This window comes from Eublepharis macularius, chromosome 7 (assembly GCF_028583425.1).
Source record: "Eublepharis macularius isolate TG4126 chromosome 7, MPM_Emac_v1.0, whole genome shotgun sequence".
NCBI classification, from domain to species: Eukaryota; Metazoa; Chordata; class Lepidosauria; order Squamata; family Eublepharidae; genus Eublepharis; species Eublepharis macularius.
Genome location: NC_072796.1, coordinates 898548 through 962862, shown reverse-complemented (window position 1 = coordinate 962862; position 64315 = coordinate 898548). Strand labels below are relative to the sequence as shown.

Below are 64315 nucleotides of genomic sequence, written 5' to 3'. Positions count from 1 at the left end.
GAGGGGCCAGGCCGGGGCCGCGCGGTCGCGCCTGGTTCGGCTGTTCATTGGAAAGGAAGCCCTTGCAAAAAACACCGCTATTTGACAACACATTGTTCAGCGGATGAATAATTCACATTGATTTGTGTGTATTTCTTCAAAAATAATATTTAATAATAATTAAAAAGAAACATAAAAGAGGCTTCAACAAATTCATGGGATGGGTTACACAACTCTACATCGAAAAGGGTCCAGTAGCACCATTAAGACTCACCAACTTTACTGTAGCACAAGCTTTCGAGAACCACAGCTCTCTTCGTCAGATGCATGCAACTCTACATGAAGTGGTGGATGTAAACAGCTTCTGGAATTAGCAGTGGACCGGATGGGGCCAACAAACTGGAGCTTCAGAACACTTTTACTGTCGTTTGTAGACATAGAAAAGGAACCGGATTTGGCCTGTGCTGGAGGAGATCAAACTACCTCTGTTAGTCTAGTCCCGTGTCTTGCAGACCCCAGCAGGGGTCGCCGTAAATCAGCTGCGACTTGACAGCAGTTTCCACCACCACGGAGCCGAGTTAAACCCTTCTATCCCATTGATTACATTAAACTTAGAAAATCATGACTCCGAATCTCTTGGTGTTTATAGGACCAAGGTGGTCATTTACTGATTTTGTGTTTCTCAGCTAGGATTTAATTTTTTGCTTTTATCTTAAGACAGTTTCAAATTATGCTGTAATCTGCATAGAAGATCATAGTTTAAAAGTGGGATATAAAATATTTTAAATAAAATAAATGGTAAATACTTCTGGAAGCAACCATTTGGGCAAAAGCCTGCATTTTGTGAAGGTACTACTAGCCCTTGGGCTCCAATAGCAAGTCCAGAGGAGTAACGTAATAGAAATTGGTACAGCCTTGTACAAAAAAAAAAAAGCACAGATTATTCTCATTCCCAAATACTACATAAATCCAGAAATAAAATATTCTGCTGAGGATAAATGTGGTTCATGCAATAATACATGTTGAGTAGTAAAACCGTCCTAAGCTTGTCATGGAGCTTATACCCACTTCAGAGATGTGAACTAGGAAAGTTTACAGCAAATTGACATTTTCCAGATCAATTAACGTTCACAGCATTTGCCCAGAAGCAAGTAATGTCTTTGAATTCTCCCATAAAACTGGGGGACTGAAATTTTTAAAAAGAAAGTCCACCAGACTTGACATTATCACCGACATTTTATAATTTATATTATTTTATTGGGTTGGACCTAGGCTAAATTTTCCTAATGGCAGAATGGAGCTTTCCTGTGTTCCAGCCCTTGCTATCAACTTGTGAAGAAAAAGCCTTTTTGGCTGGCAAGATGCAAAACGGGACTAATTAAATCCAGCCCCATCCTCTGGAAGACAGGCCCCGCTCCCTGTATCGCCCGGCACGGGGTATGCACGCCCTGGTCATTAACGTGATCTGGCTGCTAAGTACTCGAGGACACCCTGGGATTCCAGGTTCAGATCTTCCCATTGTTCCCAAAATTACTGTCACAGGAATGACTGTCTCAGTGTCATACCTTCAGTTAACCCCTGGCATTCGGAAAGTGCTTTCTATTCTGAATTTTGGCTAGTTTTTCACTTGTTTCCACAACCAGACATTTTGCCAAAAGATTTTCTTTTTGTGATTTTCTAGTGTCTGTTTTTTTATCAGAATTACCTGTACATTTATGATTGGTTGTGCAGACACACCTGATGTTTCTTTGATAAGTTTAATAAGAGTTTAACAGGAAGTTTGATAGTTTTTAATAGTTTTAGTATGGTTTCTGTAGAGAGCTTTGGTGCGAATCTCCTGCTGACTCATTTCTCTCTCCTTCCCTCTCTTCTCTCCCTCTCCCTCTCTCTCTCTCTCTCTCTCACACACACACACACACACACACACACACACAAGACTACCTCCCTCACCCAAGTAAGCACTCCACCCCACAGGTTGCAAGGACTTGCAAGGGAATTTCATTCCCCTCCCCCACCACATCCTGTTTCCCTTCCATGGCTCCCCACCCACCCCCCAGCCTCTTCTGCCTTTCCTGCTTCCTCCTCTCCTTCCTCTCCAGTTTGGTGTAGCGGTTAAGAGCGATGGGACTCTAATCTGGAGAGCCAGGTTTGATTCCCCACTCCTCCACTTGAAGCCGGCTGGGTGACCTTGGGTCAGTCACAGCTCTCTCAGAGCTCTCTCAGCCCCACCCACCTCACAGGGCGTTCGTTGTTGCGGGGATAATAATGACATACTTTGTAAACCTCTCTGAGTCGGTGTTAAGTCATCCTGAAGGGTGGTATATAAATCAAATGTTGTTGTTGTTACCCCTCTTCGTCTGCCCTCTGCATTCACTTTTCTCCCCTCCTCCGTGGCAGCCTCTCTCCTTGTAAGGCCTTGTGAAGGTTAGAAGGACTGTCGGGGCCACACAATAAAATATATTGAGGCCCCGGTGCAAAGAGCATCTGACAATGGCAGAAATGCCGAACTCCACGGAGGCTGGAGATAGGATTCAAAGACAGATGAATTTGTGGAGGGCCAAAAGATATTTATGTGTGTGAGAAACTTGTAATCGCTTACTTTCCATAGACTTTGTTAAGCTAAGATTAACTAACAATTTTTATGTACTTTAAGAAGATGACCTTGTCTGGCATTTAAAGTTATAAGTGAGCCAAGAATCTACGCCCCTTTGAAGTGGGACGGTCGGTTATTGTTAGGAGATGGTTCTGAAACCCTACAAATGGCTGGATGGGTTGGGAGCTTCTTCCTCGAAGGGGCTCCTTGCCTGTGGCTGGCTTTCCTTTGGGTAAGATCCCTTTTTGGACTTGGGTAACTGCTCTCTTTGAATGATCTGTGTAGTTATAATGGCTGGTATAATTTTCTGTTGGTTGAGTTGATATTAAGAATCCTGAATAATTATGTTTTAATAAAATATAGGCTTGCAATGGAAGCAGAGATTACTTGTGTACAACACCCGGTAACAGACCTAAAACGTTATCTGTGCTGTGCCTCTAGCTGGGAGTTATAGGACTTGATATGGAAAACTAACCAGACCCTCCAAGCTTCTGAAGTGCACGACTGTGTCTGAATCAGGCCTGACTAGAATCACCCAGAATGGAGGGAATTTACACTACCAAGTTTGCAGGCCTCTGGACAGCCCATTAAACTACGCCTAATAATTACTGATGCAGTGGGCATATGGTTTTATCTGAGGTCTGCAGTGAGTCTGCTTCGTATGAGACATGATTCAAAATACATCACTTGATGGGCCAAATGTATAATTGATTGGTGAATGATTTAAACTCTTTCATTGGTAGGGTTGCCAGCTCCAAGTTGGGAAATTCCTGGAGATCTGGGGGGTGAAACCTGGAGAAAGTGGGATTTGGAAAGGGAAAGGAGCTTGGCATAGCATAATTCTATAGTCCCCCCCCCCCCCAAAGTAGCCATTTTCTCCAGGTGAACTGATCTCTGTGGCCTGGAGACCAGTTGTAATTCCGGGAGATCTCCAGCCACTACCTGAAGGCTGGCTACCCTATTCATTGGCCTTAGTTTAGACCCAGTGATATGAGGGACTGACATGGTGCGTTTTAATTAGTTGAAGAGAGAGAATAAAAAGTGAGTGAGAATAAACGGCCAGCCTCACTCTTCCCGCAGAGAGACTCAGTCAGGGTGCGTGAAGATTTAGCGAATGCTGGCGTGTCAAAAAGGACTGTGTTTGTTCCGGGAGTGTCTGCCGCCCTATTCTGCCTTCATCAACGTGGCTCGGAGTCTCCCTGCAAGGAAACACAACCTTGCAGCTAACACGTGTTACCCGTCCTCCCCTCCCCGGTCACTGAGAAGTCCTGGAGACATTTACCTGGCTTGGTTCCCTTTGGGAGAGAGTAAGCACAGGACACTTGTGATGTCTTTAGTACTTTATTTAATAACAACAACAACGTTCGATTTTTATACCACCCTTCAGGACAACTTAACGCCCACTCAGAGCGGTTTACAAAGAATGTCATTATTATCCCCACAACAAAACACCCTGTGAGGTGGGTGGGGCTGAGAGAGCTCTGAGAAAGCTGAGATTGATCCAAGGTCACCCAGCTGGCTTCAAGTGGAGGAGCAGGGAATCAAACCCGGTTCTCCAGATTAGAGTCCCGCACTCTTAACCACTACACCAAACTGGTGTATAGACAAGAGACACGGCTTGCTTTGAACTGCTCGTTGCATGATTGCTGCCTCTGTTAAAATAGGGGAGGGTGATGGAGGTTCGTGGAGCTACAGAGGCGGAGAACTCCCCTCCCAAACAGAGGGGGAGGTGCCTCAGCACCTTCCCAACTGCAGCCTCAATGACAGGAGCGAGCGTGTCCCACTTCCACCCAGAAGTATGGCAGCCGCTACCTTCAGAAGCAGCAAACCCCTGAACCCAATACTAGGAGGCAACATCACGGGAAGGCCCGGCTCCGTATGTCCTATTATTTTGGCCCTCCGGGATAACTGGTCGGCCGTTGCGTGGAACAGGTTGCTGAACTACGTCTGTTCCAGCAGGGGTCTTCCTATGTTTATGTTCAACATGGCCCTGGAGGAAATGTCCTCAGCCTCCATCCCAAGCAACCCTTAGGGAAAGAACGCGATCTTCTGTTGCAATCTTATTTATGTGCTTCATTTATACCCCACTTCTCTCCCCACGGGGAATCCAAAGTGGCTCACCTCCTCTTCTTGTTATGCAGATGCGTATTTGTTACAAGAAAGCCATCCTCTCCCCCTCCCCCTCCCTCGCCCAGTGACCAAACTCTCCATATCTAGGCTACCACTTCATCCTAGCTGGTCCCGGACGAGCTCTCAGACTAGCACTGCCTTTGGGGCAGGAAGTGCTCTGTGTGGAGCTGCTTGAGGTCCCTTTTCATACTCCGTGTTTCTCTGCTCTCTTCGGGTTTGGAGTCCGTGCAGAATGGAAAGTTATCGGGGAAACAGGGTGATGGCTTGAAACATTTGTAGAGCCCCGTATCACAGCAGATATCGTGGGAACGGGGCTGATTTGTGGTGGAAAGGCCTTGCGTGCCGAAACAGCAGACAGAGCCGTTCCACAGCTGTCAAATAAGAATATATTTTAGTCCAGCAGACAGCACTATTTCATCACTGTGGTGAAAGGAAAGCTGATCAGTTTTCCAGCAAGTTATCTGAAGAAGAGGATGTGGCTTTTAATCTCTCACACTCTGCTGAATGCAAGGGAGAGAAACACACAGGGATGCAGAACCCTCTGCACAATCTTGTAGTAGCGTTTGTATGGAACAGAAATGTTTTACAAAAAAGAGCCCTTTTCAGACTCTCTCTCTCGTGTGTGTGCGTGATGTGAGCTCACTTGCTGTTCTTCTTAAACATTCTATGAGTTTTAAAAGGTTTGCCTGACATACTTTCTGAATTTCCTCTCTGACAAAGAACTTGAAATGTGTCAGGTGCAGCAAACTTGAGAGCACTCTAACAAACACCAAACTATTGTAATCCTGCAGACTCCCCTTATTTTGGGGTGCTGTGACATTTTTGTGGCTCCCTCCCCAGACCACCGCCTCCACCCCGTCACACGACTGCGTTCAGTTGCCCGACTGCCCACTCCTTGCTCCCCCTTTAGCTACCTGAGACAGCTAATGGCCATCCTGAAAGTCCTTTAGCTGCCTCAGGGAGAGCCAGTTCAAGGGGCAGCAGCGAGACTCAGGTGAGCTGCGGATGGCCGGGGCTGAGTCAGCTGCCTTGCTCTTCGGGGCAAACCTCTGGCCTCCTGCCTGATCCTATGCGTGTTTATTGACCCTTGCTATTCTGACTTACAGGGCTCCTCACCGTGAGATGGACTCCGATTCCAGGGCCCATGTGCCCGCAGCAGTGCATTTGTCAACCACGTTCGGCCACATTATCTGTCAGTGCAAATGCATGCCTGACTCTAACTCCAGTTACAAACAGCGGGGAGAGCAGGGAACTAACAGAGAATGCCGTGAATGCCTGCAGAAATGGCCTCATGAGCTCTCTGGTCTGAGTTGTCTCTGACTGAACCCTGGCTGTCCTCTGAGAGAAGGCGGGATGACTGGAGGGCCGCCACTGATCACAGTGCCTGGGGTCCGCCCCACCGGGAGGCCCGGACAAGCGACCCCCAGCCCCGCAGATGCCATCACCCACTTACCGGGAGCACCAGAAGGCCAGCGGGCAGCACCCGAAGCAGCTGGCATTGCCCGAGTTCCCGGAACTGGCAGCACTGGTGGTGATGGAGCTGGTGGTGCAGCAGCGATGGGGGGGGCAGAGTGCCAAAGACGCTGCCCAGGAGTTTTGGACTGGCCGTAGGAAGGCCAGCGCAGCAGGCAGTCAGCCGGGCCGGGAGCGCAAGGAGGGCTCTCCGGTGAGACAGGAGCCAGGAGAGCGGGGAGGGACCAGGCTCCCCACCCCAGCTGGAGTGCCTGCCGCTTTCACCCCTCGCTCCCACATTGGGGTGGCTGACCCTGTGATCCCGACCCTCGGCAGAAGTCGGCATGAGGGAAGTGAGGCCACCTTCCGTGGTGGGGAGCAGAGGGCCAGGCCGGGGGTGGGGGAAGCAGGGGCAGAGCAAGGCCTATGAGGGGGAGGGGGGCAAACCAGAGATTGGCAGCAGCTGCAGCAAGGGGGAATAGCCCGGGCGCAAGTGGCGTGGCTACTGGGCTGGGCACTGGGGGCGGGCTCAGGGCGAGGACGGCGGAAACCCAATTGAGGGGGAAGAATAAAGGAGGCCAGAAGCCCCAGGCCGAGGAGGAGTGCGGAGGTCCATCCCTGACGCTAAGGGGCAGCTTCCTGGCAAGAGAGGAGCCTAGGGGCTACGGCTCCGACACTCTCCACGCCAATTCTGAGGCCACAGGGGGTGCCCTCCGAGGGAGGCTGGATGGCAGTGCAGGGAAGGGGGCTGATCAGGCAGCCCAAGGAAGGGAAGGGCTGGCCCCAAGTGAGGGCAGATGTGGCGGAATCAGGGCAGAGCAGCAACACACACTCCCGGCAAAGGCCAGACTTACAACGTGGTGGAGAAGCGGGCACAGCTGACCCTGCTCTGAACTGCCCTCTACCTCACATCCCAGCGCCAGCTGGCTGGGCCTAGAGCTGACCTCTACTGAGACCCCCAGGGTCCCTCGTTTCTGCACGGCCAGAGGGAGCCACCTGAACCCCCCAAGATGGACCCCAGTGCAGCGGGAGCCAGGGGGCAGGTGAACTCTGCTGCTTCTCTCCTCCCTTTGATCCTCACAGCAACCCTATGAGGCAGGTTAGGCTGAGACAGCGTGACTGGCCCAAGATCACTCAGCGGGCTTGCATGCCAGTCGGGATTCAAACACGGCTCTTCCAGATTCTAGTCCAACACTCTAACCACAACACCACACTGGCTCACATTAACTCACAAATATATCTAATTCTCAACCCAGCCAAATCTGAGGATGCTTAAATCCAGAGATTGGAGCCATGAAGAGATGACAAATCTTTCTACAACCCTAAAAAATGCCCTGTTTACAGAAAAATCTAAAATCTCAACAAAAAAAAAAGTCAGGGGGTTAAAAAAACTCAAAATGATGAAATGAGCACCTGTCACTTTCCCATAAGTGGCTGTTGCTAGGCAACCGCAACAGTTCAGCCAGTGTTCTAGGCTTGGTTGTCAGTAAAAGGCAGGAGGAGGGTCAGGGTCCTTTCTAGGGCTATTTTGGCCTCTGAGGGAAGATTAATTGGGACCAAGCCCAGCAACAGCCATCAGGCGACTGTTCTACCAGAGGCAGGAGTTCTTCTGAGGATTTGGGAGGTCAAGGAAACTCAGCTGAGACAAGATAAGTAGGTGTTTAATTGAGGGAGAAAAACAGGCATGCAGCACTCCCTTTCCACAGGGGAACAAAACAATCCCTTGCTTAGCAGAAACCAATCAGCAATCTCTTAACTCACACCACCCTGCATGCCCCTGAGTAGCTCCACTGCAGACAGCCTGGCTAGGCCTTTTCCTCCTGATGTTATATACTGAGCCTCTGTTTACCGGGTGCAGCTTCCAGGACCAGAGACACCTGGCAATCCGTTAGGTTATACTGTCCTGGGGCTGCTATCCGAACATGGCCCTCTGGAAGCTCTTTTAACCCTTCCTTAGAAGGTCACAAGAAGGATAATCCTGCACCTACTTATGGCTATAGGTATGCTTGAAGCCCGAATTGGATCACCTGACAACACCATTCCCTAATCCCACTTGGGGCTTCTTCCATAATCGCACTACAGCAACTTGCTAAGCACCTGACTTGCACGACACACTCAGGCCTGACTGAGTGCTTTCTGCTGTTCGATATCAGCCATCCCACAAAACCCAGTGTGGCGTAGTTAAGAGTTTCAGACTAGGACCCCCATTCTGCCGTGGAAACTCACTGGATGATCTTGGGCCAGTTACACGTTTGCAGCCTAACTTGCCTCACAGGCAGGAGCAGATTGGCTCTAAGAGCACCAGAACACCCAGGGCCGGATCTACGGTTGCTGGCGCCCAGGGCAACCGAAGTTTGGCTACTCTCGCGCGCCCAGCATGCACATGCTCCCGGCGCTGCATGATGACATCACTTCCGTGACATCATCACACAGGGTGGCGTCTGCCACCCCATGGCAAGCCGGCTGTCCCAGCGTGTTGTGGAGCTGGCGGCGGCAGCACAAGTAGCTGGGAGGCCGCCCGCACCATTCACCTGCCCCACAGGACAGGGGGCGGCCGGCTTGCTGCGTGCCCCCTGTCCTGCAGGGCAGGTGAATGGTGCGGGCGGCCTCCCAGCCACCCACGCCGCCATACACCAGCCCCGCAGGACGGGGTGTGCAGCAAGCACGCCCCCTGTCCTGCCACCCGTGTACTCCTGGGGCTGGCAGCTGCACCCGGCACCCCCTCTTTGGCGGCGCCGGAGGCAGACTACCCCCCTGCCCCCCCTGTCAATCTGGCCCTGAGAACACCTCGTAGAGGTTGGGTTACCAGGTCCCTATACCCTCCTGGGCGGGGGGGGGGAGGAGCCTGGCACTTACCGTGTGCGCCAGCGGTGGGGTTTTCTTCAGCCTCTTTGGGGCCAAAAAAGTCTGTCAAGAAAATGTCGTGATACGACGTCCCCCCATGGGTCTGTAATGACTCAGTGCTTGCACAGAGGACTACCTTTACCTCTATGCTACTAAAGAATATAAAACATTCTAGTATACTTTCTTCACTTTTATTCTCCAAAAGCAAAACACAAAAGTCTACTACATTAAATGTATTCTACAAATCTCATAGGAACTGAGAATAAACATTATCTTAATGCCAGTTTATCATCTTCATTGTAAATCTTCATAATTTCTTGTTACACTTTACAATATTTTAATACATTCTGCTGCTGCCTCTTATGGTTGGTGAACTTCCATCAGATTAATAAAATTTATTCATTATGTAGCCTGCCTTTCCCCAGCGATCAATATAACAAAACACACGCCACTTCAGCACTAGTAAAATAATGTCTATGATCTATTTGCTAGCTTTTTGTATTGTTCATAAAAATTTAAAAAGAGGGTAAACATAGATGAGTGATATATTAAAATAGTCATCCTATGGTATGCTGATTAAACATGACATGATGAAATCTTTAAAAGAGTGTAACAAATAAACAATATTTACAATTGTTAACATTAGCCAATATCAGGGCTTTTTTCTGGGAAAAGAGGTGGCGGAACTCAGTGGGTTGCCCTCGGAGAAAATGGTCACATGGCTGGTGGCCCCGCCCCCTGATCTCCAGACAGAGGGGAGTTGAGATTGCCCTCCGCAGCGCTCAGTGGCACGGAGGGCAATCTCAACTCCCCTCTGTCTGGAGATCAGGGGGCGGGGCCACCAGCCATGTGACCATTTTCAAGAGGTTCCGGAACTCCGTTCCACTGTGTTCCTGCTGAAAAAAAGCCCTGGCCAACAAGCATTTGCAGTCAGGCAGGAATTTCCTTTAAATGTTAGAACAAAATTTCCTACTTTTAACAATGCAATCTTAAGCAGAGTTACTCCAGCCTAAACCCATTGAGTAGGAGGAGTAGCTTCACAATAAGATATCCTTAAGACGACTGCGGAATCTTTTTCAACGATGCCTAGGACAGAATCTGTTACTTACATCAGATCATTTGTAAATATAAATTTATGTTTACTTGGTGACTAAAATAAGTAGCTCATGAAAACCATTTCCCATCTTTAAAGACAGTAGATTTCTTCCAGGGAGGCAAACTCTTGTTAGCTCCAAAGGCCTGTATTAAATACTACACTACACCATTCTTTTTTTTTGATCCTAACAAAATATTTTAAAGACTCGTTTGCCACTGTTTCCTGCTACTAGATGCAGAGGAGTTAGCCGTGTTAGTCTGTGGTAGCAAAATCAAAAAGAGTCCAGTAGCACTTTTAAGACTAACCAATTTTATTGTAGCATAAGCTTTTGAGAATCAAGTTCTCTTCGTCAGATGCCTGCTACAGAGACTGGTCAAATACAGAAGAGGAGGAGAGAGAAGAGGCAATTAGGGGGAGGAAAGGGGAGGGTGCAACCAAAACATTCCTTTGCTAGTATATGTAAACATCTCCTTTTAGTGTGTGTATCAGTTGGCTTCAAAGGAGTTTGCCCTGTTAGTTTGTAGCAGCCAAACAGCTAGACCATCCAATGCAGTATGAGCCTTCGATAACCACAGCTCTCCCTGCCAGATGCATGGCAGTGGCGCCTGGCATGGGCTTTCGGGGACCACAGATCTCTTGGTCAGATGCATCTGGCAGGGAGAGCTGTGGTTATCGAAGGCTCATACTGCATTGGAATTGGATGGTCTAGCTGTTTGGCTGCTACAAACTAACAGGGCAAACTCCTTTGAAGCCAACTGATACACACACTAAAAGGAGATGTTTACATATACTAGCAAAGGAATGTTTTGGTTGCACCCTCCCCCTTCCTCCCCCTAATTGCCTCTTCTCTCTCCTCCTCTTCTGTATTTGACCAGTCTCTGTATCAGGCATCTGATGAAGAGAACTTGATTCTCGAAAGCTTATGCTACAATAAAATTGGTTAGTCTTAAAGGTGCTACTGGACTCTTTTTGATTTTGTTTCCTGCTACTGTTCATCTCACAGTTCAGTAGCTTAGCAGACATTGTAGGTTGATATGAGAAGGTTCTTTTCTCAGAAAGGGGTTTCCTGCCGTTTGGGTAATCAACTACAGCTTTTTTCCCTCCCAGCTTCCTCATTTTCCATCTATTGTATTTCCATGGCTTCCTTATTGTTCCTCCATGCTTTATCAAGTCAGATCAAAAGTTGTTCGAGAAAACATAAGAGGAATGACAAGGAAACTACGCAAACCACAGGAAACAAGGAAATGAGGAAGTTTGGAGAAAAACCACTGCAGTTCAGCACCCAAACCACAGGAAAACCTCTCTGTGCAAAGACTCATCGTAAGTCATTTTCCTCAGTGGAACTTCTCCCCCAGATCAGCCGCAACAACTTTGCACGCAGGCGATTTGTTTTAGCTTGCTCCTGGCCTTCTTCCATTTCACCTACTATTCCTTCAGCTTTCTTCACCCAGGCTAGGAATAAGCAGGACCGTCTCCCATGACAGTCTGCCGTCATATTTAAATCCCAGCCAAACACTTTGCCTCCTAAAAGGTGGGCTACAGCTGCTTTACGCCCTGAGCCACTAAGCGCTCCAAGCCTCATATGCCGGCTCATTCAATCTACGTTAGAGGCGTCGGTGCCTCAAACGCAGTACCTTGAAAGAAAATTAACTATTACAGAGATAGAGCCTAAAGGTTTGGTTTTAAATGTTCAAAATACGAGAGAGGGAATTAGGGAGATTAGTCAACATGTACTCCAAACGCATCGTAGACTTTTCATTATGTTCCTGCTAGTCTGTTTTCCTTGATGAGAGAGGAAGAAAAGCTGCTATTCATTGCATATATTTTATTTAAAAGATCTATCCCAGGGAATAGCCTTTGAAGAACTTTTAGGAAATATTTAAAACTAGCAATGAAGCCCGTTTTGTAAAAAAATACAATGGGCTTTAGAAAACTGTTATTGGTCATTTTTTGTGTTTTTCATGAAACGATCAGTAGCGCTTACTCCGAGGAAACTGCCTTCGGGATGGCATCCAGGCTTCTCTAGGGAGGGGAGGATAAGCTCCACAGGGTCCAGTGGGGACCCCTCCCAGCCCCGGCAGTGCGAACAGGTGTCCACCACCACCACCACCGGGGCCTCCACCTTCTCCTCAGCAACCCTCAGGTAAGGCGCGGAGAGGAGTGGTTAAGCCATCAATTTGGCTTAACCACACCTGGCGATGCTCCTGTGTGAAGATTGCAGGCTGTGCACAACCAATGAGAAACAATTAAAAAACTGGAGGTGTCCCCCCGCCCCCTTCGATTTTTCATCCATGAATATGTGCTTTTATAAGTACAAAGTTTGGTTTTTCAAATACTTGGACTGATTGTTACAGAACAGTAGCACTTACTAATTATATGAGCGCTTAAATGTCTTCTGGAAACAACTGACAGGAGTATTCACCATGGATTAACCTCTGAGTTGCTCCTAAGGCAGATGTCGGACACACAGCTGGTCACGCCTGCTGCGTCAGGTTTTTGAAAAGTTTAGCTCATACAGCCACGCTGTTGGGGATCTGATCTGGAGAAAGGTAATAGTAGGGGAGCTTTTTGTTCCTGTTCCGCTCAGCGATCGAGCTGACGATTTCATCCAGACTCTTGCGGAACTTCCTCATTGCCTCTTTCACTGGCTTCTCTATGAAGTGCTCGTCTGGATACATCCCGAGAAACAGCTGTTTGTAGGATACACAAAAGATCCTCGTTAGGAAAAGTCTAAAAGAAATGGTGCAGATCGACTGTTCTCTAAACACAAAATGCCCCAGTTCCTCCCTAGGGCTAGGCGTGTTGCTATTACACATCCATATAAAACCCTTAGAATTCTCTACAAAACAGGTTACATGAACAGCATCCAGACTTTCAGATGGCGGAATAGTGCTCCTGGAAATTCATGAGGACGGAAAAAGAGTTCTCTTTCTTAGACACAGGTTTTTATTTGCATTGTTTATATTCTGCCTTTCTGGCCGCTCAGGGAGGAGCACTTTCAGATGGTTACTATTCTTTTGCACAACTAGCAACCGATTGGGCAAGAAGGACTGAGAGGGAGGGTGCTGGAGAACAATATTCCTGCGTTACTTACGTCCCTGTCTCCCATCAGATGAAACGGGCCACAGGACTGGAAATAAGACACTAACAACACGTCCCAGGGGGCATATCCATCCAAACGATGGTCTTGCTGCAAGTCCCTGGAACACTGACCATTGCATACTAACCTCATTCTGAGCTAGATTCTGGGGGAAAGGTTCTCCCACAGAAAAAGGAGCCATACAGCTTTCCATCTGTGGTGGAAATAGTAGGTGCTAGTATCTCAGGGAGATCAATCAGAGCTTGCATCAGCTTGGGATACCGCTGAAAGAGAAGATCTATGCACCACGTCAATGTAGGATTCTGCCCTCCAACTTTGACAACTTCTATTAAGTACTCTGTCTCCACACAGTAGCTCCCTATATATTTCCAAGCTGGGTGCTAATGCACATGCCCAGGAATACGACAAACATCCTGGTGGAAAGTAGGCACCCCTTTCCTCCAGATGTCTAGCTGCAGACCGGACAATGTACAACGGTCCTCTGCCAGTTCCCAACAGCTGTGTCGACGAGCATGGACACGCTTGTGCAAAAGCCATGGGAAGTACAAGGCATATTTCTTCGTGCCTGCAGTTAGAGCTGTCTGGAGATACCCTTTAAAAGAAGTGTTAACATATCCCAACTTTTGACAAACTGATCAAAAAGATCAGAAGGAGAACACAAGGATTTCTAAACACAAGATAGGGGATGAGGGAGAGAGGTAAGCAAGCAAAAGCACTGAGGAAGGGTCCCACTCACTTCGTTCTCTTGAAACTGACTCAAGGCCCAGACAGCACCGAGATGCCAGCAAGAGCGCCCCCTGTCCGGTAGACTCTCCACAATATACTCAATGGTGACACTCCCCTTCTCTGTAGGCGGCGGCCGGCGCATGGTTGGAGGGGCATTGGGAATCCAGGAGCACCAGTCATACTAAGCCATAAAAAGGTAAGGGCACAGCTGGGTACAGACAGATTTTCTGGCTTTGTTCAAGTGAGATGCTTGAAAGCACAACAGATACCACAAATACAGCTTTACATCAAGCTCAGTGCCAGAATTTGCAAATATCTGAGGTGTGCATTAGACACAACAGCGTCCAGGATGTAAATATTCAAAAGCATTTTGCTGAAACAACACATTTCTAACTATGATAACCACAATCGATGCTGTATCTCAGCTCTCATCTTCCCACAATATTTATGTTAACTGTTCGAGATATGATGGTTTCCTGTACCTTTCTGACAGGCAGCCTCCACCACCCTCATCCCCCCCCCTCACTTGCCACCCCCCCTTTCCTCTTCCATCTCCAGCTACTTCTCCTTTCTCAGCATTTTCAAAGTATTTATTTTCTGGTAAATGTACAGGCCTCTTTAAACATATTGCAACACCAGACCACATCGCGCCACTTTCCTTCCTGTGACTGCTCTCGTCCTCAGCAGGCCTGCCCAGGGAGCACTCAGGCCTTTAGAATTTGAACTGGTTCAATTACCACCTCTGCAGGTGTCCCAAGGACTTCGTCCCCTACCTGCAATGCGGGGACAATACGACGGGCCAAACGGTGATCTCCCCCCATCCTATTTAGTAGCCAACGACAGGAGAGTCAAAGCATCATTTCACACAGTGATTTGCATGAGAAATTATGAGGAAGAAAAGCGATATTGCCTGTGGTGGCAGCATTTTGTCACCCTAAATTTTTAGCTCCATTCTGTGTTTCTCAGCCCTCAACATTAAGGAGATTTAGCTATCACTTTGGTCACGGCTTCCTCTGTCCTTATTTCCCTTATCGCATCCTCAGCTCCATGGAAGCTAATCTAATCTGTGACCACTTTGTTTCTTTTGACCCATTCCTCCCTGTGCCTGAAATACCTTCATGCCAAGTCACTTCTCCCTGTTGTCACTGGAACAGGACTGAAGCTCTCTTAAGTTCTCGACATCCAAACAAACCTTACCTGGCCAAAATTCACAGCTGCATGTTGAGCTGATGTTGTAAATATCACTACAGTGAGGTATTCTGACAACTTCTCTCGTGTCTTGATTGTCTTAGGAAATCCTGAAATTCAGGAGAAAATTTAAAAACCAACGACAACAAAAAAAAAACCCGGGCTCTTTCTAAAGTTTTATGAAACAGGGCAGCTTTTCTGTTTTACGGGCTAAGGGAAAACTGACCAGTTGAAGCCAAGCTTTCCTTAAAAGAGTTCCAGCAACTGTAGACAGGCCAGTGGGTTATCAAGCATCGAGAAAGAACTTTTTGTGTGCTGAGAAAATAACAATAACAATAACAATAATAACATTAGATTTATATACCGCCCTGCAGGACAACTTAACGCCCACTCAGATCTTGCTAAGCCTTTACTTCGCACTCCACAAGACCCTCTAAACCCTGAAGCTGAAGGTAGCAATGTACCCTTTTCCCCTCCTCAAAAGGGTGCAACTGGGTGAAGAGTCTACTTGGGCAGCTCTGCTGCAAGGCTATACAGAGATGACTCCTTTCTTTTCTCAAGCGCTTCGGCACGATTCGGGTGACCTCGTCTTCCATACTGATTCTATCCTGGCATAAAATGTGGACAGCTTGTTGCTTTGCTGTACATATTTTAAAGCTCCCACAGCTGATTCCCTTTATCTTCTTACCGCCCTTGCTGATAAGGACCACAAGGCCTCTCTTTCTAAACTTCAGCTCTGCCAAACCTGTGTTTCCTATCTAGGCTTTAAATAGGAACTCTTGCTTCTTTCTCCTTCTCATATGATAGTCCACTGTTGTTCCTCCTTTAATCTTGACTCTCCCCTGATGTTTTAAGCCAAATGTCTCTAGCACTTGTGAATTCCAAATCTGGAAATGAAGGAGACATGAAGTTGGCAGTTCAAATCCCTTTTGCTTCTCCTTGATATACTCTCAAGTGTTAGGAGATGGACTTTTCATGAGCTCTTGGTCTCAGACTTCCATTCTGTGATGGGGAACTAAGGAAATTGACTTCATAGAGTGGGCATGAGAATGAATGTGGGAAAAAAGAAAGACTGAGTAATTGCTTGAACCTTAAAATGGTGGTCCTTGTATTTCATCTGCATTTTAAGGGTTCTGGCCTTTGTTATGAGTAGAAATTGCTGCTCCTGAGCAGGTTCTTTGACTATACAATCCTCGGGGTGAACCTTGGGATGAATTTAGAGTACAGGCAGGCAACAAGAAGCTCTGAGGTCTTGTCCGTTCCTTTTCTTCTAGCCTTTGATCCTAAGAACAGCCTCTCCCCCTCATCCCATTATGCATATCAACTGCTTTTGGGCCAGTTTCATGACGGTCTGGCAGCTGTTTCTTTGCCTCTATTCCTCATCCCAATTCATCTGATTTTCCTCTCTCAAGATCTGATCTCATTCTATTTATTGCTGGTTCTTTTTTCCGCTCCTCTAATGGCACGTTGGTTTTAGGCGATGCTGTTGCTTCTCTGTATACCGTGCTTCAACGTGTCTCTTCCAGGCTTTGGCTGTGCACAACTAACTGTGTTCGCTGCCCTCACTCATGCTTACTTCCTAGCTGAAGGCTTAGCAGCTGCAGTTTTGATCCCTGTATGGCTGTCTTTCTCTACCCTATTCTTTTGCTTCATCCATTGGTCACTGTTAAATGCTCTGCCCATTCTGTTACTGTCTGCTGATGTAGATATGCTCCTACTGGGTACTTCGACATCACTAAAGATGTCATGTTAATTACTTACGCTTTAATTCAGAAAGGTTTCACCTATGTGTTCAGCTTCATGCTAGTTTCCAAATTTGTGGCTACCGTACCCTATTGTATCTATTTTCATTTAAAGAAAACATTCAACATAACTATTAATTATACTGTATTGTTGCTCTGTGAATGTCCTAGCTACTGATTATATTGTATTCACTTGCAGTACGTAATCCGCTTTTGATGTCAGTGAGAAAAAAAATGGATTATAAACAACAACAACAACAAAAATTATTCAAGGGATGCTGTCCATTCTTTTCATAATTGTTATTGATTATGTGGTAGCACATTTGATCTCCTGTTACATTCAGTTCTGCTTTAAACATTCTGCTCAAACTCTTACACAGCAATAAGCTGATCTAAAGCTTATGCAAATAAGAATCTGCTCAATCTGATGAAATTCACCTTCTGTAATTAAAGGACACTGTAATGATTGCCGCTCTTTGTGGCCACTGCAAAGCTTGGCCCAAAGGAAAGCAAACTCAGCAGCAGCCATTACAACAAGCAAGAAGGTTGTGTAATCAGGCCATGTGATTTAGCAGTGTGTTACATGTGTGGTGCCTAACAAGTGTTATTCCTTAATAGCCAATCACAGACTTCTTTATGTTATGTATTAACCAATGATAGCAAAGTATGTTTCTTTATAGAGTTGTTGCAAGGTTCTTCTCAGCAAAGCCTGAGGTGATTGCTCTCAGCATATATGCTTTAATAAATGGAGGGTTCATTAAATTGGGTTTAAGAGTCTACTCTGACAGTACACAGCACTGAGCTCACTTTTCTTCCCCTTTCAGGTACAAGTTCTACACGTGCGCCAGGGGCTCGCAAGGATCTGATGCACTGAAACAATATACCCAAGAAACCAGTGCAGCTGTACCCAAATTAAAATGTCAATACGAATCCAGAGCTCTTTTTCCACTGCTGTGCTTTCACTCACTAGCTGTACTTGTGAAGAGTGAGAGGCCTTGCACACATGAATTCCCAGTTCATTCACATGAGGAGCAGACAAAAAATCTGGCTCTAACAGGAATATCTCACCTGATGCTTTGTTGCCTCTCATGCCATAGACATAAATATCCTTCACAAAGGCCTGGAGTTCCAAATCTTCACACACTGTCTCATCACTGTCATAATAGATGGCGACAACCTCCATCACAAAGCTGCAGACATAGCAAGAACACGGATGCAGTTTCAGAAACCCTCGAAGTTACGTTCAAGGCGCGCACACGCGCACACACACACACACAGATACAAACTTCATTTTTAAAAAATGTTTCTAAGATAGGGTTACCAAATTTTTATAAGGCCAAGAAAAAAAATCCTCTTCCCCAAGGGAAAACCCAAGATACAGTATGATGGTACTCATTATTCCTATTAGTTTAAAGGCAGAATTTAAAAACTGTGTGATAACTTGCAGTTTTCTGGTATGACGCTCCATGACTAGAGATGGGCACGGACTGAAATATAAACCGAAATTCAGCATGAACTGGGCCGGTTTGTGGTTTGCAAACCAGCGGTTCGTCAGAGCCCATTTCTGACAAACCATCACGAACTTTAGGCTGGTTCGTTTGGTTCGTTTTTTGGTTCATCACTGCAGACAGCCTGGCGCTGATCAATCAATTTCCTAGGCAACAGGGGATGGACTTCCTGCAGGCCTTCTGCTGACCCGGAAGTGGTGATTTGCTGGCCTGGAAGTCACATTTTCACGAACCAATTTGTGAACCAGGGCAGGTTCATGAAATGTGACAGACCACGAGCCACATGGTTTGGGTTTTTCCCGTTTCGTGCCCATCTCTATCCATGACTCCAGGAATGGTTTTTCCCTCTCAACACATATAGTTTGGGGTTTCATAAGTGGGATATTGAGGACAGCCCAGAACAATGCCTGCACTGATCAGCTGGCACAGAAGTAAAAGGGGAAGCCTTTTCACCTTTTTAAGGAAGTACCTTAACTTTTTTCTTTCTTTATTTAGATATTTATACCTCACTTTTCTCCCCAAAGTAGCTTATAGTATCATTCTCCTTCCATAGTAGAGTGGGGAGTTGCACCTGAGTCTCCCAGATCCTCGTCTGACAATCTAACCAATACACCCCAGTGGTTCTCAGCTTTCTGTCCTCCCCGCCCCCTCTCCCAGCAGCCTCAGAAGTCTGGCCAAGTTGTGAAGGTTGTGTGATAGCAAGCCACTCAGGTCAACTGTGTGATGGCGATGGCTGGGCCTGTTCAAGTTGTGCAAGTTGTGTGGCGGCTGCTGTAGCACAGTAGTGAGCTGCCAGGTGACTCCCATCAGGCCAGGGTGAGTTGTGCCAGACACCTCGTACTCCTTGATGGACTCAGAGCCGAGCTACAAGTGACGCCTGACACAGGTTGGACACTTGTCAGCTTCCCTCAAGTTTTGATGGGAAGTGTAGGCATCCTGGTCTTGCAGCTGTAATGGAGAGCCAAGCTGTAAAACCAGGACGCCTACATTTCCCATCAAAACTTGAGGTAAGCTGACAAGCATCCAACCTGTGTCAGGCATCACCTGTAGTTTGGCTCTAACTGTCTGATTCAGTACAAGGCAGCTTCATGTATTCAAAAGTGAGTACCAACAACCTAAACTGAAACTGGAAATAATTAGGCAGCCAGTGATGAGATTTCAGGACTGGTGTGAAGCGGTTGCAACAAGCAAGGCTTGATAATAAAGGGGATGCTGCATTTTGGACAAGCCGAATTTGCAGAAATGGTCCTCAAGATCAGCCCCAGTCAGAAAGTGTGTGACAAGTCTAGCTATGAGATTACCATAGCATGGACCAGTGTGGCCAGATGAGATGTCTGCTGAAACAGGCAAGCCATTTACAGTAACTAAACTCTATAGCAACAATTCTATCCAAAGATGTCTGGCGCCCGACCCTTTGGGGAAGGAAAAGTGGTAGATATCATTGGCTTCACAAGATGAATTTATGATGTTGCAAGGAATACATACTCAACAGGAGTAAAATTTGGTAGTTAGATTAGGTAATTTGACTTCTGTTCTCTCTATCTATCTCGAAATAACATGAATTCCTTTCCTGAGCTGCTTCCACACCAAGGATTTCCCATGTTTCAGCCATCTGACGGGAAAGGTTTTTTCTTTCATGCTTCCACATGACGCCACCCTCTATTTATGCTCAGGCCATTAACAGCCTGTTCTTTCCACAGAAAAAAAAATCTGCTTCATTTTAAACCTGAAAAAAGGGTTTTCTTGGGCAGGACACCATCAGCACGAGCAATTTCTTATCCTTGAAGGGGGAACAGCACAGGTGCAGGACTCTGGTGAAGTGCCAATCCATTGCTCTTTCCCCTTCTTGATGCTCACAAGGAGCAAGTCCCTGGCAACAATTACTGTACCAGAAGAGCATCGCCAGGTTTTTAAAAGGCTGTTAAAGATATTGTGTTATTCCTATCCAGTGTGACTCATGATCATTCTTTTAAAAATGGAGGAGAATCACCCCCCCCCCCCGTTCATCCTGCCTTTAGGGAGTGGGAAGGAGATCACTGGAAGTGTTTGCAAATATGCAGAGGTTTTTAAAGAGCTTTTATAAGGTATTGCGCTGTTCTGTGCAGTGCTACGTTACCCATGTTCTGCAAAATTAAAAAAAACAACACTAGGGTGGGCAGAGAATCCTGAAAGTCATGTTGTCTGAACCCAGGAGTTTTGAACTGATGACTTACGGAATTGATGCTTTTTGAATGATCTGTTCTAGAATTTATTCTTACTTTCAAGCAACACGCCATGTTAGTCTGCCCCTTGTGGAACCCCTGGGTCTGATTCTGCATCTCCGTTGCCCCTTGTGTCGTGCCGGTTGGAAGGGGCCTGCACTTGGGCCCCCCTCCTCCTCCAGGAGCCTCAGCAGCAGCAGTAGCAGCAGGTCACAGCACGAGGTGCCTCCGGCTGTTCGAATCAGAACGGCCAGAAGGTGCACCTGAGCACCCCGTGCGGCTGCACTTGTTCCCCCTCAGGATGAGAAGCTGCGAATTAAAAAGAATGCACAACTGCCTAATTCCTACACAAAATTCTGTTTTTTTCATCAGGAATTTTAAGAATCTGGTTACCTTTGCAAAGTTTTTTAACCTATTTCTGAATAGACCTCTCCTTCTAATACTCTGTCCTACAGCCAAATAAAAAAAGAGGTGAACTGTGTGAATAAGGTGCTTCATATTCACACCTCGTGCAACAGGATGTTAGGAGGAAACGCCACAGGAGCCCCCACACTGCCGTGGCTACTGGCTTCCAAAGGCTCAGGATGTTGTAACAGAAATGACTTCAGATGACACCTTACCTTCTTATTGCCTCCCACACTTTGATACCATCATCCCGATAGAAGTAGTACGGAATATCCTCCTTGCTCTCCATGTGCCTTGCTCGGATTTCTTCAGGGAAGCAGAGGGAGCTGAAGGTGAGTTGCTTCATTGCTCGTTGGACCATCTGCACATGCCCCCCTCCTCCAGTGGCATTGGCCTTTGATACCCACAACAACAAGCAAAGACAGTTACAATCCTGTAAACAAATGCGCCTGAGAGAGGTCAGGTTACTATGTTCCAAATAGAAGCGTCTGGCACTGGAAGATAAGGAAGTGACGTCGTTGTGCCATTGGATGCTTGAGCAAAGTGTGTATTGGGGTCCCTGCGCCTGCCTTACACAGCCATGGCATAGCACCGGGGAGGGGCACATGTGTGCTGCTCCTTGGGGCATGATTGGGATCACTGCAAACCTCTAACGCTCGCCTGCCATGTGCCACAGATGCAGACAGGATGGTCCTCATCTCCAAGGCATGGCCAAAAGACAGACGTAGCCTTACTAGTGTAAGCAAGACGAAAACAGAAGGACTGGGATTTCTTTGTAGACAGTCAGAGAACAGAGCCAGCCTTTTCAGGTACCGCGTTAAGTACACCAATAAAAATCTTTCCCTCAAACTCAACTGTCAATAAATGTTTAATTGTAGAAGTTCTTAGGAGTCTGGTGGTACCTGAAAGGCTAACAAACATTTATGTAGCGTGAATATTTGTGAGGCAGAACTCACTTTCAACAGACTGGGCTAAATACTCAGAAGAAGGGGGTGGGGGAGATGTTACGAGGAGAGGCTGGCGTTTTTGGATTTCTTCTCAAATTAGAGTGACTACTTTTTGAATAATGTGTACACCGTCTCTCAGTCCAACAGAGGCAGCTCACAGTAAAACAACTCTTAATGCAACAATTAATAACAACGTATTCGTGTATTTATTGATGTTTATGATGTTGTAACCTGCCCTGAGCCTGCTTCTGGGGAGGGCGGGATAGAAATCTAATCAATCAATCAATCAATCAAAAATGTCTGCAGAAAATTTAAAAACCTGAGGGCACAAGACAAATATAGCTAGAACCGCTGCACAGATTTAAAAGCCAAGAAAACAAAAGAGGTGTTGGGGGCAAAGGGGATCGGCCACCAAAGGCACAACAGACAGACACCCGTTTGTACTCAGCAGGCTGATTAAAGAAGAATGTGTTGTGGGGGGGGGGGTCACTGCACTGCCTCCTGCTATTTGTGCTACCGAGTTCACTGGGACAAGGTCCTGCAGGCTTGCTGGTCAATCCACCCCAGTCGATTCATCCAGCATTTCCCCAGAGAGCCCTTCTTGGAACTGCTTGGCCAATGCTGCATCGATCAGGGGTGGTTCTGGGCCAGGAGGCAGAATTCTGCCCCGTCGTGCGCAAGAGAAGCCTTCTCTGGCTGGAGTTGGTGGGTCTTCTCTTCTGATCGGCTATTTCAGCCTCTGGGAATCGGCAAACAGGATCTGTGGGTGAGTCACAATCCCCTGAAGGTCACCCAGGAAGGGTCTTTCCTGAAGCAACATTTGGCTCCTGCCCCTTTAAGGCTGATCACAAAACAGACCTGGGTGCCGTCGTCGGGGACATCCTCCTGTCGCAACTCCATGTACAGTTTGCAGCTCACCAGGAAGGGGGAAACTGGTCAGCGTCTCCCTCAGACTCTCCTGGTACACTGGCCAGCGTTTTCTGCTTGGGGCAGGGGTGGCCCCTGCAGCAGCTGCTCCTGTGATGCTGCCTCTGGCTGGCTCAGAAGTCCTACTGGAGCGCTCAGCAGCCAGGTGCTCCCTATGTGGTGGCTGGATCAACTCCCCTGCCTGGTCTGGTCTCCCCTGAAGCAGGGCCTCAGGCTCGGCTGGTGCGACTTGAGAGGGGCCTCTGGAGCTGGAGGCAAGAAGCAGGAGCGCAGGGCTTGCACCCAGTGGACCGGCCTGGTCCAGCAGGGCAACCTTCTCAAGCCTCGGCCTGAATGGGCCAGGAGTCGACCTGGCTCAGCTGCACTTGCTGGCAAGCGGGGAGGCGCCTGAGCACCCGGATCCTGCTCCCAGAGCCCTGTTCCGGATTTAGGCTGAGGGTGTGCATGTTGCCTCCTTTGCACTGCCTCAGCCCAGGCCTTCCACCGACATCGTGCCCGTGGCGTGGGAGTGGACCTGAGGGGCCTTGGGCCCCCGTCTGCGTCCTGCCTCAGAGGCCGGTGGCAAGGGCTCACTTGCGGGCTGTGGCGGGGGGGGGGGGGGCTCTGGTGCTGCTAGGAAATGGTCAGCAGGGGCCTCTGCAGCCTCAGGCCTGTCCCCCTCCCGCCGGTCCTCCGGGTGCCCTGGCCTCGCCTTCTCCGGCTCTTCCTCGGAGCACCCAAGTCGGAGCCTCTGGGTTGGCCAGAGTGAGTCGTGGCATTCATTATAAGCCCTTCTTGATGACTCCAGCATGACAACCAGCAAAACCAACCCGCCTCCTGTGGCCAGTCCACGGATGGGAGACGTTGATCTTGGGACGTGGTATTACATTTCTTATGCTGAGCCGTGATTCTGACTCTTCTATGCTGACAAGAAAGGAAATATTCATAAAGGAACTTTTGAGCTCCAGTAAAAATTTTAGTCCAATGTTGCACCAAACATACAGTGTATAAATTGCAAAACCACCACCCTTAATGGGATGCGCAGCTGCTCGTCTTTCGCGTACGTCTTCACTTATCTGGAATTCTGACGCATCTTTGGCACGAGGCTCTTTTTTTAAGAGAAATCTTAAACACTTTTAATCTTTTTAGCCATTTTTAATGAACCACCCAGCTGCATATGAAGTTGGCTGGCCATTTAGAAAAGATAAGGGTAATGCTCTTCTTTTCTGGAGTATTAGTAAATGAAATTTGGATTCCTCTTACCTTTTACCAGCCCAAATAAAGTGGTTTGGGAATAAAAAGTAAAACTGACTCACCTTGTCAAATAGACCATATTCACAGATAAGTTGCTCCCGGGCTTTTGTATTGATGGCAATTGTATACCGCACGTGCGGTACGAGGAGCTGTAAACCAAAAGCAGCTCTGGATAAAATGTTACTTACAACTTTACCAAAGAAACGTCATTCATCCCCCAGCCAATTCTTTCACAGAATAAACCTCACAACCTCACCTATATGAACCACAAAACTACCTGCAAGAATAATGAAGACAAACAGGTTTCATTTATAAGTCAACATGAAATTGGCTGCCTAAAATCAAGAGGGATATATGAAAAATATGATTTTCCCCACAGTCAAACATGTTCTGCCTATAATGTTGTATTCCAAAGTGCCAGACCATAATGAAAAGGCAATCCTTCAAACGACAGAGAAACCTAACTTGGCACCTGGAGCATTTGGGATGCACACAGCCCCTGCTCTTCAATGCCGACGTGTGAAGAGGGAAGGAGACAGGCAGAGCAAAACTCTGTGTGTGTGTGTGTGTGTGAAAATGCTCAGGTTGCTGACTAGACCCTACATCAACAAATCTTGGACTTATGTTGGCGTAAGCCCAAGTTACACTGGCACTGCTCCCCAGCAGTGCCCCGCTGGTTTGCAGCATCCAGCTGCCAGTGGGACTCTGGTGTAAATCCCTGTAACAAAGTGGGAGTGGGTGGGCCAGTGGGGGCCTCCTAAGAGCCAAGCTACAAGTGACGAATTACACTTGCTTGGCAAGTGAACAGACTCACGTGTGTTCCTCCCTGTTCACTTGCCATTCACTTGCTCTCCACTTGATCAAGTAGAGTGCAAGTGAATGGCAAGTGAACAGGGAGGAATACATGTGAGTCTGTTCACTTGCCAAGCAAGTGTAATTCGTCACTTGTAGCTTGGCTCTCAGTTAGTCAGCTTCCTAAGCCACTCTAGGCTGGGTAATGCCCCGTACAGGGGCAGATAGTTACACCACAAAAAAAAAAGACAGCGTAGCCCATAGGTGCACAGGGAAAAATCAACTGCCCTCCTCGCCCCTACATGGCCCTGCCAGGCCTCCTGCGCAGCACCTATTCACAGCCCCTCCTTCATAAAACCCAGCCGGGACACTCCTGAACTCACTAAATAGGAGTCGCAGCACAGGGCTCTGTCTCAGATTCCCTGCCATGCTGACTCAGAGCACGAGGTTTATTATGTCCCCAGGAATCAGATGTGTGTGTGAGAAAACCTTGCAGGGTAACTTAGCATAGTGACTGGCTGTATAAGCCAGAAGTTGGTTCTTGCACATGGGCCCTGCATTCAGGGACCATTAGTGACAATTAGACGAACACTGAGCTCCAACGGTGAATCAGACCCAGTTATAGGAAGGTTCATATTTATTGCCTGCCAGCAACGCCCGGCAAGTGATAGTGTTCTAGCATGCATTAGTTGCTAAGGGATGAACTGGTAGCGTGTTCCACCGGCTTGCCCTTCAAACACCAGTCACTGCAATCAGTCATGCAATTTCTATTAAACAAGCTGATAACCAGCGCCGGATCTAGGCACGCGTGCGCCCGGGGCAAACCTTGCCTGGGAGCTCCGCGCCCGCACGCGCTCCCGGCGCTGCGTGATGACGTCACTTGTAACGTCATCACGTGGGCGGGAGCCATGTGCAGCAAGCCAGCCGCTCCAGCCCCCGGTGAGTCGTGGAGCTGGTGGCAGCGCGGGCAGGCGGTGGGGCGGCTGGCTGCCTTGCCGCGCACGCGGCTCCCAGCCCTTTGCTCAGCAACCCGCGCGGCAAGCCAGCTGCCCCATCGCACGCTCTCGCTGCCAACGGCTCCGCGGCTCACCAGGCGCTGGGGGGGGGGGTGGCCGGCTTGTCGCGCGGCCAGCTGAGTGCAGGGCTAGGAGGCCCTCCGCACAGTTAGCGCGCCCCACTGCCCTGTGCCGCCCGTGCGGCAAGCCAGCCGCTCCAGCCCACGGTGAGCCAGCCAGCCGCCCTATCGGTGGGGCTGGCGAGGGTTTCCCAACCCTGCGCTCAGCCTCCCGGGCAGATGGCAGCCGCGCCCGGCGCTCCCTCTTTAGCGGCGCCGGGGGCAGGCTACCCCCTTGCCCCCCCCCTGGATCCGGCCCTGCTGATAACTGAGACTGCATTTGCTTAAAATGCTTTAGAAATATACCACACACATGACCATGAATTCTTAAGTCTTTGTGGTGTTTGTGAATATATAGATGGGGGAAGCCTCTTTTGAACAGCACAAGTGTCTTTGTGGTTCTTGTTGCATGTAACATCATTTTAAAGTTCAGCATATTGTACTATAGCATAAGTTCCATTGTTCAGATAGGAACAAGGCCAGGGGGGGTGAGTCCCTTCCAGGCTGGGGAGGGGCGGGGGCTTTAGAGCTTTCTCCCTCTCACTTGTCTTGTAATTGTTTTCCTTTTAAAAAGCCCAGTTTTAAACATTATTTTTGCCAAATTCAGTAACAGGCTGTGCACTAAAAACAGAATTTTGTTCTTTTCTCTGCATATTAACTGTGTCTTCTAAAGGAAGAATTTGGAGCATGCCCGCCTGCAGTCAGCTGAGGTAAGAGGGGGTCCTCCTTTCCCACAGCTTTGGGCTTCCCAGGCTAACCAGAAACTGAACAAGGGAGAGGAAGAGGATTTTGGTGTTTTTTTGCTTTAAAGACATCAGACAGAGCTCACCAGAACCTCGCTGCCTACGGACCAGAAGAGTTGGTCTGAGAGGTGCAGGCAGAAATGGCGCCAGTCTCAAAGGTGCAACCAGTCTCCTGTTTTATTTTGATACCATAGACTTAACATGGCTACCCATTTGGACTCCTGTCTCATTTTCCTGTAAGAGTTTCCCATGGACCAGTGAGTGGTTAAGAGGCTTGGGTGTAGAGCAGAAGGTTAACAAGGGAAGAGTTCAAGTTCCACTTGGATATCAAGCGATTCCATGCAGACGCAGGAAATCAGGGTCTGTGTGAAGGAGTGAAAAGGGAGCCTCACGGACAAGGAAGAAAACAGAGAACAACGTTCAAAGGAAGCAGTACTGTGATCTGGTCAGTCATTCACCTAGAAAGACTGATACTACGGCCAAAAGGCAATGTGGATTCAATTAACTGGCAGTTCCCATGGGGGATAGTCTTGACACTTGAAAAGACTCTTCTTTTTGGTTAAAGGTGCCGAAGACACCAAAGAAGAAACGGGTCTTCCTGCAGCCTCTCTCACTTGGGTGAGCAGGCAGCAGGTTTCTGGTGAGCTCTATCTGGCGACTTCAATACAAAACCACCTGGATCACATCCAGATCGAATACAGATTTTAAAATGAACAAAGAATTCACACCCTTCCCATACCTTCTAACAAGAGGTGCTACACTCAGAAGGTATGGATATTTTGACATCCGAATGCAGCCCATTCCACGTCAGAAGCAGATCATGTGAAAGAAGAGGCCCACGACACTGAACCCGCTCGTGGAGGCAGGAACCCACCCAAGGAGGCAGAAGCCCTTAAAGGGCTGGCTTGGCTTGACTGGAACGGTAACAGCTAGAGGGCGACAGCGAACTGAGTGACTGAGGTTTCTTTAACCTCTTGCAGGCTCTCTTAAATTTGTGTCCACGCTGTAAGACCTTCAGGTTATGGTCAGAGTCCCCACCAGTCCTTAGAATCACCCCTGTCCACTACAGCCCACCTTGAAGAGAGGATGGACAGCTGGCAGCTGGCGGAACATGGCCACCCCAAACACTTCTGAAACTAAATGTGTCCGAAGGAGATGGGTTACGGTCTGATGCATGTGGAAATCTGAAGAGCGGGCCCAGATCTTGGCCAATAACCAGTCATATTTAGCATCTGATGGAAGGAAAATGGGATTGTGTGGCCCAGGAGTTTGACTGATCTGCAAAGTGAAACAACATAGTCAACATTTCCTCAGCGATGACACAAACGATTCAGTTGATGAGCACCGAACAAGTTTACCTGGATAGCAATAGGGACAATCTTCTTCGCCGTGTTCTTATATAATAAACAGATGGGAGCAGATAAGTATTGGACTGTGGAGGGATCGGTTTTATTGACTTCAACGCCATCCAGAAGTTCATAATCTACAATGAAAATATTCCCTTGCTGCAGAAATGGTGAAAAACAACGTGTTAGTTTAGTTGTGTTTGAATTACTCTCTTCTCTGTTAAAATAATGCTGCATTACTCTGTACGTATCCTGCATTTTTCTTCATTTGTGGGGTTGTCACCATTTTGTCCTTCCTCATTAAGCAAGCTTGGGCGAGAAAGAGCTATAGGTCCAAAGTCAGATTTCCACAACACCCCATCCACTACACTAAAGCACACTAGCGGTATGTGCTTCACTCATGAAAACTGAAATTAAAACCACTTTTAAGTGCACGTGGAGGATCTGGAATCTACAAAGAGACGTTCAAAATTAGAACACACAAATTATGTTAACAGGAAAAGAACTGCGTACATTTTCACCCTCCAAGCATTGATCTGCTGGTTTTAATGTTTTGCAGAATTTGGATTTTTGTTTAATCTGTCTTTATCCACGACTGGGAAGAAAAGTTGAGACTTGGGTAGGGCCCTGAGAATCGCGCTGCTTTGCTGGATCCTGGCCAGGGCGCAGCACAGCCTCAGGAGCTTCAGCACCTGCCAGCAAGTGCCGCTGAGCCTGACCATCACCCAGCCTATTTAGGCTGAGGCCTTCCCTGTTGGGTCAACCAGTCCACGAGGCACAAACCCTGTGTTCCAGTTCCAGCTGACAAGGCTCACTAGCTGGGCCTGAGGTCCTGCTCCAGGAGAGACTTGGCCAGGCCTGGCTGCAAAATGCAGGGCAGTTTGTACTCTGTGGAGTTCCTAGTGAATTTCCCCCCTTGACCCCTTGTCTCGTGTTGGGTCGCCAGGCTGGACCTGCCATTCATGGCCTCAATCCATTTACCCTGAAAGCTGTAGCAAATCAACGGGCGGTGCGTTTTTGCTGAGAATGAAGAAACAAGACGACTACAAGGAATATGATTCTATTTATAGGCCTCCTTTCTTTAAAACCCTAACAGAAAGTCGGCAGAGCCAGTCTGGAACAGCTGTAGGATGTTGGGCTAGGATCTGGGAGACCCATGTTTGAATCCCCACTCTGCCAAGAAAGATTGCTGGGTGACCTTGGGCCAATCACGCACTCTCAGCCTAACCCACCTCACACGGTTGTTGTGAAGATAAAACAGAGCAGAGAAAAATGATGTATGCCGTTTTGGGTCCCCATTGAGAAAGAAAAGTGGGGTATAAATGAAGCTAAATTTAAAAAAAAAACATTTCAAAGCAGCTTATAAAAATAAAGTTGAAGACTCCAAAATACAAAAGTAAAAGTAATATTCAGAGCCAAATAAAACCCCAAAACTACATTCAAATCAATACACCCAACAAAATGCAACTCGAACGCCAGCATTGAACAGATAGAATCAAGGGGCGATCTCTAATGTTACCCATTCTCCTACCTATCTTGTTTTTATGATAGGTAGGTAAGATACATTTTCTGCATTCGGATGTCACAGTAAATTGGAACTTGGTTCTCCCCTAACAGTCGTGTGAGGTGCATTCTGCTGAACAACTGGCCAAAGGTCACCAAGAAGGCTTTATTGCCAAATGCTAACTGGAACTCAGGCGATTCAAAGCAGCTCTGAGCACATAGCACCATTTGGGGCAAAGGTGCTTGAGGATGAGCAGTTCCCAGTTTACGTAGATACGGCCAGTTCAGTATGGGCCCATGCCTGGGTTTTATGCAGAAATGGCCTTGGTCACCCTGAACTTTGCTGGGAGGCTAACTGGACCGCTCAGGGGCCTTGGATTCTACCCGCCATCCTTCTCACGTGTCTGGGCAAGATGGGGATTCGGGGTGCTGCACTCCAGCGGCTCAGTTCCCTCCTCTCAAAATGTGCTTCTTGCTCTCCTTGGGCTCTTGTGTTCTGCAGGCCTTTATCTTGTCCCACGTGCCATTAAAATCTGTATGAAGCTACCACGAAAGGTTGCATCACCAACAGACACATTTAACTCTGCTTCTCTTCTTCATTTGAGTTAGTTGAGGCAGGGAATGTGTTCTGTTTTGGGTACTTGGGGGGAGTAAGGCCCAATGAGGACCAATAAACAGACAATCCAGACAAATAATAATAAATAAAATCAGCACCATAAAATAATGCATAACAGAGGGCAGACTACACACAGCGCAGTGGGCGAGAATCGTTCACATACCAAATGTAATGAAAAATATTTTTTAGCTAAACGTCTGGGTGAAAAGAACATTTTTGCCTAAAAGCCAATACAAAAGACACCAGGCGAGCTTCCGGAGGGGAGTCCTGTCCCCAGCAACCCGCAAACCTGGCTTCTGTGATCAACAGCATGGAAAGTAGGGCCAGAGATGATTATTGTAACTGGTTGGCAGGGCAGTACAGGAGAAGGTGGTCCTTCAGGTATCCCAGACTGAAGCAGTTTAGGGCTTTAAAGAGAAGCACCAGTACATGTACAGAGGTTTGTCAGCACTGGGGCACAAACACAGCTTCTGTGCTGCGCTCATGTGCTTCTCTCACTCCTCCTATCGCTTCTCCTCTTCACTGAAAAGTTCTCGGTTTGATCTAGCTCCAATCTGCTGCAACATCTGAATGCAGGCACCTCGGCAAATGGGAGTGTGTTCACTGGCCACAGACTGGGATTCTAGACTTTGGTTTAATCACCATTTAGAATCATAGGGTTGGTACGACGAGGGTCATCTAGTCCAACCCCCTGCACAATGCAGGAAATTCACAACTACCTCCCCCCCCCCGATTGCCCCAATGACCCCTGCTCCATGCCCAGAAGATGGCAAAACACCTCCAGGATCCCTAGCCAAACTGGCCTGGGGAAAATTGCTACCTGATCCCAAGGTAGGGATCGGCATTACTCCGAGCATGTAAGAAGGCCAAGAGAACTAAGCACTGATGTAACCCTTACTGCCTTCCCTCTCATGATCTGCCCAAGATCACAGAATCAGTGTTGCTGTCAGGTGGCCATCTAACCTCTGCTTAAAAACCTTCAAAGGAGAGCCCACCACCTCTTGAGGAAGCCTGTTCCACCGAGGGACTGCTCTAACTGTAAGGAAATTCTTCCTAATGTTTATCTGAAAACTCTTTTGATTTAATTTCAAGCCCTTGGTTCTGGTCCAACCTTCTAAGGCAGCAGAAAACAACCCCACAACCATCCTTCATATGACAGCCCTTCAAGTACTTGAAGATGCTTATCATATCACCTCTCAGTCATCCCCTCTCCAGGCTAAACATTCTGAGCTCCTTCAACCTTTCCTCACAGGACCCCTCCCCATCTTCATTGCCCTCCTCTCTGGACACGTTCCAGCTTATCTATATCCTTCTTAAATTGTGGTGCCCAAAACTGAACACAGTATTCTAGGTGAGGTCTAACCAGAGCAGAGTAAAGCGATACCATCACTTCTTGTGATCTGGACACTATGCCTCTGTTGATACAGCCCAAAACCACATTTGCCTTTTTAGCTACCACATCACACTGCTGACTCATGTTCAGTGTATGGTCTACTAAGACCCCTAGATCCTTTTCGCACATACTACTGCCAAGACAAGTCTCCCCCATCCTATAATTATGCATTTAATTTTTCCTTCCTAAATGCAGAACTTTGCATTGCTATCTGTTGAAATTCATTTTGTTTGTTTTAGCCCAGTTTTCCAGCCTGTCAAGGTCATCCTGTATCTTTAGTCTGTCTTCGACTGTACCCCTCCCAATTTAGTACCATCTGCAAATTTAATAAGCATTCCCTCTATTCCTTTATCCAAATCATTTACAAAAATGTTGAACAGAACAGGTCCCAGGACTGATCCCCGAGGAACTCCACTTGTGACTCTTCTCCAAGAGGATAAGGAACCATTAACTAGCACTCTTTGGGTACAATCTGTCAACCAGTTACAGATCCATCTAATAGTAATAGGATCCAGACAACATTTTACCAACTTGTCGACAAAGATATTATGTGGAACCTTATCAAAATCCTTACTGAAATCGAGATAAACTACGTCTACAGCTTTCCCCTGATCCAGCAAGGTAGAAACTTTCCCCCAAAAAGAGATACGGTTATTCTGACATGACTTCCTCTTGAGAAACCCATGCTGGCTCTTAGTAATCACAGCCATCCTTTCTAAATGCTCAAGGGCTGCCTGCTTGATGATTTGTTCTAAGACTTTTCCAGGTATAGATGTCAAGCTGACGGGTCAGCAATTACATGGATCCTCCTTTTTCCCCTTCTTGAAGATGAGGACAACATTTGCTCTCATCCCAATCTTCTGGCCCCTCGCCTGATCGCCAAGAATTCTCAAAAATAATGGACAGAAGCTCAGAGATTACATCTACAAGTTCTTTTAGTACCCTTGGGTGCAATTCATCTGGCCCTCAGGACAGCTAGAAGTGTCGAATTACACTTGAATGGCAAGTGAACAGACTCACATGTGTTCCTCCCTGTTCACTTGCGCTCCACTTGATCACACAGAGATTGAGTGGAGAACAGGGAGGAATACATGTGAGTCTGTTCACTTGCCATTCAAGTGTAGTTCGTCGCTTCTAGCTTGGCTCATAGTTCCATTTAAAGAAACTAGGTGTTTATGTACTACCTCTATGCTGATCCTAGGCTGTAACTCCCTTCCCCCATCATGTGTTCTGTTATTGCCATGTAGAGCACCATCTCCCTCGCAGGAGAAGACTGAGGAAAAGTAGGAATTGAGCAGTTCTGCCCTCTCTCCTTTGCTCGTTACAATTTCACTTCCCTGTCCTTGCAATGGGCCTGTCACGTTCTTGCTCTTTTTCTTACTTTGAACATAAGCAAGTAGTCTTGGTTGGTGCATCTCAACCCTCTAACAGATGCCTGTCTGTTATGACAGCCCATGAGGCACTGCAGATCAACTCCAGGTCAAACTTTCAAAGGAAGTCAGTCTGAAAAAGAGCGGCAGGTGGTACACACATTTGTACACTGAGGAACTCAGTCAGGCAGAGGCAATTATGGGCACAACCTGGCCTGACTGCAGCAGTGATGGTTTGTGGGGTGAAGGTCGCAAATGAATTAAATCTGCTTCTACAAAACTGCTATAATTCTTTTCAATTCTTTTCATTTTAAAGGAGAGTTCAATAATAATGTAACGTGACCCTAAAATGCCTGTACCTTCATTTCTTCTTCCAGAGTCAGATTCCTCTCCAGACTGCATTCTACCATTTCGGTGGTCACTGGGAACTTCTTTGGTAGTTCTTTGCACTTTTGGATCAGAACAGGATTGCACCCGTTCAAGAGCTGGTATCCAAACATGAAATCTTCCTGCCAGTGCTGCATCACGTACTCTAAAGAAAAAATGAATAGGAAGTCCAAAGACTGGGTTTTTAGCAGCTCTACTAGCACAAAATACTCTCTGTTCTACATCCAGTCACTCAAAATGAATGAACTCTTCTGTTCCATTTCAGCATAACTGACTCTGTTACAATCGGGAAGAGGTCTCCGTGTCCAGGCCTCTGAATAACCTGCGCTTCAGGAATTCCAAACAAACAGTTGCTCATCTGCCCAACCTACACTCTGCAGCTACTAGAATGCAAATGATGCGGAGAGTCAAAGAACAAATAAAGCCTCATGGAAGGAACCACCAGCTCAGCCGCCTTTCCCGCAGCAGCGCACAGGGGGGTGATAATGGAAATAGGAGAGTTCTGGCAGCAACCCACACGCCTCTTCTCTGGATCTCACCCCAAAATGCATTCATAGTGTTAAACGAAGAGGGGTCTTTATAGCAAAATAACCCCCTACTGGCACCTCCATTCTATCACAGAGGATATGCAATTTATATCTAACTAGAAACAAAGCCCGTTGTGGGGGAAAACACAACGGGCTCTAGAAAGGGGAGAGCGGGCAGGCAGGCATTCCCTCCTCCTCCATCACTGATCCCAGCCAGTGAAAGAGGGAGGTGGGCATTGCCGCCTGCTCCACACCTGATCTCAGCAACATGAAGGGGTGGTAGGATTTGCTACCGGCTGCACATATGATACAGGCTGGGTAAAGGGGGGCAGGCATTGCCACCTTCTCCATTCCTGATCCCAGCTGGGTGAAGGGAAAACGGGCATTGCCTTCTGCTCTGTGCCTGATTACGGATGGGTGAAGGGAGGCAGGCATTGCTGCCTGCTCCAAGCCTGGTCCCAGCTGGGTGAAGGGGGTGGGCATTGCCACCTTTTCCCTGCTGGGTGAAGGGAGGAGTGAGCACTACTGCCTGCTCCTTGCCTGGTGAGTGGTGGGCTTTGTTACATGCTCCGCTCCAGATCCCAACTGGGTGAAGGGGGTGTGGGCATTGCCACCTTCTCTGCTCCTGATTCCGGCAGGTTGAAGGGGGGGGGGGCGGGGAGAGATTGCTGCCTGCTTGGCTCCTGATTCCAACAGGGTGAAGATGAGGTGGGCATTGTCACCTGCTCAGTGCCTTATTCTAGTAGGTTGAAGGGGGCAGGAATTGCCACCTCCTCCACTTCTTGTCTGGGCTGGGTTAAGGGAAGAAGGGAATTGCTTCCTGCTCTGTACCTGATCCCACCCAGGTGAAGGAGCTGGGCAAGCATTGGCACCTGCTGATGCCAGCTGGGTGAAGGGGGTGGGCATTGCCATGTGCTCTGCTCCTGATCCCAGCTGGATGAAGAGGGGTGGCCTGCTCCACTCTGAATACCAGCTGGGTTAAGGTAGGGGGTGGGCATTGCCACCTTCTCCATTCCTAATGCCAGTTGTGATAAGGAGGGGATGGGCATTGACACCTGCTTCGCTCCTAATACCAGCTGGGTTAAGGTGGGGTGGGCATTGCCATCTGCTCTGCTCCTGATCCCAGCTGGCTTAAGGGGGGTGGGCATTGCTACCTGCTCCACTCTTAATACCACCTGGGTTAAGGTGGTGGTGGCCACTGCCACCTTCTCCGCTGCTAATACCTGCTGGGTTAAGGCAGGGGTGGGCATTGCCATCTGCTCCTCTCCTAATGCCAGTTGTGATAAGGCGGGGTGGGCATTGCCTCCTAATACCTTCACTCCTAATACCAGCTCGGTTAAGGTGGGGGGTGGGCAATGCCATCTGCTCCGCTCCTAATACCAGCTGTGTTAAGGCAGGGGCAGGCATTCCCACCTGCTCCACTCCTGATTCCAGCTCACTGAAGGGGGGGGGGTGGGCATTGCCACCTTCTCCTCTCCTAATACCTGCTGGGTTAAGATGCGGGTGGGCACTGCCACCTGCTCCGCTCTTAATACCAGCTGGGTTAAGGCGGGGCTGAAAATTGCCACCTGCTCCGCTCCTAATACCAGCTAGTTGAATGGGAGTGGGCACTGCCACCTGTTCCCGCCTAATACCAGCTGGGTTAAGGTGGGGGTGGGCATTGCCGCCTGTTCCACTCCTAATACCAAAGGAAAAAGAGAACCCCTCTGACCAAAGTCAAGCAGAAACAAGGGCACAGCCTCTCGGAGGGCACACAGAGTATATAACCAATGAATGATTGATTTGGACAATATTTATACCGTAATTGAGCACTTTCTGCACATAGACACTTTATAATATAAAAATAAATAGGAATTTAGTAAATTGGTTATATACTCTGTGTGCCCTCCGAGAGGCTGTGCGCCCTTGTTTCTCCTTGCCACTCCTAATACCAGCTGGCTGAAGGAGGATGGGCATTGCCACCTGCTCAGCTCCTGTTCCCTGCCTGGGCTTTCCACCACGGCATGTTTTCTGGAGCGATATGGCGAGTTACCTGGGCTTTCCTCTGCAGCCCTCTAGTGGTGCACCGGGGTATAAAGTGAGTTTTCTGAAACACGTGTACTCAGTTATATAGTAAGATTTGCTTTTATTCTTCTGCTGCTTCTCTTACACATTTTCAGTGACCGGTGGCAATGTATTTATTTCATCTCTCCACTATGCCTGCAATTCATTTTTATTTTCTATTTTATTTACTATTAATCTTTTTATCATTGTATTTTAATAAAGTATTTAATTCAACTTCAGATAACCTATGGGGTCTGCAGGTTCCTTACAAGGTCAGTGTTAGTAGAGGAATGCTATTCTGATGCAAGGAGGGAATCCCAACCCTTTGTCGTCAAGTGTCAACGCACACGCTCAGGTTACAAACTTAAATGGTTTTTATTGAACTTGTGAGAGAACTCCTCTGCCCCCAGCTGGAATATGTGTGCGAGCTGACCATAGTCCGTGGAGAGAGGTGGCTGGAATTCTAAGGCTGCCGGCTTGGGCCCCTGCAGGTTATGTAGGATGGCCTTCTGTTCTTCTATGTAGGCTTGGATCTGTTGGGACGTGTCCACTTCCTCTACATCTGGCATGCCAAAGTCTGAGTCTGAATCACGGCAATCTTCTTCAAGAATCGTGGCCCGTGCGAGCAATTCTGCAGCCTCAGCTTCCTTCCGGAGCACTGCGATTTTCGCATCCTGGTCCTCGGCCTCTGTCTCCCGTGCTATTCTTAGTTTGGAAGCCTCTCTTCTAAGGTTCTCTTCCTTCTTGGCAAACTCAGCTCTGTTGGCTGCAACAGCAGCTTCAGCTTTTGCCTTGACGATCTCCATGCGGCTGGAGCGTGACGACTTGCTGAGTTTAGCTGAAGAAGCGTTGGAAGATGCATGGTGTGCTGGAGGTGCGGTAAGAGGAATGGGATGTCTAGATGCAGTCGCTCCAGCTTGTTGTTCGGCATCAACCGTGCCGAGGAGGTGTGCTTCTTCTGCCTTGATGAGGTCTTCCAGATTTGTCATGGCGGTCTCGACAAGGCTTTCCTGCCCACTGTATGCATCCTGTAGATACTGCCTTTCCCTACGCGCCTCAGTCGTGTTCAGCTGGTCTAGGACGCTGAAGATGCTGTCCCCAAGAGCTTTCCAGGCCAGGTGCTGGGTGGTTAAACGGGTTCGTGAAGCATCCGCCCCCTCCAATCCAGACACCTTGGCAACGCTGTCCAGGGTTGCCTGCACTTTAAGCCAGGCCTTCTCAGCTTTCAGATGCAGTCCAGCCTTCTTATTGGATAAATGTTCACGCATCCTAGGTGAAGGATTTCTTTCTCGAGTCTGAAGCACAGGCTCTGCTTCCGTGTAGCCCAGTTGCAGCTGATGCAGATGTGTCGCCAGAGGGGACTAGCGTCGTCTCACCAGGAGTGATGACTGCAGTGGAATCAGGGAGGTGTCCCAAGGAATCTTCCATTTTTGGCTGTAAATTAGTAAGAACTGCAAGGAAAAACTGTGACGCCGTATAAATCCACTGGGTAGTGCTGTCACAGAGTAGCTGTATGACTGAAGGTTGCTACAGAAGGCAATTAGGTGTGATTGCGAGAGTTGGCCACCAGAGGGCGCAGCAAACTTCCAATGCTCTGGCTTTGCACTAAGGGAGTTGTGGCTAGGCTGTTTCCTCAAGCACAGGGCTGATTGGAGGGTGGCACCGTGTCAGCATTTATCCCAATAGAGGCTTGTAGTGAGTGTGTGCTGCAGAGAGTTGGAAGGAGGGGAAGAGGCTGCTTGCAAGAATAGCTTGAAGGCGTGAGATGAGCAGTTAGCAATTGCAAACAAAGGCACCTAGGTTGTAGCTTTGCAATACTGAGACAGTTTAAATCACGGCAAAGATTGCTTGGAGCTGATGCTTGGAAGGGAGTGAAACATTTGCATGCACATTTCTTTGCTGTTTGCTTGAAGGGTAAATAAAGCATGCAGTATTTCACTTGGGAGAGGCTCAGTTTCCCTTTTGCAAGATGCTCTTTCTGGATTGCAGGGCAGACAGGCAAGAACAATCTTTCCTTTTTCCTTTGCAGGACAAACATGCAAGATCTCCTTTTCACTAGCAGGGCAGATATGCAAGAAACTTTCCTCTCTTTTTCACTATTCCGACGTGAGGAGAGAATCCCAACCCTTTGTCAAGTGTCAATGCACACGCACGGGTTACAAACTTAAATGGTTTTTATGCAACTTCTTCATACATTCAAGGTATCTCTACTCACAGTTCTTACTAAATAACGAAAGGAGAGAGTGTGTCTTTCATGCATAAAGGCGCTTGGTGGAGCTTCATAGACCCAGTGAATGCGGTGAAAAAAGAGAGACGACTTGCTCCTCTCCCAGCTGAGGTGTGAATGAACAAAAGTGGAAACGGCCCTAACAAGTTTTTGGCAAGCTCTGAATGCCCCAGGAGCTGAAACCTGTGGGGGTAAGGCATTACAACTCCCAAGTTGCACTTCTCTTAAAACTATAGGCATACATTCTAGTCTAGCACATACTGATTAACTGAGTAATATATTCAGCTTGCTGCTGGAACATACAAATGCTTTCTTCAGATGCTGTTGCATTAAAAGGATATCAAGTTGCATCAAAAAGGAAACTTCACCAAAAGAGACTGTCATTACTTCCTTTTTTCAAACACAGCACATTTTTAATGAAAGTTGCTAGCCTACGTTTCACTGCATAAATCGCAGCTTCACAGAGATACTCTTTTACATTTCCATGACGTAAGAGAGTCTTGCTCCCAGGAACATATGTTAGGAACCAGGATGCCACAAAGCTGAAGAGAACACTACGGGCATCTCTAAATAGTTTAGCTACTACTGCTATCACAATGTTTAGAATTACCAAGCTTAAGGTAAAAGATAAAGGTAGTCCCCTGTGCAAGCACCAAGTCATTACTGACCCATGTTGGGATGTTGCCTCATGACGTTTTCTTGGCAGACTCTTTGTTATGGGGTGGTTTGCCATTGCCTTCCCCAGTCATCTACACTTTACCCCCAGGAAACTGGGAACTCATTTTACTGACCTTGGAAATGATAGACGGCTGAGTCAACCTTGAGCCAGCTACCTGAACCCAGCTTACGTCGGGATCGAACTCAGGTCGCAAGCAGAGCTTGGGCTGCAGTACGGCAGCTTACCACTCTGCGCCACAGGCCTCTGTGGCTTAGTTAATACCAAACTTAGTTAATACCTTATTTTCTTAGGCAGTATTGGTCATAAAGCCTCCTATCTCTGGCTCATCTGAGACCTGCCCCCCTCTTTCCCTTCTGAGGTCCTCACTTGGTGAAAAGGAACATTTGTTCCAACATGTGTGTTGTGAGCCAGTATTTTGTTTCTCATGTTTTGTTTAGATTTTTTGAGGGTGTTTAGGGTTTAGCTTTTTAAAAATTCTAAAAATGTAACTAGAGGTGTGCGCCAAAAAAAAATTAGAAAATCCAAAACATTTTAACGAATGTGAGAAAAAATACAGAATTCCCTGAATTTCGAATTGATTCTCAAGTTCAGTTCTAGTATTTCCAAACTTAGCCCAACAGAACCAGTGTCATTCACAGTAGCCAGGCATTGGGTTCAGCCAGTGGGGAAACACCACAGAAGAGAACCAAGCAGTACCCCAACAACAAGCACCAGTCATTCCCTTGCTTCATTTTGTCTAAGTTGCAACAGTGCCCCTTGCTTCTTTTTGGTTTGGATGGAATGGATGATTCTCTGATGTGATGTTGGTCCCCTTGCTTCACTTTGGTTCTGGGGGGGATTCATTCCTGTGCTTCAGTTTGGTTTTGCCATGGCAGCCTTGTTCCATCCCATGTGTTTCTGCAATGAGAGTCACCTTTGGCTTTTTTCCCATCGAAAACAATGGAGTGACTGGAGGCACCTTGTTCATGGGCCCACAGAATTGGCCCCAGGGTCTAAATTTGGTGGAGTTTGCAGTAAAAATGCCACCTCCAGCCCCCGGATAGCCCCTAGATATTTTCCCCATAGGGAATAATGGAGAGTGGCTGAGGTCCAATCTTCACGAAACTTTAGAAGCTAGTCAGGAGTAGTTCCCTCCAAATTTGGTGGTTAGAAAATGATCCCTCCAGCCCACCGGATAGCTCCCGGAGTGATTTTCCCATAGAAAGCAATGGATGAGTTTTACCAGTTTTCTGGAAATTCAGTAAAAATTCAGGATACCTGATTTTTGACTCATAATACCTAGATTTTAGTGATTCAGCTAATATTTGGTATTTTAATGCTAATTCCACACTGAACTGCACACCCCTAAATGTAATGTTTAAAACAGTTTTTTCAACCTCTCTGCCCACCACATCTCCTCACAGGTCCCTTGATTTTATGGTTTTAATTTAAAAAATATATATATTTCAGTTTATGAATATTGTGAACTGCTTTGGAAACATTGGTCAAGAAGTAGGATACAAAGTCCAATAAATAAACAAATATTTTATCTCCAATGCCACAAAAACAGAACCCGAGCCATCGTTTCACCCTCCAATTCCTGACTCATGACGAAAATCTCATGGTGGAGCTAGAATCTGTACTACATCTTTTACCAAATACAAATTAGTATTTCAGCTGATTGGTAACATTCCTTTTATCTAAGATTTACAAAAAAAGCAAAGCCAGTCAAACCAGACAGGCCCATTTTACCCAATGCTTACATTCAGATTATGGCTGAATTTACTCAACCTATGCTTTAAACTATTTCCTGATACACGAAACAAATATAATTAAACTCACCAGAAATTGTATTGCTAATTCTGACAAAGATTTTCTCAAAATCTGCGAAGTCACTCCAGGAAGATTGGAACATGTGCATAAAGCGGTTCACATACAGATTTTCCATCCTAAAGAAAAAAAAACATTAAGTGATTATTAGCTGCTCCTCCCCTTTAGTATCCCCCCCAACCAACATCTTTCACTTTCTCAGTTTTCTTTTTGCTCTAAAATTAAATTCTGAGTCATGATGTAATAACATGAGATGGAAGGGAATCAGAATATATTTATGGGAATTAGGTATCTCAGGGGCAAAATGCACGTTATACAAGAGTTTCTGAAATTCATTGCACTTAAATTGTGCTTTACATTTGGACTTTTTGTGCTCTAAATTGGACTTTTACATTTATTCCACTTCCTGGATTCCCTCGGCACCAATCGTCTGCTGCGTATGTAGAGATATTTGCACAGTAACTTGTGTGCGACCTCCGGATCTTTAGATTTGCATTCTAGTCCAACTTTCCTTTCCCTTCATTCCCTTCCCTTAGAAGCTCATTGATTAACAAATCTTGAGCAACAAAACATTCTTATTCATCATTTTTGGATGCAAGGGATAGAAGGACTGAGACAAATTTTGCTACCGCCAAAGTAATCTTAGGGATAGGATCATTATCTCTCACAAATAAAACAGTGTTTCTGAGGTGTAGGGGGCTGAGTGATCACTAATAAATGGCTTAATATAACTGTCTCTAATATTTATTCTCATACAAACAGCATTCAAGCAGGTCATGCAAAGATGTAGGCATATTCTGTCAGAAGAAGGCGTACTCAAAAATCGTCCTTCTTTAACCATAGAAGGTATAATATTCAATCTCGCTAATAAAAATGCTCTGCAATAACGTGAATCCTACCATATAAAAGGCAATCCGTGTTGCTGATGACTCACTTTTTATCCTGGCACAGGCACAGTGAGTCGTCGGAAACACTGCGCCTGCTCCAGAATAAGCTTGCCGAAGGTGCGGCCCTCTCAAGGCCTCTGTGGCACAGCCCTCCCTAGGAGGCTTCTGGAGCGACAGAGGAGGCGGGGAGGCCTGGTGTGCTGGTCTGGCCCTCAGTAGGCTCTGAACAGGCCTTGGCGGCAGCAGGAAAACCCAGCATGGTGGTGACCCCGCAGCAGGCCCCGGGCAGTGCAACAGGCCCTGGAGTGCTGCTGCGCTCCAGCCACAGTGGACCAATTTTGGCCCATTTGGGACCAAAATCAGCCCCTGGTGGAGCACAGGAATGCGGCCAGGATGGCACAACAAGCTCTGGAGTGCTCCTGCACTCTGCAGCAGGCCGATTTCGGCTCATTTGAGGCTGAATTGAGCCCATTTGGTGATAAGAGCTACAAAACATATAAGAAAAGTCAGCAGAAAATAGGGAAAGAGAAAAAAACAGAAGGTTTAAAAGCCTCTAGAAGTTAAAATTGGAAGCCTCTGAGCAGAGCACAGCTACGAGCGTCCTACGCTACTAAACTGAAACTCTTTCTAGTCCAACACTGGCATTGGAAATGGGACCAAGAAATAACTTTCAAACCCTCACCTGTGAGATCTACAACAGAGATTTCTGGAATTATCATGCCCCCTGGAAGTAGCGAGAAAACAGATCAACAAAGCCAGAATGGATAACTTACTACAAGACATGCCCAAACAAAATGACAACAGAACACCACGGGTCGTCACACTCAGCTCCCAGCTCAATCCAGCTCAACGCCTCATTAATGACTTGCAGCCAGTCCTGGACAACGATCCTGCTCTCTCACAGGCATTGGGAGGACTCTCTCTTCCGGCCCACAGGCAGCCCCCCAACCTTAAAACACTCCTCGCTCATGACAACATGGACTCTGGAACCAGGGCTTGCAATAAACCAGGATGCCAACTCTGTCCTCATATTTACTCTTTAACAACACCATCACTGGACCTAACAACACCAGTTCTACTATTTCAGGTTCGTTCACTTGTTTATCTTCCAATGCTATAAATCCCATCAAGTGTCAGCAACGCCCTTCCACTCTCTACACTGGACAAACAGGTCAGTCCCTATGCAAAAGAATAAGTGGACAGAGATACGACATCGAAAATCATATTAAAACAACACTATGTAAACATTTGACACTTCTGGGACATTCCGTTGCTGACCTAAAAGTTGTAGTTCTCAAACAGAGAAACTTCAAAGGGTGATTTCCACATGAGAATGTTAAAATTAGAGCTTATTTGTAACTTTGGAATGGTGACGCCCCCCTCCCCAAGGGTTGAATCAGGACATAGGATTTTTCTCACACTACAGATGCTGATTTTCTGCATTTCATACTCCTGCTCTATCAAGCTAATTACAACATGTATTGTAGATAGCTTCCTGACACTCTAATTTGTACCAACCCTCCCACCCTCTGCCCCAATTACAAAGACTCCTACCTTTCCCCCCTCCTTGTACCTGATGAAGGAAGCTTTGACTCTCGAAAGCTCAGACCCTGGAAACCTAGAAGGTCCAACTGGACTCCAATCTGGCTCTATAGCATGAGTATCATATAGCAACAGCCCCTTCATTACTTACGCTTTGGTGTAATTCAAAATGAAGTCAACTCCTTTTTCACTGTCAAACTGAATGTTGCGAGGCAACTCTCTGTGCGTTTTGGCATCTATGTTCAAGGGAAAGCCTGGATGCCATTCTCCCCATCTGAGGTTAAAAAACACACACACACGCGCGTGAAACGGCAGCACACTCTCTTTCTGTGACTCACATTCTGCACTCACATACACGGAGGTGAACATCAGATGCTAGCGACTTCATTTATTTGCTTATTTAGGGAATGTATATGGCCGCCTCCCCAGAGTCCTGCTCAAGTTGACTTTTCATTCAGCTGAGCAAATCCGCTGTGGAAGGGGACTCAAAGCAGGCCTGCAGCGGCATACAACTCTGATCTGGCAACCGTGTCACTAAGAGAAAGTTGCAATTCATCCGAACGCAGAAAAGAATCACAGATATTCCACAAATAGGCTGCAACCCAGAACAATCCGGGGTGGGTTTGTGGGTAGAAGCTAAGCAGAATCCAGGACAGGAAACAGGGAGAAGGTCAAGGGTCAATAAGGTAAGAGCCGCAACCAGATACGAGCCAAACAGCGATCCAGTTGAAAAGATTTAATAAGACTGGAGAGGATCTTTTGTATCCGTGTCTATGTCTGCCATTTTACTTGCTACCAGTATTAAGCCGCCAGCTGAAATGAAAAGCAGTAATTCAAATATAACAGACATTAATATCGCTGGAAGGGAATTAAAAATAAGCCTCTTTGCTAACATGAATTCATCATCACGTCAGTGTGGTTTATTATATTAACAGGGAGGCTGCCCGATACCTCCAGCATATATTCCATGGTACTTGCAAAAATCATAGATCCTAAAAAAGGACTGCCTGTTTTGCAATCCTTTAATAAAAGGCACTGTTGAGGCCTGGGGAACATTGAGAAAATTCCAGCGTCATCAAACCTTGCTATTACAACCATTCATTACAACATAGATTTTAAAATTAACAATCTATAGATGAGTTGGATCATTATTAATCGTACAAGACTCATAGATGATAATGAGTCCTCTGGATAGATGATAATGGTGATAATCTTACATGGAAATGAATTTAGGAGCCAAATGGTTTCATATTTTCCAGATATATAACTTTATTATTTTAAAGAAAACTACTTACTAACTAATCACTGGACTTATTATATTCCAAAAATTAATTTATATGGGCGACACCCAGAAAGATATACTATCTCCTTTTTACTCCTGTATATTATGTGATTTGCCAACAGTGGAGTGTAAAAAATTTTAAAAGAAGGAAAAAGATAATGGATGAAGCAATTTCTGAGAAAAACTAGGAATTGCTTTTTGCATCACATGCCGCTTCAGCCATAAATGTGGCTGAAGGAGAGCTTTTATAACATACCAACCTAACTCAACATAAATGAAATTGGATTCACCACACTAATCAATATGTGTGCTGAAAATGTGGCTCTAAAAAAGCAAATTTTAAGCGTATTCTGGAAGCGTCCAACAGTCAAGGGATTTTGGGAAAAGATACTTGGAGAAATGCATCCAGTGATGAGATCCGAGATGCCAAATGACACAAGGTGCTTCTTCTGTCTTGCTGGGACTCCTGCCTGACTCCATTGCAGAGAATTCCACGTATAGTATTTTTTACAGCAGGGGAAAGGTGGCGTTTTTATTGAACAGCAGGAAAAAATGCTATTAGCATAGAACAGGAAAGAGTTTATTTAAATATTAGAAATATCTAAATTAACTGAACTGGACAGCTGAGGCAGCTGACTGATTTTTCAGTAAGCTGGAAATCTTTATGAATTCTGGGGGAAACAAAGAACAACACCAAGGTTCTGATATATTTAACAACATTCAAATGTATGATCGAGATTAGCGGAGAATGAAATACATGTTATAACAAGCAAGTATTATCTATGAGTTTGTCATAATAATTATTTTTCTCATGAATTATAAATTGAAATTTTAAAAGTGTATTTATGGATGTATGTATACATAAAACATTAAACAAAATATTCAAAAGAAAATAAACTCTTTATTCTGCACCAATCTCTGTGTTTTGTACCTTCCATATGTTTCAGAAATGGGCAAAGGGGGGAGCTTTTCTTGACAGATTTTGATTCTGTACTGAAGAAGACTAGCGCTTCACTTACAACAAGTCCAACTGTTCAGATTTCAGAATCAGAGAAAAATAACTAAAGGTGGAAATACTAAAAATAGGGAGTAAATTCCATTTAATTCATTGGGACTTCTGAGCATGCATGTTTAGGATTATGCTGCAAGACGCGTTTTGAAATGACTTAAATTTGGCATGTAGCATTTAATAGTAGTAAAAATGTCACAGCTGGATAGGTGATGTATTGGGGTTTTCCCAGGATTGTGTAGGCAGCGTTTGTTATAGACGGAATATGGAAGTACGGAAGAACATATCCTAGTAAATGTATCTGGGCTCAGTTTGCAACATTCCTAATCTGTGCAGGAGCAGAGAAGGGGCAAAGAACTAGTTAGCTAGCACAGGTTTTGGATGAATCCTGGGAAAATGTACTTCTGTACACTGTGTTTTAAAGTGTGGTTCTAATCTGGACCTGCCTGCTTCTCAGCATGCCTGCTCCCTCGTTTCTGAATCTTCTCCTGACTTTTTGGAGAGTGGGTCATTGCCTGCCTTTGCTTTCCAGCCCCTGGCACCCCTGAGCGCGCCCCAAGTATCCTGACACAGACACAGCCTTGTAAGCATAACTTAGGTCATTTTTATAAGATCTTTGATCTCTTCAGCCTTCTGGGCGATGATCAGAAATCAGTACAAGCTCTGAAGCCACGAGGAAACTCACCGATACAGTTTCTGGCGATCCTCCAGTTCTTTGCGTCTGTGATGTTTCAGAATTGGAGCTTTGTCATCCCTAGAAAGCTTGGCTGTAGAAAGATGATGAGAAGATGAGGACACAAGATGACCCGAGACAAAGTTCCATCCCCAGAAATGGTAGTCTCATTCAAAATTAATAGCATGAAGAACTTTGTGTAAGGAAATTTACAACATTGGGTAATGTGTATGCTCAGGGGTCTTTCCGTAGAAAAAGAGCTGGAGGAACTCATATAACGCATTAGCATATGCCACACCCCTTGCCAGCACTGGAAGTGTGCCATTAGCATAACTGATTGCATATGCCACACCCCCTAACATCACCTATCCTGGCTGTTTTGGACCCAATCCTGGCCATTCAGGGCCGAACTTGGGCCCAAAATGGCAAAAAGGGGCTGAAAATGGCAGAAAAGCGGCCCAAAATGGTCAGGATCGGGCCGCTGCTGAGTGGGAGAGTGATCCACCACCCGTCAGAGGTCCAATCCGGGCCGTTTCGGGCCCAATCCAGGCTGAAACGGGCCCAAAATGGCTGAGAGTCAGGTGGGCAGGGCCGCCTGTCATGTGACCTCTTTGGGCAACTGCCGGAACTGCGTTTCTGCATGTTCCCCCTTGAAATGAGCCCAGTGTATGCTATAGAAACATCACATTTAAAAACACATTTTTATTGTTTAAATGCAACTTTCCCAACAATTAATGTACTATAGTGTGTATAATATACTACTGAATAATTCAATATTTTCAGTGTTATAAAATGTAATTCAACATCCAAATATTCTGCTAACCGTATTATGACCGTATGAGACTTTCTGCTCATTTCTTTCCTTTATTACAAAAGTTGTAATTTTCAACTTGTATTTTTCCTACCTTCAATACTGCAAAAACTAATACATGTGCTAAGGTAGTAGAGGGTGCAGTCATTTACAGATCACTGTCGCATTGGGTTTATTTGAACTTTTGCTTGTAGAAAACCAGGCATTTAGGCTTTTAAATTTCACAAATATGCCAAATGAGACAACTTCATATGCTAGCTCAACTATAAAGAATATATTTTCTGTGCAATTTAAGTCGTCTTAGACTCTTCTTAGGATTGCATCGTTGTTGTTTGCTTTGATAAGAAAGTAGTGCATATATTTCAAAATTTCTCCCAAGTATTCATTTTTTTTCAAAAACATTTTCCCTATGCCTTCAACATTTCCAGAATTTTTTCCGATCTAATCAGATCTAATCCTGTCTTGAAACGAGCACCTGAAACTATGGAGGTAGCAATGCCAGAGAACCCAGAAAAAAGAGTCTGGTAACATCGAGAGTCGAACTAGATGAGATGCATGACACATGGAGGACGTGTGTCGATTTCTTGCAAGTTTCCACGGGAAGTGTAGTGAGAAAGAACCTCTGCCAGGGAGAAGAAGGGTCTTCTCCCTGGCCGAGGTTTTTTCTCCCTGGCAAAGGTTCTTTCACTAGGTATCTCTCACCACCGCTGGTGTGCTTGGCTTCCTCTGGCTGCCGAGTGCCTTTAGGGGAGCATCTTCAAATTATACTTCAAAGAGTAACTTGAGTCCTGGGTAGAATTGTCTGCTTTGTTAGTAGTGTCTAAGGACAAGATGTTGATTTGTACAAAATTTGTTTGCCTTGATATCCATGACTTGGATAAAACAGTGTTTTCAAAGAAGAGCAAATTAATTGATATCATTTTTAGGATGGACAGTTTCCATCTCGTCTCCTCGGCCTCCCTCTCATCGCTGCCAACACGTTCCCCTTGCTCCCCTAAATGCACTCTGCAGCCAGAAGGAGCCAAGCGTGCCAGCAGCAGTGAGAGGGAGTCGAGCACACCGGTGGCGGTCAGAGGGAGCCGAGCACACCGGCAGCGGCAAGAAGACAGCTCCTGACTCCATGCCATCTCCAGGGTGCCTAGAGTGAGCTGGCATGAATGGACTCTGGTAACATCAACCACCTTTGGAACCAGCTCAGAGAATGTTTAGTTAGCCAGCCAGCAAGTAGTATTCTAGCCAGTTAGAACACAGTTAGATTAGCAAGCTGTTATTTGTTTTCTGCCTTGCCTAAATGCTTTCATGAGCAGTTTCTGCTTTGCATACGCTCCTACGTTCTTACTTTAATAAACTCCTATAACACAGTTTACCAGCCTGTGTCCAGTGTTGCTTGCTAAGGAGGTGCACACGCTCCAAAGAGCCCAGGAAGCCAGGGTGCTTCAAAACAAACGACCAGAGCGCTTAGAGGCTCCTGCGAGACTTGAGTGGCCAGGAGAGCCGTCAGGGACGGGGGATGAGAGCCTCGGGGTCGATACAGTGAGACATTATATAATCAGATGGTGGCTGGATGATCTCATTCTTTTATCTCAAAAATAAAATCTGGGCAGTCCTAGTCAAAAGCATCCAGATCTGGCACATCTGGGGTGGGGAAGCTATTTCCCGTTTAAGTATCTTGGATTAATGCCAGGGGTGCAGAACTCAAAGCAGTTACATAGGCCACCAGATCTTAACTGGAGCTACGTGGTCCATCGTGTGACATCACCAGGCCCCACAATCCCAGAGGAACTGACCCCCCCCCCCCAAACTAGGCATGAGTGGGCAGGAAGGGAAGCAACAAAAGAATGTGAATGTTTCTCAGTAATTGTGGGTAACTATCCACAATGGCAGTTCACCTGAAGGAGTAGAAGTCTATGCTGAATGTCTGATTTGCTCTCTCTGAAGAAACATCTGCAAATGGGAACCCCGGTCTCTAACTGGCCAGCAGTATTTTTATTGGCAGAGAGAGAAGCAGATTGAAATTCCTGTTGCTTTCATAATCGGCATTAATCTCCGTTCTGTTCAAGGGAATGCTGGGATTCAGGAGGGGGAAGCAGAGAAGCGGGTGGGTTAGAGTCTGGAGGCAGGAGATCTGGCTGGGCCAGAGAGCAGTTTCCCCCATGGGAAAAGATTTTGTCGCTTTCAAATTCAGGATATTCTAGTCAGGCAGCTCTCTGAGAAATGGCCACATCTCCCATACAGCCGAGGCTGAGCTGTACAGAGACCCTGGCTGGATACTGTGGGAGACGACAATTTCTCAAGAGAGAATGCGGGGAAGATTCTTGTGACGGAAAGGGAGCAGAGAGGCAAGATCGCTGCACCCAGTAAAACACTTCCAGGGGTGGGAGGAGAATCAAAAAGAGTCCAGTAGCACCTTTAAGACTAACCAATTTTATTGTAGCATAAGCTTTCAAGAATCACAGAACACCTCCTCTCAGCTGAAAAGCAGCATTCTCCGCCCCCCCCCCCCCCCACACACGGCATGCCTGCTCTGGGACGCTACAGCAAAGTTCCCTCTTCCCCAGAGACCTTCTTCTTTGGATGCAGGAAGAAGTTTTTTAAGGGCCAGAACGCCCCCCCCCCCTCAAACCTTCTCTCGGTCGGTCGGTCTACAGAGGGCATTCTGCTTCCTCATCCCAGCAGAGGAGAAACCCCTCACTGCCTTCCAGAGTTCTGTGGGGACACAGCAAGACCCTGGGAGTGGAGCCGAACACCAGGCGCTGGCATTTCCCTCTGCCATCTTCCTATGGCAACCCCAGACTAACCCCTTGAACTTGTAAACAAAAGAGCCAGTGATGTATAGTGGTTAGAGCGTCAGGCTAAGATTGGGGAGACCCAAGTTCAGAGCCTCACTCTGCCATGGAAGCTTGCTGGGTGCTCTTGGGCCAGTCACACACTCTCAGCCTAAAATACCTCACAGGGTTGTTGTAAGGACAAAACAGAGGAGAGTAGAATGACGTGAGCCACTCTGGATCTCCATTAGGGGAAAAAGGCAGAATATAACTGAAGTAAATAATGGTGCACAAAACTAGTTAAACAGTTTTCAACTAAGCTGCTCACCTAATAAACGTTGCCAAACACTAACCTCTCCCATCTCGGAGAACCACCTCTTTTTCATCTGTAATCCACCTGTAACAAGGAAACTCCAGGTAATCACCGATTGGTGTTTTCACCGTGATATACTTAAGGTACCAGTCATCAGGAAACCAGTACTTTCGTTTTTCAATTTTTATCAGCTGGATCTCCCCCAGGTCCTCTGACACAGTCACGTCGTAAGTATCCACCTGTAGGGAAGAAATCTAATTTATTGTCTGCTGGGAAACACAACGCATACCATATCTTAATGACGTCTTATTTTCATGTGTTTTAGTAACTTCATTCTTTCATTGCCCACCATATTGCAATGGGACTACTTTGGTCACAAGAAAACAAATGAGAACAGAAAAACTACAGGAATACCAGAAAAACAGAGGTGACTTATTTTGAGGTGCTAATCTTCAAGCTGTTTTGATTTCTAATATTTGCAAATGGTAAAAAAACAAATGAGCTCTGCAGGGATCATGATAGTTTGCAAGGCCCCCACCTTTATTCCTCACCTTGCTTGCCCAATCCATTTCCACTGGAGTTGCAAGAGGAGGTGAGACTCAGAGCCAAGCTACAAGTGACGCCTGACACAGGCTGGACCCTGGTCAGCTTCCCTCAAGTTCTGATGGGAAATGTAGGTGTCCTGGTCTTGCAGCTTGGCTCTCCGACTGCTGTCCAATGAATTTTTCAACTGTCACTTGTCCTACATTCCGCCAAGCTGCCTACATTTCCCATCAAAACTTGAGGGAAGCTGGCAAGGGTCCAACCTGTGTAAGGTGTCACTTTTAGCTTGGCTCTCAGTCCCTCTTTTTGTTGAGCTTTCCAGTTCTGGGAGCTGAGAGTGAAGCCGACCTGGAGATTTCTCTGTGTATCAATTTGCCGTTTTCCACCACAGACAGTCAACTCTTCTGGGCATGGAGCGCTGGCGGGGGGGGGGGGTGGGGGGTGGGAAGGTAGTTGTGAATTTCCTGCATTGTGCAGGGGGTTGGACTAGATGACCCTGGAGGTCCTTTCCCACCCTATGAGTCTATGGATCTGTATTCAGTGGTGCAGCCACACTTCCTCTCAGTCTTTCCGCCCAAATCTCATGCAGACTGGAAGGCAAACACTAAATCAATGTTTAATAAGAGACAGGCTCATGAATTACTTTGAAACTGGGCCAGCCTGTTGTAAAAGCCAATCTTATAAATGCTTATTTATTTAAAGTACTTATATTCCACCTTTTCACAAAGCTCACGGCAGCTATTCAACAACCCACTGAGCTCATTAAGCCAACAGGCATAAAAAACATGCCATTAACTAGCAATTGTTAAGAAATCAGTCTAGCAACTGTACAACCCACAAGGACCTCACCAGCCACAAAGTCTGCAGCAGCCAAGTTACAAAAGGCCTGTGGAAAGCGCTGCCTTGCATGCCTCCCTGAAGGTGGACAGAGAAGGCACATCTTGCCCGTCTTTCAGAATGGCCGTGGCTTTCACACGCACTGGATAATGCAATCGCAATGCACTACATAGCAACAGTTTTCAACTGGATTTTCCTGTTTCACGCACAAAAATCCAGTTGCGAATGACTGCTATCGTGTACTGTCCAAAACTGTGTGAAAGCAGAGGTCAGGAAGCTCAGATACATGATACCTAGCTTATGAAGATCTTTAAAGGTATGTACCAGCACCTTGAATTGATTCTGAAAACATAAAGTTAATCAGCGCACTTGTTTTATAACTGGTGTATCATTGCAGCACATAACATTTTAAACTAATGGACACTTCCAAGTTGATTCCAAGGACAGCCCCGTGTAGTGTGCTGCAGCAGTCAAACACAGAAATTGAAACAGCATGAGTAGCTCTTATTTGTTCATAAATGCATGACTCTCGTTTTAATTTCCCCTTTGCATTATCTCTATTAGACAATGCTTTTCTGTACCCTCAATACTGTCTCTCTGTGCATCCTCCATCTAGCTCAACTATGCTTCGCTGTTACCCTAACATAGCTGTCACGCCTCTTTTAGTTCAATAGTGGGATGTGTTCGTTTAGGGAACAAAGAGCCTGCTGATCAAGGGGAGTCCACAGAATCAGGAATAAAAGTCCCAGTCCTAACTGAGCACCCTAAGACCCAGCAGGGGCAGCGCAGCCGCCCCTTTCCCCACCCAGCAAACAAGGGCCTGGCCTTACTGGACGTTCCCTGAGAGTCAGCTGCATTGAGCCTCCCACAAAACAAGAGATGCAAAAGTAGCTGGGAAGTGGCCAGGAACCAAAGAAATACCACACAGGTGTGAAGATGTTTGTTTCATTATAATTGTGTGTAAAAGGTTACATTTTGGACAGTGTGTAAAATGGGTAGATAAAACAAGAAAGCTAGCTAAATCCTAGCACTATACATATCCGGCAGAATATCCGCCCCCCCGCCCCCAGCTGCTTCAAGCAGCCAGTCATTGGGGTGAGCCACAGGGATCATTTATACCGATCTGACAGTGTTTGACTGGCTGCCTATTGGTGGAAGCTGAGTTGAAGTCACGGAGCTGGTGTTTGCTTTTAACGTTCTGGTGTCCAAACTCCAGAAGGACCACCTCCCAGTACAACCGCAAGGAGCCGCTTCCCTCGGTGTGGTGATGCCAGGCCATCTTGACCCCGGTGGCCACTCCCATGAGGTTGAATAGCGCCTCCCCCTCCCATGAGAAAACTGGAACATCGACGTTCCTTTTGCAGCTCAGATGGATTCGTAAAATAGAAGTCCTTAGAAAAGCCTTCGGCTTCTCAAGTGGATTGCTCTGCAGGCATCTGGAAAGACCATCAACTTACCTGGAGTTTATGCTGGCTGTTTTAATTCTGTTCTTAGAATTATGTCAGTTTGTGTTGATTTTACTGTTGTTACCTGTCTTAGGTCCCAGTTAGCTTTGAGAATGGTGCATTTATAAATGTTTTAAAATGTATCAACCACCATTTTACCTATGGACTTGGCTATTGTCTTTCATTACTTAGAGATTACATATTCATGTGCAGAGTTTGTTAAAACTTTTAAGAAATTTCATGTCTGGTAAATTGGTTGGGGGTAAAGTGTAGATGACTAGGGAAGGCGATGGCAAACCACCCCGTAACAAAAAGTCTGCCAAGAAAACGTCGTCGTGATGCGACCTCCCCCCATCCCATGGGGCAGTAATGACTCGGTGTTTGCACAGGGGACTCCCTTTACCCTTACCTTGATTTTGCTGGAATGACCGAAGATATACTTTGTTCAGAAATATTAAGTCCTTGCCTGTGGGATTATGGCCAGTGAGAGGAACAGAGATCTGGCAGCTAAACCACCCTTTCCTTAGAGCCAGTTTGGTGTAGTGGTTAAGAGCAGCAGGACTTTAATCTGGAGAGCCGGGTTTGATCACGGCTTCTCGGAGCTCTCTCAGCCCCATGCACCTCGATTGTTGTGGGGATAACAACACACTTTGTAAATTGATCTGAGTGAGTGTTAAGTTGTCCTGAAGGGTGATATAGAAATCAAATGTTTTTGCTGTTTCCTGCCTAAAAGCAAGTTTAGCTTTAATGGCATAAAGTCCTTCTTTGTGTCTCAAAGTGCTTTTTTTTCTTTTTCAAAAATAGTTTACTGTAGAAAAGGGAAGTACACTGAGATAGGGAATTATGAACATTACACAACACAATTTGTGAAAGGATGCAGCCAGTACGAAGTAGACCCAAAAGCAGAATGATGTTTAAATGCACGCTCAGCAATATTTATGCAGCGCGCGCACCCCATGCCAAGAGGGCAGCCACGCTCATGTGTTGCAACGAAACGCCCTTCAGACTTTGCATATCTCTCTTGCCCTCAGAAGATGTTTGACATACAAATTATCCAGACTGGTTTTACTATCCAAAAATTCCATCACACATTTGAATAACTGAAGAGGAAGTAAAAGATGTAACAATGGCGCTAAGAGAGCCTGTAGACAAGACGGGGAAAAGTCACAAATGAGATAGTGACTTCACTCCTAAACTTTTTGCCCTAAACGTTGAATTTAGAGCTTGGGCAGACGGTATCCAATGCTATGTTCTTGGTTCACTCTTTCAAGGCAATGGGGGGGGGCATGCTGGGAGGAACACAAGCACCCTGTATGCTCAGATTCAGGCAAAATAGCATATATCCAACTTCATCGTTTCTTGGCTGAAACTCTATTTCTGTTGGTGGTAGGGGGCACGGTGATTTCCACCAACTCTCCCTCCCACACTGTAGAACCCCCACCTTGCAGTTCCTGAGGGTCCCCATGCCCTTCCCAGGAACAAGATTTTTGGAAATTTAGAGGACTGCAGCAGGAAAGCCTTGCTCTGTGAAGTTCAGAGATTGTTGGGAGAAATGCCGCTGGAGGCATGAGCAGACTGGGAAAGGCAAAAAGTTGAGGGTGGAAGGAGAGAAGAAAAAAGCAAGACCACGCTCGTCTGTTCTGAAACTGAAGAAGATGGAGAGCTGCTTGAGGGATGAGCGTGCCCAAGCAGGAAGGGGGCTACACAGACACCACCGCTAACATCTGGGCAAAGAAACAAAGTCACAAAGCTTATGCCCTCCCCCAACACTTCCAAACCCATGGCACTGTGAGAGGCAAGAAGCTATAGATGAGAACAGAGGCAGCTTGTGAACACCTGGGGAGTTCCTCTGCAGAGACCACGGGGTGGGTTGGGGGGCCTCTTGCCTTCCCCGAAGCTAAAGGTGACAAGTAGGGAAAAAATAGCTCATGCTTTTAACAGCAGTTTGATGCACAAAGATTAGCAGCTGATGCCAGCTGGAGGAGTGTTTGACAGTGATCCGCCATGCAGTGGCCTCTTCTGAAGCCTGCTTGATTGGGGCGGAGGATGTTGTTGTCCCTTATCCAATCCTTCAATTTTTGGAGAAGGTATTTACTATATGATTTGGAGACTGTGTCTAAAAGACTAACAGGCCGGTAGTTGTTTGGGTCCGACTTACCTCCCAGCGGCTGATGCTCTTCTCATCGTAAAATAAAGACAAGCATCTGCTAATCTCTGCATGTCAAGCTGCTTCTCAAGGGGAGGACAGCTGGTTAAGAAGCTGGCCACCCTACTAGGACCTCCACACATGCAGAGATGAGTGTCCGCTAGCCAAGAAGACTGAAACTGTGCCAAATGTACACAACTGACTGTTAGCTCCTGTTGTTTGGTTGTTGGGACTCCCATAATTGTGCAGGGGTGTGCTCTGAGAAAAACTCTACTTCAGTTTTGGATCCAGGGGTTCCGAACCAACTATGTATCTTTGCTGGTTCAGGGTCCTCCCCCCGCCCCTTGTCAGGGCTGGCTCAGCACTAATCCAGTTGTTTTTTCCCATTATCCTGAGTTGCAGCCCCATTCTTTGCAATGTGGACTTCCAGGTTCTTTGGGGCAGCTGTTTTTGCACATAATGGCACCAAAATTGCACAAAATGCAGTCCTCCCTCTAAACCATCGGTCCATCGAGTTTTTCCTGAGTTACACTACAAACACACACAACAACGGACCCTGAAGAAATGGCAAGCGTGCACAGTATGGCAAGAAATTGGCCGCCAAAGGGCAGAGATGGTGGCATTAAAAACAATGTTGCTTTATGTTCACTTTTTTTCTTTCTCTGTAGTGCCAATAAATCTTTGGTGCCCTGTTACCTTGTGCTTACTACCATGGAAGTGTCTTTAGAATTGCAGCCTATGATTGAAGTCTTCCAGGGCTTTTATCAAGTTTGACTGATTAAACAGACCATTTGTACATGCACACACACATACTCCGCAGTGGCACGCTTCATTATAGTGACCATCCAAGTGCCCTTATGGGGATGGGGGAGACAGCCAGTGGCTGGGTAAGCGCTGCAAAACTAACCAAGATGCACCCACAAAGAGATGCAAGTTCCATGTTATGCGGTAGCACTTACTCCCAGGGAAGAGTCTTTCAAATTGTAGCCTATAATTAACAGAATTAATTACTAACGTTAGGGCTTTCTCCCCGCGGGGGCTGACTGGCAAATGCCATGCTGTGAGGGCCCAGTGCCTGCCTGCTGCCGCTGCTGGAAGTTAAGAACCAAAAAGACACACACAAACTTTTTGGTGCGAGTGTGCCATTGTAACTTGGTTCCCCAGATTTGGATCACCATTCTGGAAGCAGCTTTAACAAAACAGAACAGCAATTTCTAGGTGTATTTCTGGCTGTTTCATTTTGTACTCTCCTAAATGTGAACACACAATACTGTCAGTGATCTTTCACACTGAGGTTTCCTGGTTCTAGACATGTCCCCAGTGGCTTCAGCATCAAAAATGCATCTTTGAAGATGCTCAGAAAAGATTGCTTAATTATCAAACTACACCAGCCTGAATCTTGCTGACCTAGAATAACAGTCCCATGATCAGCAGTGAAAATCCCTGACGTGAACTAAAATCCCGACTCCAACTAAAAACGCAGGTTGAGGTCTGGAGAAAATCCATCCTCTTACTTATTTTTCACTATTCTCATCACACAAACAACAACTCTGGTGTGTGATATTTTTCTCTGCACTATGTAATCTGCCTTAGATGTCAGTGAGAAAGGTGGACAATAAACACAAAAACTAAGGGGCCACAGCACGCTGCATACAACAAACAATGTGATGGTCCTGAGGTAGGGGAGTTGAAAAATAGGGAGGGGAAAGAGGGATTGTTCCAGTTTCCAACTCCTAGGAAATCCATTTAAAAAACAACAACAAAAAATACGTTTTAGTATTTGTTCATTACTACATGAGTATAACAGACAAATATAAATATGTTAGACATATTTGTCAGTCCAGCATTCTCAGCCTAATTTACCTCACAAGGTTGTAGTGGGGAGAAAGGAGAGTTTAATTGAAGTAAATAAATAATTACATTTCCTGTATGCTGAAGACACAGAAAAGCCTCTCCTTTACTTTAGAGTCCTCTATATTTTCCACTTGCTACAGAAATTAGTTTATGTTCAGAAATAAACACGTCAAACCAAGAAAAAGGTAACACGTGAAGCTTGTTTTAGCTTATTTCAGTTCTCTCTACGAACATAAAAATCATCTTTCAGAAACGAATTCTGATTAGCAAAAGAAAGTTCAGGGTAGCTGGATCCTGACTCAGTCTTTGGTGTGCAGAATTCCAACTTCCGCACCCATCTCCCGCTAAATCCCCAAGTGCCTCCCAAAATACTGCTTGTTGGGGACGGAGGACCTCCCCCCGCCCCCCGCCCCGCCCGGACCAGCATGAGAGGAGGGCTGTCACTAGCGACGCTAACTGGTGAAAATACTGACCCTCCGGTGCACGTGCGTCTTTTGGATGGGAACCAACCCTTATTATTTATTTTCTAAATTAAAAGCTGCCACTACGACACTTACGGAGGTAAAGAGTAATAATTACTGAGTAATATTATTCTATAATTTTAACTCAAAATCCAGATTAACTCACAGTACTCAAAACCTCTGTAGAAAAAATGGGGGGGGATTACACATCAAATGCCCTTTTTTAGCAAAATGAATAAAGAAAAGACTCAACCATTTTTTTACCTTTTAGGACGTTGCTACCTGTGCTGTAATGCCACCTGTGTGTTACAGCCATGGGCAGTTTTCTTTCTGCAAAAAGAGACCTGAGGCATAAAACCAGAAATCTGGGATGCTTTTTTAAAATCAGAGGCAACATCATGTATTGTAGTTTGTTTTAAAAAATCCCGTCAGTTTGTGCAAAACTGACCCAAAGAAGCATTTACAGTGCCTCGACTCTTTTAGGGAAGTGAAATGCTTCATTTGTCAGAAGAGTGGCAGACACGGTGATGGGCTTTCTCCGGGGAACCCCTCTCTCTCCACAGACAGACGTTCTTGGGATAGAAAAATAACCCCTAATCTCAGGATGCCTCAACCTTGTTAGCCTGAAGCCGCTTTAGAATTTAAAGATCAGCTGGTGATGTCCCACTGAAATGACTGGAAAAGTTCTCAAACATTTTGAGTACGAAAACTCTTGCCCTGAGAAGCATTTTACTCATTCTAAAAGGGAACATATTCCATTCAGTGCTCCCCAAATTTTCTTTTTTCTGTCTGCATAACTGAAAAATAAAACTCCTAATACAAAAAGCCACAACCCCCACCCCCACCCCAATTTTCCAGTTATTTCCAGGCCTGCTAGAGCCAGAGATAAGAATTTCTTTCCTTTACTGCCATGGGGAGAGTCCTTTGTTAACTCTCTACCCAAATGTCACAAACAAAGGTATATTTTTGTTTTGCATTTTCAGCTTGCTGCTCCAATACATGAACTCTTCTAAATTTAAAAGTCTTTCAAACAGTATGAGTTTAGTGTGGCCTACTGGTTAGAGTCCAGGGCTAGGCTCAGGCGGACCCGAGTTCAAATGCCTGCTCAGCCTTGGAAGCTTTCTGGGCGACCTTGGGTGAGTCAAACATACTCTTCGCCTAACCTACTTCACAGGGTTGTTGTTGTTGTTTTAAATATTTTAACTTTATTAAGTTTTTTTTTTAAAAAAATGGCAATACCAAACCAACACCAGTGTATATACAAACTTCTCCTTTGTACACATTAACTTAAAACAAAACCATACAAACCCCCAAATATAACAATTCCTAAAGAGTTCCATACATCTAGAAATTCAATAGCTCTTGACAATGAATGCTAGAAGAAACAATTACTTTTTCCTGCAAAAATTGCACAATAGGAAACCAAATTGCTTGAAAAATTTTCCAATAAGCTTCCAAATTCTGAATGCCTATAGAGCAATCCACTTTACCCAATATAAAATGGTTCCAGATGGAATCGTACCAATTTTTTAGTGAGGGCCCTTTCTTATTTCCCCATTACTTGGCAATCTCTATCCTAGCAATTGCTAACAAAGTTGTTATTGTAACCAGTTTGTTTTTATCTACTCGTCTTAACAAATCTATTTCTAGAAAAAGTATTCTAGAAATACTTTATTCCAAAACCTCTTAATGGTGGGTCAAAGCCAAAAACAGTATAAAAAGTCTCCTGTCTGTCCGCAACCTTTTAAGTTAAGTTAATTTAGCAATTCTCATTGGAGTTAAATAGCTTCTATCTTAAATGAGTTAAGGTGAATTGTTAAAAGTTTAGAACTAAAACTTGGGGCCTTCCGTGCTTTTTCAAAATCCTCTTTGGAAATTCTACCTTCACAATCTGCAATCCAAGCTCTTTCAGCTGTTATAATAAGTTTTTTACATGTTGATAATCATACTTTATAGATCTTAGAAAGGAGACCTTTATGGCCTCTCTCTCTTCGCTTAAATAGTGCTTCTAGAGCAGTTAAAGGCATTGCCCAATTTCACACTATACCTAGGGTTTCTAAAATATGTCTGATCTGATAATAATTTAACCAAGATATACTTTCTTGCATCGCAGCCTCTATATCTGGTTTGGAAAGAATTTGACCATTCGAAATAAAATCCACCAATCTAACAAAGCCTTTAAGGTATCATCGTCTAAAAGGAGAATTTCCTTGAGCAGGAGGGAGCCAAGTCGGATTAGTATGAGAGGCATATCTGGAGGTTAAGGGAAGGAGTTCACTTCTGTATTTATCCCAAATTTTCAAAGATATACTTAAAAATTGATTTTTTTGGACTAGGGGCATTCTATCCGTTAGCAAATTCCAAAAAATTTCTAGAATTGTACGTTTGTCACAAAAGGCCTCTTCAATATGTTGCCATCTTGTTTGTTCATCTGGATTGAATATAATTACTCTAAGCAGTGCCGCTAATATGGCAGCTTCATAATAAAGTTGCATATTTGGAAAATTTAGGCCGCCTTGTGCTTTAGGGTTAGAAATCACACTGAATTTAATTCTTGGGGGTTTGTAAGACCAAAAAAATTCTGTCATTGAAGATTGCCGTTTAGATATAGATTTTTTTAGGAACAGGTACATGTAAAAGGTGTGCAAGCACCGAGTCATTACTGATTCATGGGGGGAATGTTGCATCACGACATTTTCTTGGCAGACTTGTTATGGGGTGAAATCAAAAAGAGTCGAGTAGCACCTTTAAGACTAACCAATTTTATTGTAGCATAAGCTTTCGAGAATCACAGTTCTCTTTGTCAGATGGTTTGCCACTGCCTTCCCCAGTCACCTACCCTTTACCCCCAGGAAACTGGGTACTCATTTTACTGACCTCGGAAGGATGGAAGGCTGAGTCAACCTTGAGCCGGCTACGGCTACCTGAACCCGGCTACTGTCAGGATCAGACTCAGGAACGAGCAGAGCTTGGGCTGCAGTACTGCGGCTTACCACTCTGCGTCACGGGGCTCTTAGGTATGGGTAAAGCCCAAAACAAAAACAAATGTTTAGTTAATATAAAACCCTTAATTATTTGCAATCTACCAGTTTGTGAAAAGCCCTGTTTGTGCAACTTTTTCAGTTGTCTTACAGTTTCCTTATGTATCGCTTCCAAATTAACAGAAATTAGATCATTGCGATCCAATCTGGCTAGAACTGGAACCCCGAGATATTCCCAGTGGGGGTATCCTTCCAAGAAAAAGGAGTCTGGGGACCGAGTTGTTCTTTCGTTTCTCTACGGCTGCGAATAGGTACCAGGGACGTCCACAGGGTTGTCGGGAGGCTAAAACAGAGGCGAGCGATGCCAGCGGCTTTGGGTCACCGCTGGGGAGTCAAGTGCAGTAAAGAAAAACCCGTCCTCGGTTCTGGGAGCGGCAAGCGTGGCGAAGACCGGCTTGGGGGGCCTCGTCTTCTTCTCCCCACCGGCGCGCCTCGCTTAGGCAACCGGGCAGGAAAAGCGCCCCCCCCCCCCGCCGCGCCCCGCCCGCCCTTTGGCTTCTCTTCCAGGCCCGGCGCCTCGACGAAGGGCTGAGCTGGGCCGCGCCAAGGGGGGCTCCTCCCGCGCGGGACTCGCCGGGAGGCCCGTGTGCTCCCCCGCCCAGGGAGGCGCCGGGGTCGGCGTTGGAGCCGCAGCGCAGCGCTCGCCTCGCCTCAGGGCGAGAGGCAAAGGGGCGTCCAGGCGCGCCCGCGGCCCCCAGGGGCGGCCGCAGCCGGGGCAGCCCGCCCAGCGCCCGCAGGCACTTCTCGCGGCCAGCGCGGAGGCTGCTCCGGGGCCGCGGCTGCCTGCGCCCGGAGAGGCCGCCCAGGGCACCCCGGCGCCCGCCCGCCCGCCCGCCCGCCGCACCCCGACCCGCCCGGGCCACTCACGGCGCCGCGCTCGAAGTCGTTGTAGAAGGACTTGTCGAGCAGGTGCCGCTCGCTGGAGCCCGCCGCGCCCACCAGGCTGAGGTAGATGTAGTCGTCGGTGCCCGCGAACCACTGGCTGCCCGTCGCCACCGTCACCGAGTAGCACGCCATGGCCTCGCCGACTGGGCGGGCGGCAGAAGAAGAAGGGCCCGGCGGAGCCGCCCCGCCAGGAGGGCCGCCCCCAGGCCCGCCCGCCCCGCGCTCCCAGCTGCCCGGGGCGCTCCGCTGCAGAGGCGCAGCAGCCGCGAAGGCGGCCTCGCCCGCCAGCCCTCCACGAGCCCGCGGGGTGCAGGGCCGGCCCGGCGGGGGTCGCCAGCGGGCGGAGGCGGCTCGACGGCACATCCCGCGCGGCTGGAGGGCGAGGCTGCCCGCCCGGCTTCTGCTCCTGGCCGCCCCGGCCGCGAAGACTTCTGGCGCACAGCCCGGCGTGGCGCCTCGGGTCTGAAGAGGAGACGGGGCGACGGGAGGGCCAAGGCAGCCCGGAGGGAGCGGGCGCCCGCGGCGCGCAGGCTGGGCCTGGCCCCGGCAAGTGCCCCTCGCCTCGGCGCCGGGCAGGGCAGGAGCTTCCCCGGAGCCCTCGCCGCTGCCCCGCCAGCTTTGCTCGCGCAGCTGAGCCGCGCGGCCGGCCCGCCAGAGCCGTAGAAAGCCGCGCTGGGCGCCCGCGCCGCCCTCTGCCCCGCCGCCCTCCTGCCCGGCCCCTCCCCCCGCGCCCGGGGCCCCCAGAGGCGCGCCGCCTGTCCGGGTGGCGAGGGGGAGCTGCCCCCCCCCCCCCCGGGATGCCGAGCTGGCGGTTCCCGCGCGGAGCCCCGCGGCGCCTTCGAGAGCGCCGTCTGGGGGGCGCCAGCGTTGCTGCCCAGCGTCAGAGCCGCCCTTGCTGGTCTCCGAGCTGCCCAGCTGGACTGCGGCCCTGCGGGTCTGCGGCAGACCAACGCGGCTGCTCCGCTAGGAGCGCTCCCCGCCGGCGGCCTTGCTCCGCGGACGTGGGAGCCGGCGAACGAGGCCGCGCTGAGACGGCGATTCTCAACATAGCGGTGATTCCGGCGCCTTTTTACCTGGACGAGGCTGTGTTGGGAATGAGGCGCATTGCCGCCATCCAGCGGCGGGCATCGGTACTGTGGGCAAAGCGAAGCAGCGCTTTGACAGACTCCGGTTGGGCATAAAGCGCGTCCTGTGGCCGTAAGGGATACCGCGAAATCGTTGGCGTTGCCGGCTGTGACGGGGCGACCGTGCTGCTGGGCTGGCTCCCCACACCCCGCCCTGGTGGCAGCGAGAGAAAAAGGTTCGGGGGACCATTTCTTGTACGTATCCAAAGGCCATTCCGATTGAAAGGGGAGACACATGACAAAAAGTTAAAATGTTAAAAGCACATAAAACACACAAAAACATAAACGCTCCTTCACTGTGTACAAATAGAACATTTCAGGCTTTTAATACAGCTCTAACCCATAATTTCTTGGCTGCCAAAGTAAATGGTGCCACTATCAGAAACATATTGGTCGAAATCAGAAAGAAAATTAGTTTCTCTACCACAGGAAAAGAATTTATACCTTTTAAAATATTAGTAACAAATGTATTTCTGGGGTCTAGGTATGAAGGGCAAAAAAGTGGAAGTTCTTGTGGGACCAAAATTCCACAGATGCACAGTTGTCCAGCAACTGGTTTTTGTGTGTAGCGACACTCTAGAGTAGCAGAAGATATGGTTTGAAACCCCACAGGTGTTTGGGCTTTCTAAATTAGGGGAAAGTAATGTTTGACAGGTAAGAGTCTCTGGCACGGTCCTTCTCAAACAGTTTGAACCAGGGAGATAACTTGGAACAAGAGATTCGGTTTCTGGCCCGCATATCATGGGCCTTAAAGATGTAATTTAAGACTGGATTCACACCAAGCTTCTCCCAACTCCTTCCTTCCCCTTCTGTAATTGTCCTTATAAATGTGGGAAATTATACTTTCTGGAGCGACCGCAGCAGTTCAGCCCAGAAAGCTGATTTCTGCCTGGTTTTCTTCTTGCCTTTCTCTTCTGTTCCTTCACGTTCTTATGTGATTCTCGAAAGCTTATGCTACAATAAAGTTGGTTAGTCTTAAAGGTGCTACTGGACTCTTTTTGATTTTGCTACTACAGACTAACACGGCTAACTCCTCTGGATTTATGTCCCCTTCTGTGTTTCCTAGCACTGCTGATTACGATATCGTTATTTTGTAGAGTTAAAAATTACATATAAGTGTAAAGGGGGGGTCTATGGTGATGACTGAAAACATAACTGGTATTTATAGAATAAAAAGAGTATGTGCTGTGGAGACGAGGTTATCTTTTTATGAAAGTTTTGTAACAATTGGGGAGAGGGAAAGATTCTGCTCTAGTTGACTGAAAGAAGGCAACTTTAAATATCTTAATTGGCGTGTTAAGAAATGTTCATCTATATTTTACAAGTAATATAAGAAAGATCAGATCTTTAATTCAACCAATTTTTGTACGTCCAATATTCTTCACGCAGTGTTTGGAATTATATGGCACTTCATGAGAAGAGTCCTGTGTAATTCAGAAGAGTGCTTGTTCTTAAGCCCCCCCCCCTCCACCGTGGGCTTTCCCCTCTTTAAAATCTTCTTTCAGCTGCATGACGGTGGTGACAAAAAAGCACTCGGTGCAGACTCAGAGGTAGTCTTCCCACCCCCTTCCTTCTTCACACGGTTTCAGTTTGCAGCCAATGCAAACTGGAGCAGCACCAATCCACGTATGTGTTTGTATGGGGAAAGTGTGCCCATTTGCTTTGAGAAGTTTTACCTCGGGGTGGTGGTGGTGGTGGTGGTGGTGGTAGGTCTTGCTGGAGTGGCAGGTAAGGTAGGAGCCCGGAGGGGGAACCCACGCGCCATCCGGAGGGGTGGGTGTTGGTCTGCATGCAGCAGCATCCCTGGAGCTCTGCCAGGAGATGCTCAGCACTCAAAGTGCCTGTGTGGCAAGAGAGGAAGGGGGGGGCCTCCATTAATGGAGGGGGGACTTGACTCTAAGAGCCCCTAGCTAGGTTGTAGTCGCTTCAAACTGGGATATTTTTTAAGATTTTAGTTCGGTGGGGGGAAATCTGGTGGACTGGACTGGACTCTCGGCAAGACTTGACAGTCCCGTCTCAGTAAGATGTGACTTCAGAGGAGGAAACTTTTCTAAAAGAAGGAATTTGGTTAAAAGGA

The 64315-nt window shown here is 46.9% G+C and overlaps 1 protein-coding gene across 1 annotated transcript; it reads right to left on the bottom strand.

Moving 5' to 3' along the window:
* Positions 1–11063: 11063 nt before the first annotated feature.
* Positions 11064–61246, bottom strand: ALOX5 (arachidonate 5-lipoxygenase). Its single transcript, XM_054984963.1, has 14 exons — positions 61097–61246; positions 49943–50141; positions 46026–46107; positions 43201–43323; positions 40633–40739; positions 33308–33480; positions 28079–28225; positions 27795–27998; positions 24134–24220; positions 21180–21358; positions 17919–18040; positions 15118–15218; positions 13931–14101; positions 11064–12784 (listed from the first exon to the last, which is right to left on the bottom strand). Exons 1-14 carry the CDS (start codon positions 61244–61246, stop codon positions 12605–12607), a joined length of 2025 nt encoding a protein of 674 aa, XP_054840938.1. The 3' UTR covers positions 11064–12604.
* Positions 61247–64315: the final 3069 nt, after the last annotated feature.

What these genes read in the sequence shown, in the direction of transcription:
- ALOX5 (XM_054984963.1), bottom strand. Translation starts at nt 61,246, where the DNA reads ATGGCGTGCTACTCGGTGACGGTGGCGACGGGCAGCCAGTGGTTCGCG. An exon ending in ACGACTTCGAGCGCGGCGCC is followed by an intron (nt 50,142 to 61,096) that starts GTGAGTGGCCCG and finishes TCTTCCCTACAG; the next exon opens with GTGGATACTTACGACGTGAC. An exon ending in GGTTCTCCGAGATGGGAGAG is followed by an intron (nt 46,108 to 49,942) that starts GTTAGTGTTTGG and finishes ATCTTTCTACAG; the next exon opens with CCAAGCTTTCTAGGGATGAC.